General features: G+C 42.4%; 1 protein-coding gene and 7 pseudogenes across 1 annotated transcript; 4 read left to right on the top strand and 4 right to left on the bottom strand.

Annotated features, from left to right (window-relative positions):
* Positions 1-1132: 1132 nt before the first annotated feature.
* Positions 1133-2577, bottom strand: LOC147891472 (uncharacterized; annotated as a pseudogene).
* A 12163-nt stretch (positions 2578-14740) lies between these two features.
* Positions 14741-48699, bottom strand: LOC147891469 (uncharacterized; annotated as a pseudogene).
* LOC147891471 (uncharacterized) lies at positions 24244-25467 on the bottom strand (annotated as a pseudogene).
* Positions 31373-32054, top strand: LOC147891470 (uncharacterized; annotated as a pseudogene).
* Positions 48700-48732: 33 nt separating the features above from the next.
* LOC147891468 (uncharacterized) lies at positions 48733-49635 on the bottom strand. Its single transcript, XM_087389076.1, has one exon. It carries the CDS (start codon positions 49633-49635, stop codon positions 48733-48735), a length of 903 nt encoding a protein of 300 aa, XP_087245202.1.
* Positions 49636-51288: 1653 nt separating this feature from the next.
* On the top strand, positions 51289-55788 carry LOC147891467 (uncharacterized; annotated as a pseudogene).
* An 8173-nt stretch (positions 55789-63961) lies between these two features.
* On the top strand, positions 63962-65482 carry LOC147891466 (uncharacterized; annotated as a pseudogene).
* A 1006-nt stretch (positions 65483-66488) lies between these two features.
* Positions 66489-67552, top strand: LOC147891465 (uncharacterized; annotated as a pseudogene).
* The last annotated feature ends 4537 nt before the right edge of the window (positions 67553-72089 follow it).

Below are 72089 nucleotides of genomic sequence, written 5' to 3'. Positions count from 1 at the left end.
TTCCAATAAGATAGACGGGAATCCACATTCAAGGGAGCTAAAGGAGACATATGAGCAATCATCCACTGAATTTCTCTCGAGAGACCAGATTAATCACCTCCCAATTGAACACAATCAGCCACAACAGAGAATGATAAAACTTGTCTAGAGTCATCCACCACGTGTTGTATCTAACATATTTCTTTTTGAGAAAGAAAATACGCTTGACAAGTGGAATGGCCAACCAAAGTGGAAGAAAATATTCGACTACAATGCAAACTATCGGGATGTAGGAAATGGCCCATGGACGATTGGCAACCATGCCGCCACATAATACGCGAAAGTAATTGCTTGCGAGTCAATGATGAGAGACGAAGTGAAAGGGCAACTCGGAATGTGTCCCTGAAATTTCTGACAAATAACGTCCGAGTAAGTTGCTTGCCACAATGTCCAAAGGAAGGGTAACAGTATGCTTACACCATGAGATACCATGAGAACCTGGGATTGTTGATGGTCCACCATAGCCAACAGAAGCATAGAAACATGATGTCTTAAATCTAGAAAATTCAACACTCCCAGGCACTTGGCAGAACATAACTTGTCAATAGATAGCAACCTAAGGATGAAGTGTGCTAGAAATGTTCTAGAATACTTGACACAAGGGAGACCTCAAGCGGGACTAAGACCAATGTAGGAAAGGGACTCCAAGCGAGACTAAGACCAATGTAGCAAAGATAGATACAATTGGACATAAGCAATGAGTGCACTGTACAATCCTCATACGCACATGGAAGTGGTCAAGTGGACAACTTCCAATAATGTAACTTTGAATGCAATAGTTGAACGATCTAGTTCATTTTTTTTTTTGTTGAAACAATTCAACCTAGTAGATAATCCAAATGATTGTCAAAGTGCTCGAAGCTTGAAGTTTTGCAAAGGAGCTATGTGTGAATGATGATGACGTGTCTAGTTCGAGAGGATAAGTGAGAAAGAAAGAAAGAAAGCTTTATTTACGTCTTCTAAAGGCCAAAGTTGGCCTATGAGACAAAACAATATACAACTGATGGTAATCTGGGTGTCTGAAAAAGAAAATGTTGAAATAAAAGAGCTGAATGAAAACTGATACTAAAACTAAGTGGCGATGTAGCTATGATCAAAACAAAGTGTGTGATGGTGTGGGGGTGTATGGCTCTGGCACCACAGATAATGACCATACAAGTACATGGGCTATGGGTGTAGCTTTGGCACTACAAAAAATGGCTACCTCGTGTTGAAGTGAGAGTGATGATGAAACTCGAGGGCGTGTAATGGGTGATGGGTATAGTATGCCTCGTAATTTGGTACTCCACTGCGTAGATGAGAGCCTCAACTCAGTCTGCTGCTCATGGAGTGTGCAGATCCTCGATATCTCCCACTAGTATAAACGTGGTCTAGCTCTCGTGGTTCACGTCGTGCTCTTTGTGTCTCGGCTTGCTGAAGTGTCAAGCCAACCGTGGGAGGTGGTGGGGATGGTCTCGATATCTCCTTGTGGAAGAACTGGGCTGTGTGCTCCCCCTCTCCTGTGGTCGTGGTAGTGTGATCTCCTCATGGATGAGAATTGCCTCTATGATGAATTGGCCCACGTGTGTCTGATCTCTCCTCATGCATGCATGGAGTGTACCCTTCATCTCGAATTTGCCTTTGAGCTTTGAGTATGCTGGGCATCGCAACATGAAGTGCTCCTTGCTCTACACCTCTGTCTAGCATATTGGATAGATGCGTGCCTCTCGTGGTATCCCTCTGGCTCTGCCCCTCTCGATCTCAAGCTGGCGTGATGAGACTCAGAGCTGGATGGCTACTCGTAGGGAATGTGGCATATATTGCTCCATATACTGTGGGGTATCTATGAAGCCCTGATCTGATATTTGTAGAAAATGCTTGCAATAGTGGAGCATTTTCGTCTGGGGGTGGCTGAACCGGGTTGACCTGTGTCCTCTAAATGTAAGTATGTCATATCTTCCCGATGTCTCTCCTAATGAGAGAGAGAATAGGTGGGGGCTCGGAGGTCATACTCTAGCGGCGTAATCTGTCAATGTCGGGCTAACCAGTCTCAAGTCTGTGCGTACCAAGAAGAGGTGTCCCTTGCCACTGCCATGGCTTGGGATGCTTGAAATGCCCGGTATGCGATGCGGTCCTTGTCCATGCTATGGAAACTCTGTAGCAAGCAAACCGTTTGGAATAGAGCTTCTACTAACATCAGTGGGACCGCTAGCTCGGCTCGGACTATGTCATGTGGCACATACAGTTTGCTATGGATAATCTTGGAGATCATCAATACTTGTGGGCACTCTACCAGGGTCCATTGTGAGTCTGCTAAGCCCGGGCCCCATATGGCTGCTCCATACGTAAGTGCCGGTGTCACCAGAGTGTCAAAGAGTCACCCCTTCATACGGGGCTTCTGAAAGTGTGCTTGGTGAAACTGTCTCTCCATGAATGCCAATGTTGAGTAGCCTTTGGTCAATTTGTCTCTGGTAGCCTATGCCATGGAAAAGGCTCTCAATACTGCTGCAAATGTCACCCCCAAATAGACATATGTGCCCACGACCTCAATGCGGCTCCCTGCCCCACTCTAAAAGAGCTCTCTCTCCTAATCAATGCTGAGGTGTGGAAGATTAGAACCTTGGTTTTACCCAGGTTCACTGAGAGAGCTCGCTGTGTACAGAAGTCGTCTAGGCCGCGGTGTAGGCCCTCTGCAGACTGATATTCACACAATGTTATCTGTATAGAGTAGTACGTGGATAGTGGTGCTGAGAGACCTAGGGGACTAAAGACTAGAATCCTCCTCCCAACCTCTTGTATATATAGCCCAAGCTCCTAGCCTTGGCGCTATATTTAGGATTCCCTTGTCCCCACGTGTCTGTCGTCTAAGACCGTGTCTTAGGTCCTTGACCCCCTAGGTTGGCCTTGCCCATAACGTAGGCCTTGTCCATAGGACTCTTAGCACGTAGGACCCTTGTCCTAACATTACTCCCTCCTTAATGAAAAGTTTGTCCTTGAAAACAAAGGTTCTTAAGAGTGGAAACATTTTTCCATGTCGTGCCGTCTTGAGGTCATGCGTATTCATGATACATCCTGGTTCATGTGATAACATAAGAGGTTCAAATCAACCAAGACCTTTTGGTCAACAATATTGTCCTCTGGTCCATATGCTCATAGCATATCAAAACATATATATGCTCATAGCATATCCAACCATACATATGCTCAAAGCAACATACATATGCTCTTAGCATATCAAACTATACATATGCGCGTAGCATATAAAACATAAATATGCTCGTAGCATATCTTCAAGCACTTAATTGAGCATTTTCGTATGAACATCCCCACATCGTAATGGTTGACTTTTATTTAGATGAACTTACTGTTAACTATCTCTCTGTGTAGTGCTAGTGTATAGGAGCTTATGCGGGGGCATTTTTTTCCTACGGGTTTTTTTCCCCCGCCCATCTAGTGGTCGACCACTTACACTATAGTGTATCTCACTATAGTTATTGTGAGTGTGTATTACTCTCATTATTGACGTTATCTATACACAGAGCTACACTCTGTGTGTTGCAGACTCTCTCTATGTATTCCATCAAAGTCTCACATCATCTCATTCCAACATTTGGTATCAGAGCCACTCCTTGTGCGTTTTCGTGTATCCGCGCGCGTGCACTTTATAGGCAGTTTTCGGATCCGGAGCTTGCAGAAACACGCTCAGCATTCGGCAGGCGTCCTGCAGTTTTACCCCCCTTTTGAAGCTGTTTATGCCCTCAAAATTTCGATCTAAGCAACAGATCAGAAGTTAGGTTTTCTGTGTAGTTTTTGCAAAGCAACATGTATGAGATGCGGGTTTGAGAAGTACACATGTATGACATCTATGGATGTAAAGAGAGCTGAAATTTGATAGACTTTGTGTAGAGAAGCGTTTTTTTGGTTGTTGAGAACTTGCATATTTGTGTCTCTTGTGTGGCTTGTCAGGTTCCGTGTTATGGCTCAACAAAATGCTGGCAGTGATTCTGGTGTGCTTAATGTAATCCCAAATGAGGATAAGTTGGATGGAACCAATTACTCTCTTTGGTCATTCTTGGTCAAGCAAGTGCTTGTTGCACGGAATGTTTGGGATTATGTAGCAGGTTTGGAAGTGCGACCAGCGAGTATTCCTGATGAGGAGATGGTCTGTAAAACTCTTGCATCTTTGCCTCCTTCGTACTCTACATTTCGTACTTCTCTTACGTTGTCAATGAGAGGTAACTCGAATCCACTAAGTTTCAAGAATTGGTTTCTCTTTTGCTTGAAGAAAAGCAACAATGAAAGAATATGTCCGTTTCTTTGTCTACAAATGACAATACATTGGTTACACATGCTAAAGGTAAACATGCCAAACATACTAGTTATGATGCAGGCAAACTTGAGAATGTGTCATCGTCCAAGAAGCCACAGGTTGAGAAGAAAAAAAAGTAAAATGCCATTATTGTCATAAATCTAGGCATTATATCAATGAATGTACAAAGAGGCTTGCGAAGGAAAAGAAAGAAGGGAAGTTGAAAGAATCTGGAAACCAAGTTTCTACTTGAGATTCTTCTACGCCTACTTCTCATGATGTGAATGTAGTCTCTCTTATGCAGCCGGATGTTTGGTCATTCCTTGTTTGTTCTTACGATGGACATGATGCATGTATGGGTGAGGTGTCTCAAGCACTATGGTATTTTGATAGTGGTGCTTCTTGTCACATTACCTCTCATAAGGATTTGTTTGTTTCATTGCTGGATGCTCCAGTTGGCAAACATGTTACATGTGCCAATAATGCTTCTTATGTTGTCAAAGGCATTGGTGATATCTTGCTTACTTGTGTTGATGGTTCGCAAGTTAAAATTGGTGATGTTCTTTATGTGCCAGGCATAAAAAAGAATCTCTTGTCGGTCTCTATGTTTGCACTTCGAGGTTATGATGTATCTTTTCAAGATGATAGATGCATTGTGTGGCGTAAAGATCATAATTTGACTCTTTTGTTGATAGGTTCTATGCAAAAGGGTTAGTATGTTTTGGATTGTTATGACATTGCTGCTCATATTGTTGATGAGAATGAGGCTTCTATTTCTTCTCATGTGGATTCTATAACACAGTTATGGCACGAGTGATTTGGACACTGTGGTTTTTTGAAGTATTTGCAAAAGAATGACATGGTGCTTAATTTGCCTATGATTACTCCTCCAAAGTCATATGTATGTGAAGCTTGTATTTTGGGGAAAATGCATCGTTTTGCATTTCCTAAAGATGGAACTGTGAGAGCTTCTCGTAAGCTACAATTGATTCATAGTGATGTATGTGGACCCATGACTACAGCTTCGTATTCAGGCTTCAGATACTTTTACACTTTCATTGATGATTTCACACGTTTTGCTTGGGTATATGCTTTGAAAAACAAATATGAGGTCTTGTATGTATTCAAAGCATTTGTGGCTCGTGTGGAATTAGAAAGTGGATGTAAGATTGAGACCTTACGAAGTGACAGAGGGGGGGAGTATATGTCTCATGCTTTGCGAGATTTTTGTCACTTGAAAGGCATAAAGCATCAAGTTACATTGCCATATACACCATAGCAGAATGGTGTTGCCAAGTGCAAGAATCGTTCTTTGATGGAAATGGCTAGATGTATGTTGAAGGGAAAACATCTTTCGCATCAATTTCGGATGGAAGCCATTGCTTGTGCTACGCATGTTTTGAATCAATGTCCTACAAAGGCATTGAAGGTTGTAACACCTTTTGAGGAATATTATGGTCATAAGCCAAATGTTGACTGTTTGAGAGTTTTTGGTTCTCTTGCTGATGTACATATGTCTGCACAGCTTCGTTCAAAGCTTGATGATAAAGCAATAAAGTGCATTTTTGTTGGTTATGCTTATGGCAGTAAAGGATATCGTTTCTTTAATCCTTTGACGCATAAAATCATTGAGAGCAAAGATGTTTTTGTTGAGGATGCTCATTATCCTCTGGTGGATTTTGATGTACATAAGCATATTGTGGAGACAAATGTATTTGAAGGTTTGTTGCCTATGGCAAGAGAGGCAAGGCAAGATGATTTGAGTATGTCTCAGCAACTGCCGTCTACTCAGGACGTCTACTCAGGATGTGCAAGATGTTCGTGAGGAGCAAGAGGAGAACTTGTTGGCACGTAGACTACCTAAGTGGGTTCAGGAGACTTTAACGGATGCTAAACTTGATTCTCCTATGGAGAGGAGGACTCGTGCTGGGACTACTTTTGGTCGTGATGTAAACTTTAGTGCATATGTATGTGAATTTGAGGATCCTTGTGAGCCTGATGATGTATTAGATGCTTTGAATACTGAGCATTGGAAAGAAGCCATGCAACTTGAGATTGATTCTATTCATAAAAATCATACATGCGATCTTGTTGACTTGTCATCAGGAAAGAAGTCCATTGGTACTAAGTGGGTCTTCAAAGCAAAAAGAAATCTTGATGGTTCTATTGATCGATACAAGGCACGTCTTGTTATGCACAAAAGAAAGGCATAGACTATGACGAGACCTTTGCACCCACTAGTAGGCATGCTGTCATTCGATGTATTGTTGCTATGGCTGCTCACAATGGTTGAAAAGTGCATCACTTGGACATAAAGACTGCATTTCTGAATGGTGACTTGCAGGAGGAAATTTATGTAACATAGCCTGAAGGTTTTGAGGTGCTAGGTAAAGAGCACATGGTATGTCGCTTGCGGAAATCACTTTATGGGCTGAAGTAAGCTCCTCGTGCATGGTATGAGAAGATCCATTCATGGCTGATTTCGCAAGGTTTTGTGCAATCTTCAATTGAAAGTACTTTGTATGTACGACATACTGAGGATGCAACTATCATCATTTTGCTTTATGTGGATGATTTGCTATTTACTGGTGATAATGATGATGCATTACAAGAGTTCAAAGACACTTTGCATGCTGATTTTGAGATGTCGGATATGGGGCTTTTGCAAACATACTTGGGTACGCAATTCAAGCAATCTGATGAAGGTATTTTCATGTCACAGGAATCTTATGCGCGTAAGGTTCTTCAGCGTTTTGGCGGCATGGCCACATGTAAGCCTATTACTACTCCTATGGAGCCGGGTTTACATCTTTCACTTCATGACGATACAGATGCTTTTGACATGCATACCTATTGTGCAGCAGTTGGATCCCTTATCTTCTTGGCAATAACTTCACGCCCAAACATACAGTGTGCAGTTTCAGTTACTAGCAGATTTATGCAATGGCCTAGTATGCAACATTGGAAAGCAGTGAAGAGGATTATGCGATATCTTAAGTATACCTTGGATTATGGGTTGTTCTTTCCCAGGGGGGCAGGACCTCTTTAGTTGCATGCTTTCAGCTATTCGAATTGGGCCGATGACGATGACACACGACACTCCACCAGTGGAAATTGTCTTTATCTTGGAGATGCTTACGTTTCTTGGCTTAGCAAGAAACAACCCACTGTGGCTACATCTACATGTGAGGCTAAGTACAGGGGAGTTTTCACGATAGTAGTGGATTGCATTTGGACACGCAGATTATTGCAGGATCTGTTGATACCTCAGGATGGTGCTACGACTATCTTTTCTGATAGTCAAGCTGCTATTGCTATAGCACGCAATCCGGTCTTCCATGCTCGCACAAAGTATATTGAGGTACACTATCACTATGTGTGAGAACGGATTGTAGAAGGAGATGTCCATCTTGCATACTCTCCTACGCATGACAATGTGGCAGACACATTAGGAAAAAAGGGAGCTCATTTTGGGGCCCTGTAAGAAATTCACTATTTTCTCTTTTCTCTCTCTACAAAAGCAAGAAAATATGGATACTTGCGTGAGAAATGTCAGTGTGAAAAGGAATAAATATATTCTTTCACATGCTTTACATTTAATGTTCATATAAGAGCAACACTTTTTTGTGCAGAATTTGGTGATTCTGACATCGCAGACGCGTCCGAACAGCCCAAAACCCCAAAAACGGCACTGGAAACGCTGGAATCGGACATCCGGAGGCCCGAAAACGGCAAAAAAAGGCCGAAAAGTGGGATTTGCAACAAAATGCGAGCTGGAATCGGACATTCGGAGGCCCGGAAACAGCCAAAAAAGGCCGAAAAGTGGGATTTGCAGCAAAACGCGAAATCTCAAAAGGTGCCAGATCGCGTTTTGCTACAAATCTCACTTTTCGGCCTTTTTTGAGATTTTGCGTTTTGCTGCAAATCCCACTTTTCGGCCTTTTTTGGCCGTTTCCGGGCCTCCGGATGTCCGATTCCAGCGTTTCTAGTTTCAAAAGGTGCCAGATCGCATTTTGCTGCAAATCCCATTTTTCGACCTTTTTTGGCCGTTTTCGGGCCTCCGGATGTTCGATTCCAGCGTTTCCAATGCCCTTTTTAGGGTTTTGGGCCGTTCCGGACGCGTTTGCGGTGTCAGAATCACCAAATTCTGCACAGAAAATAAATTTTTAAAAGATTCAAATTAGATCACCTCATTAATGTGACATGCTTCTACGAACATATAGTACTATTTCTTTTTCTTATTTTCATCTTCTTTTGTTGAATTTTCAACGTTACGTTGGCCCACTCCTGATTGGTTGAGAGCCTATTTTCTCTCTCTTTTAAAAGGCCCCAAAATGAGCTCCCTTTTTTCCCAATGTTTTCACGAAGGCTCTACCTCGACCCAAGTTTGAAGCTTTTCGCAAAGCTTTAAACTTGATACAGGGCTAGTCTCCACATACCCTGTGTCACTATTACTCCAGGGGGGATTTGTTAGCTATCTCTCTGTGTAGTGCTAGTGTATATGAGCTTATGCGGGGGCATTTTTTTCCTACGGGTTTTTCCCCCCCGCCCATCTAGTGGTCGGTCACTTATACTATAGTGTATCTCACTATAGTTATTGTGAGTGTGTATTACTCTCATTATTGACGTTATCTATAAACAAAGCTACACTCTGTGTGTTGCAGACTCTCTTTGTGTACTCCATCAGAGTCTCACATCATCTCATTCCAACACTTACACATTTAATCGACCGGCCTCTATGACTACCCACACAGAATCATATCCTCGTGCGGTAGTTGGCAAACCTACTATAACATGCATAGAATATTTTCCATTGGAAACTTATAAAGGATGTAAAAGTCCACCTTCCGTAAAAGGTGCTTAGCTTTAGTCACTTGACACTTATGACAGTACAAAAGATATTTGTGCACCTTGTTGTGCAAACCTTGGTCAGGAAAAACTGTCATCTTACAAGGGCATAAACCTTTCTTATGCCTTGGTACCTTGCATCTGTGCCTTGCACTTGGACTATCATGACATTTACATAGAATATGGTGTCGAATGTCCTTGTCCAATCGGTACACAAATTCTTCCTTTGAAGGAAGTACCCACCTTAGTTCATCACTCAATGGAGGAGAACTTAGTGTGGAGGAACTTGAAACACTACCCGCTTGGGAGTGAGAAGGATCCCTCATTCTTACATAGCTCCACACTCTGGAGTATACCTCGTCATGCTCAAAAAGATTCCTTAATGAATTTAGAAATTCGCCTTGAATTTCCATAAATACTAAACAATGGTTCTCAATCATTCTACTAAGAGCATCTACTACAACGTCATATCGACCCGATATCGTAGCTGAGCATTATACTCCTAAAGAATCTCAACCACTTGGCCTTTTGACTCTTTAAATCAGTTTGTTGTGTAAACCTTTTAACACAATCTCAAACTGTGCTGCATATAATCTCTCCACTTCTTAAGTGTATAGGCAATGACATATAATTCCCATGGAATAAGTTTAATTACTTGATTAAGCTTTTTACTAGAAAAAGTAATGAATTTGCCTCCTTGAAGCAAAAACTACCCAAATAACTCAACACGAGAGCTATGGCTAAAGCTTCCTTGAGCTTCTCAAAACTTTTTTTGTTGCTTTGGACACTAAGAAAAAGTCTTACCTTTACCTTGCAGTAGTTCCATCATGGGAACATCAATCTTTGCATAGTCTCAAATGAACTTGCGATAGAAACTTGGCAATCCCAAGAAAATTTGAAGTTCTTCCAAATTTCTAGGACATGGCCAATGTTTAATAGCATCCACTTGGACATATCCATCTATACTCCTTGAGATGAGATGACATGACATAAGTAAGTGATTTCTATCTTAAGAAATTCGCATTGACTTTCTTTTAACATACAACTTATGCATGCGAAGAAGTTCGAACACCAGCCTTAGGTGCTCTAAATGCTTCTTCTCGGTAGCACTGTAAATAAGTATATCGTCAAGAAAGACGACAATAAATTTACGCAAATATGTTTGTAAGACACTATCCTTAAGTGTCATAAATGTAGTTGGAGCATTGATTAAACCAAATGTCATAACCAAAAACTCGTAATGCCCGAACCTTGTTCTAAAGACAGTCTTAGGAATAGTTACAAGTTGACTTGATGATATCTTGAATGAAGATCTATCTTCGTAAAATAGCATGCTCCATGGAGTTGATCAAACAACTCATCTACCCTTGGTGGTGGATACTTATTATTAATAGAACCGAATTTAAACCACTATATTCTACACATACGTATGGTACCGTCTTTCTTTTTCACCAATAATATTGGTGATGCCCATGGCGAAGAACTTGGTCGAACAATCAAGGAGTTGCTTTTCGACCTCAGCGGCTTTGATTTAGCCGATACGGAGGTTTACTTATTATAGGTTTAGTGCCAGGAACAAGATCAATACCATGATCCGTGGCATGTTCAAGAGGAAGCCTTGTAGGCAATTCATTAGAAAATACATCTTTGTATTCCTTAAACAACTCCTGAAATTGTATACGTATATGTGGTCTTACCACAAAATTGGCAATGTTCGTAACATTGTTGGAAGTGGTGGTCATGTTCGTAACGTGTACATTAGATTGCATGTTCGTAACTTTATCATTATGTGAAATGTTCTTAACGTGTGTATTGTTTGTAACAAATTTGGGTGTTGCAATGTTCTTAACATAAGTTGTAATGTTCGTAACATTTGCATTGTGCATAAGGTGATTTGCAATGTTCTTAACATATGCATTATACGTAACATGATTGTGTGTTGCAATGTTTATAACATATGCATTATAAATAAAAAGTGGGTCATCATATGACCTTTGTAAACTATTTCTCGTAGCAATTTGTGTGACATGCATGACTTAACATAATTGAACCTTGTACATTGCTCATAACACTATCATAATTGAACCTTATTCATAACTCTTCATTTCATCATGTCGTACATGATGATACAATGGATAACAAAGAAAAGTGTCTTGAAAGCCGTGAAACATCGACGTTACATATCAATGGAGATGTTGGAACATGCTTTTCTCCTAGCAGCAACACATTCGTACCATCCACATCAAACGGAAAAGAGTTATGCTCATAGCTTCTTTTCAAGGAGGGTCCCGATCCATACAACCACTCATGACTCAACACAACATCTGCCTTGTTCATGTTCATAACATGAAAATCAAGATACATGATATGACCTTGAAATTCCAAGGGAACTTGGGAAACACATGTATCTCCAGCTTTAATAGACTGATCTTTGATCATATCCACTTTGTAGGCATGATTACTCTTAGATTGAGATAATTGTAATTTCTTAACTATCGTATAGTTTAAGAAATTATGAGACGCCCCATCATCTACTAAGATACACACCTTGTGCCCCTTGATAGAGCCATGCATCTTCACTAAGTTACGTGGACCAAAGGTGGGTTGCCACATTGAAGGAGTGAGTGCACATTCATGTATGGTATTTGCATAGGATGCTTGCACATTAGAATATCTCGTAGATAATTCTAAAGGTAGAACTTGTGCTATATGTACTTGTTTCCCTTTATCTGGCCCTGCCATTTTTCAACTTTGGACAATCTCTCTTAGCATGATTGCCCGAATACGAGAAACACAAATTTTCTTGTTTGGCATGCTCAAACTCCTTGTTTGAGAGTGGGCCACGTGATGGCTTTGTTTTCTTTGTTAACTCATGCATGGTTGTGTTATGCATATTTTTTCGTTTCTTAAACTTATTAACATCTTGTGCACTACTAGAGAAGTGATGTATCTTTTCAACCTTTAGTTCATCTGAAGGATCAGTATAGATATGAGCTTGCTTGATTGCTTTATCTAATGTCTTAGTATCCTTACTCTCCACACGACATTGGATTTGTGGATTAAGACCATGTAAAAACCCTCGTACTTGTTGAAAATTATCTAGATCATCGAGCTTGAGGATTGTATCTCTATAAAGAGATATGTACTATGCGTAAGGGAACAATGTTTCTGCTTACACATGTCCCATGCCTTCCAGTTCCTTTGCCTTTCGTTAAGGGAGGAATTCCTTGTGGAAGACTACACCTCAAACTCCGCCCATGATTTAGGTCTCTGGAAGGGTGCATAAGCCATCCACCACTTGTAGGCCTTGCCTTCAAGTGAGAGGCTAGTATGATGGGGTCTTACCGTATTAGGCGTGTTTTGCATCTCATGCAAATCAGCCCACTTAAGAAAGTATTCATGATCTTCACCCCCCGAAAGATAGGAGCTTTCATGCTCTTAAGCATGTTTGCCGTCTCTTTGGGATCATGCACACATGAAGTAACATGTGGAGTACCTTCCGTAACTGAGGGTCCTACGTTAGGAGAGAGACATCAGCCCTTGGCCGATTGATGTCTAGACTCCTAGACCCCGAGACGACTTATGTCCTCACAAAAGTGTTAACCAACTCCATGAGTTGTATGACATTAGCACTTAATGCCGCATGATTAGCAGCTAAGACATCAAATCGTGTAATTAACTTATTAAATTCATGTGCATCTACTAATCCATGATCACTACCTAAATCTTTGCTAGCCAGAGATGGAACATCCGTCGTACAAGCATCCATCCCAGGCGTAGTGATTGCATGACTAGGGAGTTCCTCCTCGAACTCAAAACGATTAATAGGACTCAATTCAGACATGATAGCACCGTGTGCTTAGGATTACCTTAAATCAGCTCTTGAATGTGATGCACACGTTGTGAATTACGCCTTGCGTATGTAGAAACATAGAATTTTTTATAAAGACGCCTTCTCCTTGTGTGTCGCATGACACACAGTTGATTTAGAAACGTTGCTGATTTTGGGATTGAATTTAATGTCGTAGCAAGTACATCAACACCTCGCGAATGTTTGTCCACTTCACGTACACGTTTTGCCTTGCAAGACGTGCGTTAGAAAGTCGAAAAGTCACAATGAACCTTCGAACAAGCCGCAACCTCCGTGCGCCGATTGAATATTGTAGTTAAATAGCATGTAATTTCTTTTTAGTCCCAAAATTCTTCAACTTTGAATGTTGATGTTGATGACGAGCCATATGCCAAGTCATATGTAAGCTTAGAGGTGGGAAAATAGCCTTGCCCTATTGATCTTTGAACCTTAGGCTTAATGTATAAGCCAAGGTATTGAATTTAAATGAAAGTGTATGCAAAAAATTGCAAAACAATGTGCATGCAAAAACGTCTTCAACGATGAGAGAGAATTTGCTTGTTATGCGTAGGTATTTGAAGCAAATGGAGATACAGCATGGTCAACATAATCCTCTTGCCAAGAGCTTCCTGTAGAACCCAAACTCGTCCAATACGTAGCACCACACACAGCTTTTCGTTTTTGGAAAGCTGTCCCAAATTAGAAACTTTTCATGCCAAAAATAGAAAAGTTAAGTGCGGTTCTCACATACAAAGCTATTTTTGGCTCAAAAAGGTGGTGCACGCCTAGAGAGAGTGGAAGAGTGAGAAGATAGCATTGCTCTGATACCAATGAGAGACCTAGGGGACTAAAGACTAGAATCCTCTTCCCAACCTCTCGTATATAAGCCCAAGCTCCTAGCCTAGCGCTATGTTTAGGATTCCCATGTCCACACGTGTCCGTCTTCCAAGACCCTGTCTTAGGTCCTTGACCCTCTAGGTTGGCCTTGCCCATAACGTAGGCCTTGCCCATAGGACTCTTAGCCCGTAGGACCCTTGTCCTAACAGGTGCCTCCTATCTCCACCTCGTCTCCTCCTCTGTGCTGGATGAAGTCGATAATCTCATCAATGTAAAGTCCGAATAATGGAGGGGAAAGTGAGCATCCCTGTTTCACACCAATGGTGCTACGCAGGGTATCAAATGTGCCCCTTGGACACCTCACTCAACCACACACCTTCTCATAAAGTGCATAGATACCCTAGATCATCTCCTCCCCAATCCCCAATGAGAGTAGCCGTTTGAAGAGTCTCTCTCGTGGCACTGTGTGTCGGAAATCCACAAAGCAACAGTAGAGCTGCGTTTCCTCACGCGTGCCTGTTCAATCAGACATCGGAGTGTGAAGATATGGTTGATGGTGGAGTATATGCGTCGAAAGTCCGCCTGCCCCTGTGACTTGGATGCCAACCTCCTCTGCTCTGGTATTGAGCTCCTCCTCTAAAAATGTGCCATAGAGCTTGGCCAATGTATGGCCGATCATGATAGTCCTATATGTCCCAGGGTCTGTGGTATCTCCAGACTTGTGGATGGGTACAATAGTGTGCTATGTCCATATGAGTTTGGGAGCCCCTTTGCTAATGCGTGGTATAAGAGGTGAGCTATAAGAGGTGCTAGGAGCTCCCTCCCATAGATCAAGTGCTCGGCCTGTATAGCTCAAACTGGTCTCGAGCTCGACCATGCTAGAGGTGATGAATGGCTCTGTCCACCATCTCAAATGTGAAAAAGGAAGAGGTGGTGGGGCGTGGGCTCCATGGTAGGGGTATCAGTGGCTGTCCCGAGACTTGGTAGTGCCCCTCTGTATATCGATGCCATGTACTTGGGTCTTCTATCTGTGTCTACAGTCGGCACTCTTGGATGCATCGCCATGCTCAGCTCATGAGGAAGTGGTATATAAGTCCTAGTATTGCCACTCGTTCCATTCCCGCTTTTTATTGCGAGTGAGGGATTACATGTGGCACTATATCTGCCAGTGTGTGAGAATCCCACAGGCCTCGTCAGCTCGAAGTTGGTGGCCTCGTGCTCGACAGTCATCACTCTATCAATTGTTCTGTGGCATGGAACTTGTGCGAGGTGCATGTGTGCGTGTGTGATGTGAGAAGCTCTGAATAGTGATGTATGTGTCGGAAAGCTGAAAGGAAAGCAAAGAGTGGACACAAACTCAGAATACTTGCATTACTTCCTTGTAGAATGAAGAAGAGTGAGGTCCTTAAGTAGGCACCTCATACATGCTCACTGACATCACTGATGACCTCAGAGCTCCACAATCATCTCCTCAATCTGCTCCTAGATTCTCTCAATCATCCTATGTGGCTCTCCACCACCTAACTGTGCTTGTGGGCACCTAACTGTGCCTCTAGCACTCACACATAGAAACATAAGGTGTGCTTGAGGCATACACCTTGAGATATCCCAACAAACCCCCCCTCAAGGAAATGCCTCAGGCTATGTCAAGGATACATCTAGTCTCATAGTTTCTCATGCCATCTCATGGTGGTCAAGGATAAATCTATGGCTAGGTTCTCATGCTAGCAAGGGTTCCCTTGGGTGTAAGGTAAACAGAAAGGGATACAGAAAAGACCTTCCAATGGTTATCACCCCTACATGTACATGCACACAATGTCTGCAGGAGGTACCATGGAACAAAAACATACACATGGCCTACATCATAAGGTGACCAGAGGTGTTTACAAAACACACAAAACACAATAGTTTATTTTCATTCATTTTGGAGGACTATCCAGGCTGAGTACCTTGACATAAAAAGAGAGATCTGGAGCATACATGGAGATGTGTTTAAAATGCATAATCTTCAAAGGATGCCTCATCTTGTGGAGGCTCATTCACTATAAGTAGATTTGCATTCTCTGTCTTTGCTTTGGCTTTGCAAAACTTCTCACTATGGTTGTTTTTGCCACAGTGCTTGCATGGATTTACTTTGAAGCAGTCCTTTGAAAGGTGATTTGTCTTTCCACAGTGATTGCAAGGAGAATACTTGCCCTTCTGGAATTTCATAACATAAGCAGTGTCATTGCCTTTCCTTAGCTCCATGTGTCTTTCTTCTTCTTGGAGAGCTGAGATAATGCCTTCAAGGTTAGGATTGGGAAGATTCTTCAAAGTGCTAACAATGTGATCAAAACTTTCAGGCATACTCTTAAGTAACACTGCCATAGCATCATTAGGGGTGATAGGAGAGTTGATAGAAGCTAATTGAGTCATAAGACTCCGCATATAGTTGACATGAGCAGCTAAAGTAGTATCACTTGCCATCTTTAATTCAAAGAAAGAGATTTTAAGTGGTAGTTTAGATATGTGAGAGCTTGCACCAAAAATCAAGTCTAGCTTCTGCCAAGCTTCCGAAGGAGACTCCAAGTCAGAGATATGATGTATGTAATCGTCACCCAAAGCTAAAGCAATTATACCATATGCTTTTTGTTCTCTTGCTGGATCCCTTGCCGGTCGTGTCGGAGTTGAAGATTGTCCAACATTTGAGGCCGTAGAAGAAGCGGTAGGAGTAGGTTTGACAAGTCCCCATAAGTTCTCCCGCATCAATGCAAATTTTACCTTCATTTGCCATGTATGGAAGCCCTTTCCATTGAACTTCTCAAGATTATATAAGGTAGCCATGAGAGGGTCTAACCCAGATATTGGGCAGTGTGTGTGGAGATGATGCGTGTATACATGCGAGAGCTTGTATGTGAAATAGATGGTAGTGTGGGGCTATGTGGGTGGAGTAGGATCACATGGAATGTGAGAGAGGAGTGTGAAAGTGGGATACGTGTGATCGGCACCGATGGGGCGTCTCTCGATGTTGAAGGACTACAATAGCGAGGCTTATGGTATGGTCTCGAGGATGACCATACTCTCGGCCCCCCCCCCCCAATGGGGAAAGCATGTAAGGCTGTTGTAGTCTGTGCATCCCATTATAAATAACAAGATGATGTTTGCTACCCTCCCTCCCTCCTCCCTCTCCACTTTCTTTTTATGTCTCGTCCACACCCCGAGTGCTATATTTAACTTTGGCGGCTAACATTCTCTCCTCCTTTCGAAGATCATGGTCCTCAATAATTAGCTTTGGAAAATGCTTGCAAATCGGAGCTTTTGATTTCCAAGTTGTATGTCTTAATGGAAAAATCTTTCTAGGTAACTAGATATTTTTCAATGAGACGATTTCTCAATCGTCTCTCTCTTTTATCTAGTATCTTGTTTTGACCATGGTTAACTATAACATGTTCCTCTAAAGACACTAAATCATCCACTATATTAGTATCTTTAAATGTATATATTTTTAATTAACTTACGTGAAATATAGGACGGCTACAACACTTCGATGATAGTTCCAATAGGTAAACCACGTCACTAAGCTTCTTAATAATATAGAGAAGATAACTTAGGATGCTTGCTAGTAGATGAACTCCTAGATTGAGATCCATAGTCCACAAACACAGAAGATAACTTAGGATACTTGCTAGTAGATGAACTCTTAGATTGAGATAGAACTTGGATTAATACATTTTCTCCTTTCTCAAAGGTTCTCACAAATATTTTCTTATTTGCATAATGTAGAGCCCTATCAATAGCTTGTTGAATCTCAGCTCTTGTATGCTGTAAATTCTATTACATGTTTTTGAGACATTTTGTCTCACTTGGGCATTTCTTACTGGTATCTATAGTACCTGGTGTAATAGAAGACGTACCATATTCATCTCAAAAGGAGATAGACGAGTCATCTTATGAGGTTGATTATTACAAGCAAACTCTAATGTTGGTGGGTATGAATCCTAATCTGTTTGCCTTTTAGATACATACATACACGTAACATATCCTCTAGAATTTGGTTAACCCTCTCGGTTTGACTATCTGTTTGTGGATGATCTCTAGTGTTCATATTTAGAGACACATTCAATCTACTGAATACATGTGTCCAAAAATGGCATGTAAACCTGATCCTTGTTTGACACTATGGATGTTGCTAATCAATGTAATTTGAATATATTTTGTGTATAAACAACTTTGCGACTTGTGGAGCTTCCATAGTTTCTTTAGTTTCTGCTCACTCTATCACTGTTACAAAAATAGTATCTTTTTGTCTTTGGGTTGTAGGTAATCCCACTATAAAATCCATAGATATACTTTGTCAGTTTTGATTCCGGAATTTGTAAAGGGTGCAAAAGTCTAGGTACCTTTACTTGCTCTGCCATGTTGACTTGCATTTAGAGCATTGTTGGATATACTTGTGAATATCTCTCAACAAATGAGGCTACCAAAATGTCGTCCTAAAAAACTATGCGGACTTTTCTTGACGAGGATGTTCGACACCTAGACTATCATGGTTCTCTTTCAGGACTCTTATCCTTAGTTCCCATGCACAAGAAACACAAATCTTTCCTTTCCACTTTGCAAATCCATTCTCCACTGAGAATTGTGAGTATATGAACTTGACTTAAAAAATAAGGCAGATGAAACTGACTCATCCCTTAGCCAAAGAATTATCTGGAATTCTCTTGCTTACTTCTTGTAAATGAGGATTCTCTAATTGTGCTTCTTTATTTTCTTGAAGCAAAGAGCTTTCTAAAACTATGAACTTGAGCGTATATATTATATAAGACAATGCATCTGTTACAACATTGTCCTTTTCTTTAATATTCAACCTATCTAGCCCATCTACCCATTAGGTTAGACTGGCTACAAAAATACTTGAGTGTATGGTGATGTGTATAGACTTTGAACTTGGCACCATACAAATAATTTCTTGAAGTCTTTAGAGCATGTATGATTGCATATAGTTCTTACTCATATGAACTCACCATTTTCTTTGAGATTCCTCTCAAAAGGTATCAACCTATCATCTTGGTTAAGCTCGCCTTCCACTTGTGATGCCACTTGCATTAGTATCCATCTCAAATGGCTTCTCAAGATAAATTATCCCAAGTACTGTGTAGTTGAAACAACTTGTTTCAACATATCAAACCCTTCTTGTTGCACATTAGTCCATACATATGGAACATTATTCTATCAACAGTGTAGCAATGTGTGAATAGGAGTCAATGAATTTAATATAAAATCTAGAGAGTCCAAGAAATGATCTTAAAGCAGACAGTTATTTTGGAACTGGCCGTGCTAAAATAACAACCACTTTTTTTGGATCCAGGTTGAGATCCTTTCAACTAAAATAATACGACCATGGTACTCTATGTCGGTCAATCAGAATTCACTCTTAATAAAATTAGCATATAACATAACTTCTTTTAAAGATTTAAATTCTAAATTCAAGTGAACTTCGGGTTTTTTGATACTCTAAATACTAGCACATCGTCGATGAAATCCTTTGCTCAAGTATTCATCCATGACCTTTCTGACCGCATTCTTCTCTTTTATACTCGTATTGAACGGTGGCCTTGTAATTGGATTGGCTCTTGGAATGAGCTCAATCTTACGCTCCATGTTTTTGTAAGGAGGTAAATCATGAGGTAGGTTAGTTTTAAAAAGATTGGCAAATTTTGCTCTTATCTTGTTAGCAAGATCTTGAGCTTTGCTAGAACTACCACTAGTTGTCGAATCCATACTAGGATTAACTTTAGTAACGTAGCAAAGATAAAAATACTTACACTCAAGCTTGAGCATCTTTTTTTCCTTCAGTAGCTTTGCTACTAAGGAATTCATTAGTTCCTTGCGATCGAAGACACGATGTTCCCTATGCTCAAATTGAATGGCATGCATGGAATAGTCGATCATTGGCCTCATTGCTTGCTACGCACTAACTTGGCAAGGCTAGTAGTCTCAAAGTCCAATCTATCCTCATAGGATTGGATCTGAAATTGGAGTCCAACGACTCGTCGGTCCCATATCTCTTTGCCCTTGTTGTCAACTAATTCTACTACATAATCATAGTTTGATTATTATGTAGAGAGCTTTAGTTTTTGACTAGCCTAGGAGGTGATTACATTATGAGTAGATCCCGTATATGGAACATGTCTTTCAATGGCGTTCCCCGTGTTTGGGAATTGGTAATCCTTTCGTGTCCTTGGTGACAAAACTACCTTGGGAGCTGTAGACACTTTCTTGGTCACTCAGACGATCCAAAATTCTTTATATTTGTTGATCTGAATCTGAGCTAGTATAACACTGGGTGAAGTACCATGGAGGCTGCTATCTTTGATTTCTTAGGGTAATCCTTAAACTTATGTTGCCTTAAACATTTAATGCACAAGCCTTCTCTCATTGCCTTTTCCTTCGTTGTGGAGTAAGCATAGATCTATTGTAGGTATGCTTTGCCATACTAGAGACCTTTCTCTTTATGCCTTTAATAGTATGCACCTCTCTTGTTTTCTTCCCATTGGGATTTGAAACATGTGTGATGTAGGGGATGAAAGGTTTCCTTTGCATTCTTGTCTAAGAGGATCTATTGCCACTTGCACTAGCAAAGCTTTGGTCATCTTCGAAAACCAATGCTAGCTCCATAGCTTGATTCAAATTTATGCACTTCTCTTTGCAAACCAATGGCCACAAAGTTTCTTCCAAGCCCAAAACAAATTTATACACTTGTAAGAAGTTAGGAATATGCTTTGGTACCTTTAAGAGAACTTCTTTATACTTCTTGGCATACTCTTGGATGGAGTAGTTCTTCAATGCTAAGAACAACCCACGAATCTAAAGTCCGTGTCCACTTATATGGAGGGACATAATTATTATAAAACACGATCTTCAAATCTGTCCAAGTCCTAGGCTCAATTTTATCTTGTTCAATTTTGGGCCACCACTTGTGGGCTATATCGTGAGTGACTTGCTAGACCTTTATAACATCTTGAGTGATGTTACAAAGCCTAAAGCATTACTCCCATTTCGAGAGCCATTGTTTTACAACATCGCCTGTTAGCACATTCGTCGTGCTATGTTATTTTGGCAGCTTCCAAGTTCTTCAGTGGCCAACGACCAATGCTAAAAGGTCCAGCAGAAGACTTAAGAGGAACAGCTGGCTCTTTTGGCACTAACACTACTTTATCTTTTTCCTCAGAGTCTTTGCATGGGTCTCAGTCGGTTGCTTCATGTTTTGTTTTGGAAATTAAAAACCAACCAAATTGGTATAAACAAGAGAGTAAGCTACTCCAAATTTGTACACATTGAGTCTCTCAACACTATGTACACAACTCGTACTAAAATTGAGTCAAAAAAACTGTAAATCAATAACTTTTCCTCAATGTATATGCCAAAACTCCCAAAGTATGCATCAATCAAGTATTCCAATGTGCATGTGCACAGGTATCGCTCACACAAATGCCCGCAATTTTTATACACATGAACCATAGGCATACGAGGACTTAGTTGGACATCAAAGCTTTGTACTCGAGGGGTTTAATGTCGAGGATGAGGCTTATGAGTTGATGGTTCCACCAAAGATTCCAAACAAGCATTAGAAGTTGAAGTAGAGACCCCTCCCAAATTTTGTAGGGTGCCATTGTGTGAACTCAAGAGAAAGGGCAAAAGGGAGAGGAAGAAAAGGGTGAAAGGCACTTTCAAACAAGTGGCATGGGATTTATCCCACATACAAACTGCTATACTTGCCCCTCAAGACGTATATTGCACTTCAACTTTCTTCATATGCAACAAGCAAAAGAGAATAAAGCTCTCTCTTGTGTGTCGTTCGTGGCTACCACGTGGCATCTGCACATGTCTTTGACTTGCAACCTGCTCTGGTACCACTGTCAAAGTGCTTGAAGTTTAAAGTTTTGCAGAGGAGCTATGTATAGATAATGATGACGGAGGATAAGTGAGAGAAAAGAAAAGCGTGAATTGTGATGGTTACACAACCCCCTTTCTTTTTATGACCGTTTTGGCCATTTAAGGGTGACGGCTCGTTCCCACGTACGAGCTTCATCTTACTTGGGCTTGATCGGCACTTGGCATAGACCCTCGTGCACGAACCCCTACTACTCTGCCTTGGCCCCATTGATCAGATTATGGACGTCCATATGAACAACTTGGACCTTGAGTATTATATTTAGTTTTGTAAAAGTAGCCTATGCCAATTATATTCTTTAGGAGCCAATAGTGTGGATTTCAAAAAATTCACCTTGAGGCATGCTGACAATCCAAACAAATGAAGAATGTGCATAATTTGTTCCATGTCATCGTGGTGATTACAAGACATAAATAGAGTATCATCAAGATAAGATTGCCCAATAAATTAATTGCTTTTGATGGTAATCTCAAACCCTATGATCTTCCAAAGGAAGTCAAGGACTTCAAATATATAAGCTGGGGGTGAGTAGCAATTACATAAAGCAACATACTAAGAGGACACCCTTGTCTTACCGAACGTCCTAAAAGCCAACGAGATGTCAGAAAACCATCTAATAACTCGGTAGAGGTACTGTCAGCTTACAAAAAGCGAACCATGCAGGATAGCGTAGGAAGCACAATATGCACAATGTAGCCCCAAAGGACAGAGGCAAACACCTTTTCAATGTCAACTTGCATGATGAAGACAACTTGTGGAGTGTACTTCGCATAATCCATGCCAATGATGACATTTTCTAGGTTATCAATAATTTGTGTAGGTGGAATGAATCCATATTGAGATGGATGCAAACCGTCGTGTAAGAACCTTTTAGTTCTAGTGGCAAACATTTTAGCAAAACCACAGGCATTAGTGTAATCGGTTGGCATTGTGAGAACTCTTACAAAGGGTCTGCTTAGGAAGCAACTTTACCAATCCGGCTGTTCAAGATGAAGGTGAATCTTGTTGTGCCCATGCTCTATTTATCAGTGACAACAATGGGTGCTCAAGGTAATCCCAAAATGATAGGAAAAGTTCCACAGTGAGGCCATCCCAATCAGGAGATTTGCATCGCACCAAACCACACAAACTGATATACAGGTCCGTCTTTGTGAAGGGATCTTCTATAAACCGAGCCGGCTGAACCGAAAGAATCGGAGTAACGTGCGATAGAAACAAGGGATAATGCTTCTTGGCCTTCTTGCAAGAGAGAAAAATCTTGCCATAATGAGATTCCGAGATGTGTGCAAACTTCATTCAGGAGTTATTCCAATCATCATCCAAGAGTCTAATCATCTTTATAGCTTGAGAGTGCCTTGAATAATGTAGATGTCAAAAAATTGTTTAGAAAAGCATTCTTTGTCTTCCAAAGCCTGTCAGTGAGCTCAGTCCGCCATTTCTCTCATCATTATGATGTAACAAAGCATGAGCAGAAAGCAATTCAATCATTAGAATTCCAATAAAAGATGAGGTGTTAGCCAAATGCATCCAACTTTGAAAAGTGTCTTTAACTTATTTGACTTTCTCTCTCAAATTCTCTCTCAAATGTGCTATATGGTATCAACTATAATCTTGAATCACATATTGAGCACACAAAACAAAACGAACCCAAGCCTTGTCCATATTAATGTCGACAACCATATTGTGAAGAATATCATGCTTAAGATAAGCATTATTGACATGGAGAAGATGCTTTGTGGCTATGAAGAAAATTGTATTTTCAAGCTGATTAGAAAGGCTGAAATAGTAATCAATTTGCATGTCACAAACAAAATGATCATACTGTTGCATCTATAAGAGATACCATTAGTCTAGAAGAGCACGATACATGGAATGAGCATTATGCTGAAAAGTAAATCTGGGATCATTTGCATGCAAAAGAGGCCACAAATCCAACCCTTCACATGTCTGCAAAAAGAGATCCCAAGGTTATCATTCCACATGAAGCATGTGAGAATGTCCATTAGTATTATCCATATGATTGGGAGCATTATTCAAATCACTACAAAGACATGCATTGAAATGCCAACAATAAGAAGAAATGGTACACCAAAGTTGGGCTCTATTAGTTGAAGTGCATGCATACACACCACCAAATTCAGAAACTTCCCCATTGATAATACATTGAATGTCCAACATGATCATTTAAAGCCAATGTGGGAAATAACTCATGGGCGAAGAAGCATCAAGACAACATCATATCCATAGATCTTGCATAAGCTATCCAATATCCCTCAAAATGAGACGTTTGTCTGACAAACGGATGTTGATTATGCTCTTGAAGAACAAAAATATTTGCTTTGTAAGTATATATGTAATGCTAGGTTAGCCTCCATTTGTCCGAGGTGTGTAACCCGTACACATTATATGAAATGCAATGTATAGAACTATGCATTGGATACAGTATGTTCACTGGGTGAGAAAACCAAAGAAAAGAGCTTGGAGTACTCCTGCCCTTTGGCACGTCCGCATCCAATGCGGAGCCAAATTTGGAGGCAATAAGAGAGGTCCATTCGATGCTGAAGAGGGGCACCCTGTGACCACTACTTGATGAGATCGAACGACCTTATCCTAGGCCTGAACCAAGGAGGTGTTATCATTACAAGGCAATTTTTGCTGGGCAACATTCTTCCAAGGGGGCACGTAATTGTGCGAAGAAGGTGGAGTATGCATTTTAATAGTTTTCTTGGGTGTTATCCAAGAAGGTGGAGTACACATTTTAACAGTTTGGGTGTTATCCAAGTCTGATACGCAAGAAGCTTATCTTTACCCTTTGTTGTTAAATTTGGAGAAGTAGGAATAGTTGCTATTTGGGACTACTTTCTTTTGTCTTTATTTACTGCAACTACCGAGAAGTGGATGCTTAAGCACCTTTAGATTGACTGTGAGGGAGAAATTTTACAAGTGGTGATGTAAGAAAGATAGGGACAGTCGAAAGAGGTTGTGGTAGATTTGACTCCGAACATTCAAATTGCATATGACCAAATTTGCCACAGTGAAAGCAAGAATTAGCAAAATTTTCCCATTTTAGCTTGAATGGTCGCTTTCCAACGACGGTATCCCAAAGTCAATGGTAATGCCGGTGACAACAGGGAGATCAATGTTCCATAGAATACAAAAACGATTCATATTTGTGTCCAACTTTGGAAGGCAAATCACTTTACCCAATTGTGTAGTCGATGCTAACTATGAGGAAAATCCATCACCTCAATACTTACGGTGAATAATCCTTAGTAAGAGCCCAAGGAAGAACATAAATCATTTGTGTATTAAAAAAAGGGGAGACATTTCTAGCAAAACACCTCTAGCTTCCATGTTTGCTAATAAGATCTTATAGAAATTTCTTGCTCCAAAATAACCATTCCTGATTGCTTGCCGCTTAAGCAAGGAATCAACCCATTGCCCAAAATTGTGTGGAGTAGGCATCTTACCCAAAAAGAAAAGAATGATTGCATTTAAAGCATATTGAGTAAGTAGATCTATAAGCTACGCACTTTCGTGATTGGAGCAAGTCCTTCCTCTTGTCTCTTCAAAATCCTTTTGTAGATATTCCTTAATGAGAGACATGGCGTCCATGTTTGACATATTCATAGCTTTTCGACGTTTATAAATCACCTGCTCAAGAGATTCCATTAAGCACATGTGGAATTTGGTGCAAGCTCCAAATTGTAGTGCAAATCTCATTATTGTTGCAAGAAAAGGAGGGTCAAGTTATGAAAAGCATAACTGGAAGGGAACGAGCGAACCACCCCAATAAATAAGCCAATAGGATGGGACGAAAATTGAAGATAGAAACCTGCAATAATCTTGTAATTGCAAAATCCGGTAGCTACAAATTTTTACCTGCAAAAAACTTTGTACCTACGCATCGAATTGTCAAAAACCCCAAACTAGTATACACAACACACAGCCATAGGCAAAGCAGACACCTAGACCTGCAAGCACACACTCACAGAGAGACAAGGTCACACACACACACACAGAGATACTCAGACGCTAACCCGCAGCACAGTCTCTCACACATACACAAAGACGCAAAGTCCATGCCACACACACACGCCACACACACACACACACACACACACAGATGCTAACCCGCAGCATAGTTCCTCACACATACACAAAGACGCGAAGTCCACGACACATGCGCACGTGCCACGCACACACACACACACTCATGTCTCACTAACAGGGAGGCTTCGACGCAGGTGGCAGAAAAAAAAGTGCAATGAGAAATTTGTTTTTTGCGAGTTGGAGCTCCTACTTGCTAGCTTATTCTCCCCACACCTACATATACACGTGTGCACACATGCCCATGTGTGTGTGGGTACATGCATGCACATTTTGTCTGTAATAATATATATTTATGATAAATACACAACGATGCTAAGCCAAAAGGTGAATTTCAGGACACAAGGCACCCAAAAAAAATACGAGAAGGTGAAAGTGGGGTCTATCCATCCTTGAGAGGCAAGATGAGAATTGGTATAATGATCTTCAAAAATAGGCATATGCATCACGTGTGAATCCATGTACATATGGGCACACACATACACATTTTGTTTGTACGAATATATTTTTATGATAAATATACAACGATGCTAAGCCAAAAGGGGAATTTCAGGACACAAAGTACCCAAAAAAATGAGAGGAGGTCAAAGTGGGGTTTATCCAATCCTTGAGAGGCAAGACCAGGATTGGTATAACGATCTTCAAAAGTAGGCATATGCATCAAAGCTTGAGTGCTCAAATTAGCCACTCTATTGATGAGAAACAGAGCCTTATGTGGTTCATCAATAGCCAATGGAGGTTCAAATATCCAACTTAAATGCAAACTCTTTCAATCACATAGAGTTGCCATCCCACCATGCATGTCTCATCCATGTATTCCGAATAGAGCTTTCTAATTAGCTACTGACTTTGAGACAAAAGGACAATCATATATAATGGATCACATTTTTAAATCCAGCGTGGACATAGTAGGGGGCAATTAAGTCCCAATTAATCGTGTGAAAGGCTTTTCAACATCATTTTGTAGCCGCAAGATGTCATATTGCCTATATTTAGCATATTCAATGGCCGCGAAAAAACATTTTCATGATTTTCCTACAAGAGATAAGCCATATTGCACTTCATGTAGCCCGAGTTTAAGACTCCTATTAACCGTGTCAAAGGCTTTTTCTACATCAATTTGTAGAAGCAAGATGCCCTATCGCATATATTAAATGGCAAAATAATCATGCCATTCATGATTTGTCAGCAAGAGATGAAACCATATTAAGCCTGATGTGAAGCACACGTTTAGGATTCCTTTTGAAGGAATGGCTAACATTGTGGTGGCCCATTTTGTAAGGTACAAGCATAAGGGTAATCATTCTCCAATCTAAGGATGCTCACATAGTTGTTTTTGGGAAATTGTTTCACAAATTCTTCTTTCCAAGAATCTGGCAGTTGGTCATTATTTCAAGCACTATTGATCATGAATAGCAATGCATCCTTGAGCTTTTCCCAAAAAGCTAGAAGTAGTTCCAAAGTCAAGCCATCCCCACCAGGAAACTTCCATCTATGGTGCTTAGATAGAGAAAAATGCAACTGATTGTGTAAAGCATATGCACCATTAGCATCGGTAACCCAATGAGCATGAATTAACAAATGTCGTCAAGCACTTAGATTGTCAGTGAAGGCATAGGAGGAGCAGCAAGAAAAGCATCAAAATGATTGAAGCACAACTTCTTGAACATGTTTTGGAACCGATTTGATTACCATCAGCTTTTCTAGCTCATTTGATATAATCTTGCCACCTGCTGTGGTGATATAAACCCTTAAAGCGAAGAGCAACCCTTGTCTTCTCATTAGTTCGCTCTAAGTTGCCATTTTTTTGAGCTTTCAAGCATTTTTTTTCAGCCAAGAAAATGACAAGCATTTCCCATATCATGCAATTTATCGATATCCAAGGATCTGTTGCTGGTAATCTGTCAAGGTTGATCCAGAACAGATCTAGCATCTTGTACTCCCTGTCGATGTGTCCCATGTGGACCTTTCTACAATCGTGTATGACTTGTTGCATGTTCATTATAAAGTGATATTATGAATAAGCAATATCATCATGGATTTGTACTTTCAGTGTCAATAATCTTGAGTCAAGTAGTTGTTATTGACCATCAACGGTCAAGATCATGACAAAGCATCATCAAAAGTAGACGTGCCAAAGTATAAACCAAGCTAAAGAGGTACATGATTTGAGAGTATTGGTCCATACTTAAGACACGAATTACACAAGAAGGCATCTTGCTGCAATTAATTCAACAAGTACCATCCATCGAAACACGCCTTGTAGTGACTACTCGTTTCATGACGAAACCTGTAACCATGAACTCTTGGAAATGTATTTGAACATGAATCCAATGCATTGATTGCCTCACAAGGTGCTGCCAACTCATTCTTTCCAATGCAAGCATTTGTGAATGACCAAATTGCCAAAGGGTCAGGAGCATTATTGAAATCCTGGAAAATACAGAGTTTTGCAGCCATAAATATGAAGAAATTTGTGACCATAGATGTGCATGATGAGCTGATGAGGGAGGGGACATACACACATGCAAATTCATACATTCTTAAAAAATACATGTTTGACCACAATCCACTTTCCATGTGGATCATTATAAGCCAGGATTGGATTTAAATCCTCAAAAACAAACAATACCACATGCAAATATGCATGGTCACCTGCATAGAAATATCATGAAGTGTGACATGCTCTCTCTATAGTGTAAGGTGCTCTCGTTGCAATGTGCACTAGCCTCACCAAGCCCAACACAAGCCCACAACAAGAGCACAAGAAGAAAGAAAGACTCCCCATCAACACATAAAACATAGGAGCAAACCATAGTTGTCATAGGACGGTGAGTACTGAATCAGTACAACAAATTCACCAATCACCTAGGTTTTTTTGAAAACGGTCCTAAAAATACGATCACTTTTATTTATATTTTTTTTTTCAAGGAGAGAGAGGGGTAGGACGGTGAGACTCAGGGGTATATACAAGTGCGTGCGCACACACACATACACACATATTTAGACATATATATATGTATATACATATGTGTGTGTGTGCACACATATATGTATATATGTGCACACACACACACACACACACACACACACATATATTGCGCGCGCATGCACACACACACATGTATGTATGTATACATACATACATACATATATTACATACATATATGTGTGTATGTACACATATATACATACACACATATATGTATGTATGTATACATATATACATACATATGTGTGTACACGCGCAGTATACATACATATATTGCGCGCGTACACACACACACACACACACACACACACACACAAAGTACATGCACAAATGTATGCATATGTCACACACATATATGTACATACATAGTGCACAACTTTACACACATAGTTGGTGTAAAGCTTTCCCCAAAAAAAAAATGAAGCCTCCTAGGTGGTCATGGACGGCGCCATCTGCGCACCAACAACAAGGGTGTGGACGGCGACCACTGACAACCAGGGAGCAAACCAATGAATAAACTACAAATGCCAAGAAGACCTCTCTAGAACTTGACCCAAGATTCACGATGCACCAAGATTTAACACCTGTTGGTAGCACTGTAACAAAGCAGTGTAACACATCCTTCATGTATCAACTCTTGTATAGTCATAGCATCTCAATGGGTTTTATATATTTGATGCATATATATGAGTCTCAAGTATTGAAATGCTCACTTTATTTTTAAGGGTGATGAAAGGTCAGAACGCCCTATGCTGAGAAATGGACATCTTGGATGTAATGTCTTAAAAAACCCAAGCTTAGTCGGGTGATTAGATTGACCAGAATGCCTAGATGACTAAGGATATTTTTGTTGGGTAGTCGCCATGACCAGAAAGACCATATGAGGTAAGAGGGGTTTCTTGATAAGAAACCAGACCCTCAGAATGAAAAAACAAACCATTAATTGGTGAACGATTATAAGGAAGCTCTCTAGAGTGCAAAACCAACAACTTCTAAATTTTAGGGAACTTGTTATCTATGGACACTTAACTCGGATGGAAATTCCGATCGCGTCAAAAGCTTCGGAATCTTCCAAAGAGCAATATGGGTTCTAGCTACGACGTCAGATTCTTAACCAAGTGAGAGATTTTTAGTTGGGAAAGTTCAAAGGCTCTTACGTCGATACATGGCTTCTAGAAGGGTACATGTCATCTGACACGACAAGTGTCTCCCTACACTTGTCATTTCAGCTTCTACTTGTCACTTGCAGACACTCCTTTCCATTCGCGAGCACCTGATCCTCTGACTCATAAATTGAAGCTCTTCTACTAGAATTTTCAACCTTAAGCTACCTACACTCTCTATCCCTTATCTTAAAGTTATTGTACATGCTCTAAGGCTCTCTACTTAGCCCACCAACCAAAGTGTATGAGAGGATTTTAGCTGGTTGTCTGGGCTGTGTAGAAAACCCTAATTTTTAGATTTGCAAAAATTAGTCCTTGTACCCAGTCTAGGCACATGGTGTCGATGGTTTGTTTCAATAAACTCCTGAAAAGGGGGAGGGTTGGATTTCCCCCTGAGTGCGGTGTTTTTTTTTTTTTTTGGGGGGGGGGGCGGGGGGGTTTATGTATGTGCATCTCTCTCCCTCTCTCCCGTCGACTACTGCTGTTATCATGCTCTGCCCCCTTCAGCAACCACCGCCATCGCCCTGTACCTGCCGCCCCCCACCATCGCCCTATACCCCCTCTGCACTGCAGTCGCCCCGCCACCCTGTGCGGCCGCCACTCGCCCCCCTCTCTACCGCCTCTCTCTCTCTCTCTCTCTCTCTCTCTCTCTCTCTCTTTCTCTCTCTCTCTCCGACCCTATAGCTGCCACCTCACCATCGCCACCTGCACAGCAGCAGGCAGCGACTGCATCTCCCCGCCTCGCCATCGCCACCTACAGTAGCAGCAGCGACGGCTGCATCTCCCCGCCATCATCTGTCCACTCACTTGCAGCAGCGGCTCCGCCGCCATCCCTACAGCTGCACCTCCCCCGCCATCCCTGTCCGCTGATCTGCACAGGGTCCATCTCTCTCTCTCTCTCTCTCTCTCTCTCTCTTTCCCAGCCAGCACCATGTCTCTCCCGCCTGCATAGTTGCCCTCTCTCTCTCTCTTCGCTGCACACAAATACACTCACAGTGGGAGAAGGGGACATGTCCATGTCTCTCTCTCTCTCTCCTCGTCCCCTTCTACAAACACTCCAAGAAGAAAGTTCATGCTGAAACACAAGCGAGTCGCCACCATGGAAGCATGGAAGAAAGAGATGGAAGTAGCCTTCCTCCAGGAAACCAAAAACCTGCACGAACGGATCTCTTCGTTAGAGGAGGAATGGAAGGAGCTTCATGTGGACGCCGCCATCACCATCATGGAGGAGTGGATGGAAACATGGTGGAAAGAGAAAGCAGCATGGGAGCTCGAGAAGGAAGAATGGCAAAAGGAAAGGGGGGAATGGCGGACCGAGAAATTGCAAATGCAAGAGGAAATTTACATGCTCAAGAACGAAATAGCCTCTCGTCCAACCCGCGAGGAAGGGGAGATATACGAAGAAGACAAAGTGGCCATCAAGGAAGAGCTCACCAAAGTAATTAACGAGACCCTTGAAGTGAAGACCAAAGCACTCGAGGGGATGATGGAGGCAAAACAAGAGGGGTGGGTGGAGGTGGTGAAGAGAAATTTGCAAAAGGAGACAAAAGAGGAAGTAAAGAAAGACATTGTCCATACCACCTTGGAAGAGGAGAAGATGAGGGAAGCCCGACGCCTCAATGTTCGAGTTTTCGGAATTCAAGAAGGCTTAACTCCCGAAGAAGACGGGAGAATGCTATGCATGAAGCTAGGCTACAAAATGGAAGACCCACTCCCCTTTACCAAGGCATGGAGAGCCAGCAAAGACAACCAAAGCAAGGGCTCTTCTTTTACAATTCCCTTCAGATTTAGCATGGGCCACTTTCATGAGGAAGAAGGTGATTCTCCGAGGTTTACGTGAGGAACCCATCATCTATTTAGATGATGACCTCACCAAGATGCAACAAGACCACCACCGGGCATGCATGCTAAGGGTACATCAGGCCCGTAAAGAGGGAAAGAGAGCCATGTAGCACGAGGGTCGTGTCATCATTGATGGCAAGGCCGTTGATTAGGGGTACGTGGCTTATGGGACAAAACACACATCTCAAGAGATACATGTTGCCATATGGAACTCCAATGGGTAACTATGGACACAGCCAGGCAGACTAGAGGAGGTGATGGAGGGGGGAGACATCATATTATTGACAGAGACACCAGAGCTCAGAGAGAGGCTTACCACGAGTAGAAGGATACAGATGGGAGTCAGCTTACAGACAGAGTACTCGCAAGGGGGCAGCACGGGGATCGGGTGGAGTAGCTATTCTCTTTAGACAGGAACTGCGGGGATGATTGTAGGTAGTGGCTCGAGACCCAGAGGCACAATACATATGATTCAATCTACAGCTTTCTGAGACACGGATAGCCTACATAGCCCTATGTTACTTTTCACCCGTTGGGTCTACATATGTCCGCCGGACAGAGGAGGCGGGCCGAGAGGATAGTGACACGAGCCCCTTACCATACTTATGCCTCTCAGAGGAGATCTTTCACTACTCTACTCTAGGCGAGGTCTTCTTGATGGGGGACTTCAATGCCCATACTTAGAGTCGACAGTGTCCCATGTATGACTACCATGAGACAGACTTACTACGCACACTAGAGGTAGAGGAGGTGGGAGCAGCATGCACTTCAAAGGATGGGAGTCCAGACAGAGGACACTATGGAGATCACCTACTTGAGGTTGGAGCTCCACATCATCTCGTTATTTATAACAGGATGGACCAGTGGCTAGGATCATGAGCATTGACGTGCTTTCCACATGGAGGATATTCTAGATCCAGTGGCACAGTGGTGGATTACATTATGGGATCCATGGAGGTAGCAGATATGGTCACATCTCTCTTAGTACCGACTCGATGGATCGGTACAGATCACACATACCTGGCTTTCTCTTTGACAGGCACACCTGTGGTGCAAGTCCCCCATAGAGACACCCCATATACTACTATCTACTTCTCGAGAGAGACAGCTGATGTCTACGAGAGTACAGTTCTTTCCAGACTAGGAGCAATGGATCTCACAGATTCTTTGGATAGCATCACCACAGCTCTTGCATCAGCACTAGAGTCAGCACCATTAGACAGTTTCCCACATCGCACACATTCAGGAGAGCATGCTAGATCAGGGACGATGCCACAAAATCGATGGTATGATGATGAGTGCAGAGCTCTACGGAGTCGACTGCGCACACAGCATGCGATGGGAGAGATCAATGAGAGAGGAGCACAGAGAGAGATGCATCAGCTGACACACCGAAAGAAGAGGGCTTTTGAGGAGGTAGAGCAACTCGAGATATATCACAGATTCATGAGTCCTGATTGCCAGGTATCATGGAGGAGACTTAGAGAGCCCAAGGCACCTACACCGATTGAGGATCCCGATACATGGAGAGCATATGCAGAGGGTCTTTATCACGTACCTCATCAGACACCTATACTAAAGCCATCCAACAGTAGGCCTACCATTGGCACTTTCTTCACACGAGAGATGGTCCTGCGAGCCATTCATCGTTTACAGCATGGACGAGCCTCATACCACACCGATTTACAGAGTGAGCATCTTATTTATGCAGCTGACACTCTAGCACCAGTTTTGGCTCATCTGTTTAATCGGGCACTAGCTGAGGGACTCCCAGCCGAGTAGACCATACACACCGTACCCTTCCACAAAGCTGGGGACATGCTCAATCCGAGCAACTATAGGACCATTATGATGGGCCACGCACTGGCCAAGCTATACGGCTCAGTTATGGAGGCCGAGTTGAGCTCTCTTGCAGAGAGAGAGGGACTTTGAGCACCAGGACAGGCGGGCTTCCGGAGATCTTTCTCTACCATAGATCATATTTTCACCCTGCAGTGCTTGATTGACCAGGCCAGAGCACGGAAGAGGCGATTATATTGCTGCTTTGTGGACACCGCAAAGCCTTTGACACCATACCACGGGCATGCCTCTTCCAGCGCCTACAGTCATTGGGAGTTCCACTACAGATGTTGTGGGGTATTTATGCTTTGTATGAGCAGGTCTTCGGCAGGGTCTTCGGCAAGGTGAGATGTCCGAGAGGCATGTCAGATATCATTGCTAGCACCATCGGTGTGAAGCAAGGATGCCCATTATCACCTACTCTATTCAGCTTATACATTGATGAGGTGACAGATTACCTCACACACGATGGCGGGGAGGCGATTGATCTCTCAGGTACACTAGTACACATTATGTTATATGTTCACAATATTATTTTGGTCTCTGAGTCTTTAGGCGGCTACAGGCGCTACCTAGTGGTACTTCATGATTTTTGCACACAGAGAGGGCTGACTATGAACCTCGGGAAGACCAAGATTATGATCTTTCACACATCACGACAGGGGAGAGCCCATGCCACTTTTACACCAGTGGAGATTGTGACATCATATGTCTATCTGGGAGTCACCTTTCCTATAGCCACAGCACAATTCACCATGGGACTAGCAGCGAGAGACAAGCTCACATGCAGATATGTAGCCCTCGCTATGCTTGAGTGCCAGTGTCATCAGGCACACTTTCAGGAGCCATGCACAAAGGGGTGGCTCTTCGATACACTAGTCACACCTTCTTTGATGTATGCAGCCTCAGTTTAGAGACCTGGTTTGGCTACCCAGTGGTGGACATAGCTAGAGAGGCCCCAGATTATCTTATTGTCACAGATGATACGCAGTAAACCATCAGTAGGAAAATCTTGACTACTTAGGTCTATCAATATGAGCTCTGTAAGCATTGACCATTCTGTCTTGCCTCATCAATGATGGTATAATCACACCTGAGGTGGCTTTGCACAATGGTGAGGTGTTTCTTAGTGCCTTTTTCCTTTAAAATCTACTTACTCCATCATATAAATTTCTTGTATTGTAAGCAATCATATAAATAGAAGGGACTAATTCAAAGATAGCTATTAGTCTTTTACATGATCATGAAGGCAATGAACACTTTTTGATAAATAGTTCTATGTCTACTATGTATTTGGTTATGCATTCAGATGAAGTTTTTTATGTCCTTGGCAATGCGAGTGAGGAGATAAAATATTGTGTGGAGCCTTTGGACAAAAAAATTGACCCATTCATTACGCTTGCTTCTTTCAAGAAGGGTTTGGATGCTAATGAAAACATTGTGGATGTGTTATAGCTAGACAGTGATATTGAGGAAGATGATCATAAGCAATCTAAATCCATTGTTGAATGGATAAAACAAAGACTTAAAAAGCTTCTTCTTACTATGTGCAATGATCCTCTGAACAACGTAAATGAGCTTCCATCAACCTATAATGGCACATTGTGTTTTCAACTACCTACCACCTTCAGTAAGAAGAAACAGATGGAAGGGATGGAACAAAAATATTATAGTCATCTTTAAACACATCCTTCACAAACAAATATGTCGGTAACTTTCATATTAAGGCTAGGGAACCTACATTGTCATCGCATCACATGTCCCTTTTATGCAAGCGGTAAAAAATTCAATGACACTTGTTGCCATGGGCACTTGTATAGATAGGTGGGCAATGGATATGCTATAAGTGATGGGAAGTCAAAGATAACTTGTCATTATTATCAAAAAGTAGTGACATGTTGTGCTACCTTTGCAAGAAGGCAATGATTTACCATGTCTTGCCTCTGGACAAAAGTGATCAGTTCTTCATGTTGGTGAACATGAGCATAGGGTTCTACCTTGGTACACCTAGATCTTCCATAACAAAGGTACAAAACTTGGTTGCGTTGAAGATTGAAAAAGGAGGGGCAAGGAAAATTCAAATGTGGTAGTGGCTGTTTGAATCTTTGACAAGAGATGATGAGGGTGCTACAATAGATAAGTATATCAACAACTTTCTTGAGGAGATGATGCCCTTAGTGTAAAACAATTAGTATGTGTCTTGACTCTTTGCATGTAGTTTGTATTTTTCTTGCACATAATTTTCTTCTAACTTGAAGTGAAAGTGCTATGTAGATTAAAGGTATTATATCTAGGGAGATGAAGTTGATATATCTCATGAGCATTGGGCCTTGCAAAGGATTCCTAATCATTGTGTTAGAAAGTGCTTTGGTATGGTTTGTTTGCTCCATGCTTCTGGTCTGAGAAAGACAAAACCATAGCACAATGGTTGCTCCATGCTTCTAGTCTAACAAAGACAAACGACAAAGACAAAACTATAGCACAATGGTTATGGTTTTGCAACCATGATGTGGATCATAGAAAGAAAGTAAAGAAGCAGGTGAAAGAGGCAACAAACTGCCCCTATGTTCTAGCCAATAGGAATGGGGACAAATATGTCTAGAGAAGAGTTATTGAGTCTTACAATGGCAGGGTTTCAAACTCTAGGTAGTGTAGCCCAATTTCAAAGGGTGGTCCAAGTAGTAGGAGACAAAAGTGGAGGCATTGCATTTCAAAATATGCACAAAAAGACTCAAGGCAGCTGGTGAGATGGTCATAACCTTTTTGGAGGAGGTCATTATATGAATCCCAAAGAACATGTTATACTTGATTTACTCATCCAAAAGCTGTTGTGATGTCCACATCAATAGAAAGCCAAACTGTTATGATGTCCACATCAGCACAACAGACAGCCAAGTTGCTCATGTCCTAATTTCTAAAAAAGGGTGGCAACACAAAAGTCTTTTTTATGGCATGCAAACACATGTATTTTGTGTATGTGTACACTTTTGAATTACAACCCAAGCAACACATGGTGATACATCAATCTGTACTTGTTAGATTGGTTAAATTTATAGTTTTGTGCTCTACCTACTTAGCAATAGTTAGATTTTGATACATGTGTGAATTTGTACTTCTATCAGAAGTCATGTACTTGTACCTATATTTGTAACCTCAATGGGTATATATATTATTATGGGATTTTTTAAGTGAGATATACCCTGATAACTAGATGTAAATATTGTACTTTGGGATGAATGAGCATGAACTTCTTATATCTTGTAAGATCATTCACCAAAGGAAAGTTTTTTGTACATGTTCATGGGATAAAAGCATTCAGCGTCTATTTGCAACCCTATAATGTGCTCCTATCCATGAAATTAAAAATAATGCATGGGTAATAATATGCTATGAAAAAGAAGGGTCTTGAACAATGAGCTTAAGGGATTTTGAAGGTGATTGTTGACTTCTTTATATCAAAGAGTGGGAACCTATGAAATATCTTATGAGAATACCAATTCTTTAAATGATAGTGAGCTTTATTTTTAATTTTACACCTCCTCTTGAGTGGTGAACCCATGAGCATAAATTATTTTTGTGGCCTTGATGTTTTTAAGCAATAAGACTAGATTTGGATGGCCATGGTTATGGCCATGGTTAAGATTATGAGAACATGGTATATGTGTGTAGTAAAGGGCAAAAGCTTGTGGAGAAAAAGATAAATTCTAGCATAGTAATGGACTCCTTGTCACAATGTGTGACTAGGTGACTCTTATTATTTATACTAAAATAATGAATGGTATATGGCCACCACCCATGCAACTTAGGGCTTGCACATTAGGACTAACCACCCTAACAACCTCCCACACTTGAAGACCAGTACATACATGAAGGTTGTGTGTGTGTTTGCATACATACATACATGGTTAAAAAATTATATATTAAAGGGGCCCATCAATGTTTGTTGACACTATGAAAACTATGTTTAAGGGTAGTAAAGACCAATGTGCAAGCCCTAAGTTATGTGGGTGGCTCTATACCCCATTCATTATTTTTAGTGTAACTAACTCTAGTCACACATTATAACTAGGAGTCCACTATCATGTTTATGTATATCTTCTTTAACAATCTCTTGCTCTATGTTACACACATGCATCACACTTGCACACTCTTCAGAGATAGTGTTACTTGGTGGCTACAAAGGTCATCTCCTCAACTTGATGCAAGTCTTGGCATGCAAAAATAGGTCAAATTATAGTTCAAGAGATCAAATCTCAATGTGCTTAGGATTCTTATTGACCTTGATTTAACAGTGTCACTATGTGGGCATGCTATTTAATCCTATCATGATAACTCTAAGGTGATCCATTTTCTAATATTTGTTTTCTTTTGGTTGTGGAATATGGGAAATATTTTGTAGGTCATTGGAAAATAGGTTAAATGCTACACATGTATATGTTATAGGTACAATAATCATGCTACATGTTATTCATGATCTACTATGAAAAGAGAATGCTCACTATGTACTATTGTTTATACTATTCAAATTTTTGTTATTGAACAAAAATGTGCTCTTGTTTATTGTTGAGATCACCTGTATTGTAAATAAAGTGTGATCAATTGTATGATGATGGCACTTGATAAATTATTATGGTCACATGTACTTGTGTGAACCACTGAGTATTTTATGGTTTTTTAAAGCCTTATAGTGTGAGTGCGTGACAAAGCACTACAAGGTGGATTAGGCATGTTGAAGTTACCCTTGACAAAAACTACACCATGGGCTATCCAAGAGCAATTTACATTTGCTATTTGTACCTGTGGACACTGACATTTATGAGTTCTATGAGTTGGATTAGATGCATGATAGACTATAATATATGACCAATGTTTTACCGGAGTTCACGATGATTTTTGGGTGCATTTGGGTCACTTTTGTGGTCACATTATATAAAATTGTATTTTTTAAATTTTTGTCATTTTTTTCATTCCAAAGGTTTGGCACAATAGTTTTCATAATGCCATGTTCAACATTGAGAAGTCCATGTTTTTGTTGGTAAATTTGTCAAAGAGTTAGGACACCTTTACTATAATTCTAAGTAACTCTATCTCTACAAGAGGTCTAACAAGTACAAATGTGGAAGACACATTGTGAACAAAAAGAATATGGAACCACAACCAAGGGTTCAATGCTCACATGGTCATAGGGAGACTTGATGGAAGTGAATGTCGTAAACCCAATAAAACATACCCAAAGTTAAGTATATACAGAATTTAAAAAAATAAAAAATATATATATATAGGCCCTTAAATAACATGGGATATCTACACGCAAATGGAGGTCGTAATATAATTGAACTCTTTTTTTCATATAGATAATTAAGTATTTAGTTGAGATTTTTAGAAAAAATGGATATACTAATACACGTATGCCTATATACAGTGTAAAGGTGAGGATAGCCACAGTGTTAAAAAATTTTGTTGGTGGGCAGAGAGAGCTCACTATGGCACATTTAGATAGCCAAAATGGCTATCATTTAGCCCTCCCCCTAAATGATAGGTATATTCATGTACCATCATAAGGCTTGTACTGTAAAGGAAGTGGTGTACCATCATAAGGCTTGTACTGTAAAGGAACTGGTGGAATTTCATCATTCTTGGTGCTTCCTTCTTTGTGGTTCTTCATTTCTTCTATGTGTTCCCCTTGGTTTTGTAACTCCCTTGGTAGAATGCGGTTTAAGTAGAGTTTGAGTCTATAGCCATTCACCTTCTTGGAGTGTTCTTTGCCATCAAGATCCATGAGTTGTTGATAGTAACTTGAGTTGAAGGCCTTTTTCACTATGTACGGACCTTGCCATCTAGTGTTGAAATTGGCATCAAACCTATTGTCAAGTCGATTGTCATACCTTAGCACTAGATCTTCAGTTGTGATCCACCCATGCTTCCTGAGCTCCTTGTGTCCCTTTGCCCATGAGCTGCATTGTCAAAATGTTGAGCTCAATTGGCTATAAAGCCTCTTGCCCATAGACAAGGTGAAAGGGTGTGAATTCGGTTGCAGGTTGTTCGGTATGCCCATAATGCTCCGTCCAAAAACTCGTCCCAAAGCTTTGCCTCGTTTTTTACCATCTTTCTAATGATTCCTCCAATGACACCATTAGCCTTTTCCACTAACCCATTTGATTGAGGATAGTAGGGTGTGCTATGATGATGTAGAATGTGAAGCTCTGCACAAACTTCTATGAGTAAGCCCTTCCTAAATCTTGGACCATTGTCAGAAACAATCTCCAAAGGTGTGCCAAATCTGCAACAAATATGGGTGTAGACAAACTTGCTCATTGTCTTCTCATTTACCCTAGACACACTTTGAGCCTCCACCCACCTATTCATGTAATCTATGGCCACTATAATGTAGAGTTTGCCATTTTTTGTCCAAGGTAGTGGACCCATAGCATCAATGCACCATTTTTGAAAAGGACCATTTGCAACTACTACTTGGTGTGTTCCATGTACCAACCTTCGATTTCCATTCACTTGGCAACTATGACAGCTTTGACACCAATGCAGACATCAACATGCAAGCTTGGCCAAACATACGTTGCAAGCAAGATTTCCTTTACTATTAGTTCCTGTGCAAAATAACCACCACAAGCTTCTTCGTGTAAACTATGTAAAATAGACGGAATCTCTTTAGTAGTGGGTACTCTTCTGCACACTTGGTCTTTTCCTTGTTGATAGAGGGCACCTTCTAGGAACAAAAAAGTGCTTGCCTTTTTAATGAGCCTCTTCTTTTCTATCCTTGTGAAATCTTGTTGGAATTTCCCTTCCAAAATGTAGTTGATAATGGGAGCTAATGACTCCATTCCTTCGTACGTTGGTTGCTTCACTGTTGCCACCATGATGACCTGCACATCTTTTTGGTGACATATGCAATTGCTTTTTGTGCAAGTAAATCAGCATCCTCATTTTGTTTCCTAGGAATATGATACAATTGTACCTCTTCAAATTGATTAAAGAGTCTAAGAATGGCATGAACCTTTTGCTTTAGTCTTTCGTTCTTACATGCCCAAATGCCCAAAATCTGCTTCATAATCAAAAGTGCATCTCCTTTTACCATAAGACATTGTATGTTTTGATCCAAGCACATCTTCAAGCCGTGGAGGAGTATGTCGTACTACTCTTGTTGCTAGTAGATGTTGGCAAATTGACAGGCTCTTTCCTTACCACTTTGCCATTTGGGTCAAGTAGCACTAGCCCTCCCCCTGCTTTATCTGTGACTCGTCTAAAAGCTCCATCAAAGAACAAGGTGAATGCATTAGGTATACTTTTTGGTGGGGGCAATGGTAGGTTCCTTATCTCTAGAACTTTCATCTCCTTCTCATGCACTCTATAGGTAAGAATTCCTACCAATTGTGCACAAACACTATCCTCTACCTTGAAAGAATACTAAAACACTTGCAATTCCATCACCCATTTTGTGATCCTAGCACTAATGGTCATGTGAGATGACACCCAAGGAAACAAGTTTTATACATTGAGGATTACAAAAGGTTTGGGTAATAAGTAGGGCCTAAATTTTCTCACCGCAAATATGAGGACAAGCATCATGAGCTTTGCTTTTGTATAGCCTTTCTCCATAGCATTCATGACCCTACAAAGTAGATGGGTCGCATTCTAGTGCTTTGGGGATCTTGTTGCAACAAAATAGCACCCACTATCTCCTTCCCTACACTAGAACTGACAAAGAAAGTGTACTCTCACAATAAGGCGGCATGAATGTTGGGTAACTTTGACAAAATAACCTTGATATTGCAAAGGTACTCCTCAAGCTCATTCGACCATGTGAACTCTACTTGTTGTGTCAATTTTTGCAAGGGATGAAGTAACTCTAAGGCTAAGTGAATAAAGTGTGACATATAGTTCACCTTCTGAATGAATGAAATGACCTCCTTAAGACTGGTTGGTGAGAGTAGATCAATGAGTGCCTTGGTCTTGGATGGATCAATGAGTGCCTTGGTCTTGGATGGATCCACCTTAATGCCTTTGTAGGAGACTTTGTGGCCAAGAACGATCACCTCATTCTCTCCAATGTGGCATTTGTCTGGGTTGAGTTGTCCTCCCAAATCATAGAGTCTTTTTAGACCTTCTTCCACCTTTTGGAGATGTAAAGATTTAGAACTATAGATACAAAAGTCATCAATGAAAACCCGAATGGACTTCCCACCAAAGAATGCTTGAAACACTATACTCATGAAGCATTGAAAAGTTGATGGAGCATTAGTCAAACCAAATGGCATGACTTTAAAAGCATAACAACCCCAAGGAGTGACAAATGTGGTTTTGAGTTGACCTTCCAATGCGATCTGTATTTGGAAATAGCCTAAATATACATCACATATTGTATACTTTTCATTGCCTGCTACCTCATTCAAGATTTCATCTTGAAAGGGAAGTGATCTCTCTTGGTTTCTTGATTGAGTGGTCGATAGTCAACACACACCCTCCATTTAACATTTTTCTTGGGGGTCACTACAATTGGGGATACCCACTCTGAATTTTCTACAGGGTAAATGAACCTTGCTACTAGAAGTTTTTTCACCTCTTTGGCTAAAGCTTGCTCCTTGATGACACCTAGCCTTCGTAGCTTTTGTGCCTTAGGTGTAGCCTCTTCGATCTTGTGTTCTCTCAACACCATGTACATCTGTATAATCTTTAGCAAAAAGCATGGGAAACATTCTTAGCACACATTTAAATTCCTCCTTTTCATCTAATGTAAGTGTCTTGTGGGCAACATACTATTGATCATTTCTTCATTTTGCACACTTTGATCTTCCTAGGAGCCCACCTCCTCTAAGCCTTGAATGATAGGCTCTTGGTCATTTTGTAGAAACTTGACACCCATAACTTCATCATTATCTTCCTCAGTTTCACTTTCAGTGAATTCTCCTTCTAAATCTTCTTGTTGTTGTTCTTTCATGTCAAAGACAACCTTCTTGTTTGTCATTCCTGCAAATCAACTTTCCACTTTCCCAATCTTGCAAAGCTCGCATTCTCATTAGCCAAGGTCTACCAAGGATAACCTAGCTTTGCTATTGTTTGCCATTTTTACTTTAATTGCAGGAGTCTCATGGTTGTGCATGCCCAATTTATGCATAAGCCCTTCAATCATGATGCATATTTGTGCACCCCCATCTACAAGACCCTTCTTAACAAGTTTCCCTTTTATATAGCAATCAAGCATAGGTGTAATATCCTCATTCATCTCAACCTATGAGATTTTTACAATAGGCACATCTTCTTTTGTTTTTTTCCTAGTGCAAAGTGCCTTTGATAATTCCCTTCTAATTTGTGGACAAAGTGCTAAAAATTGGAGCCAAGAAATGTCAAGACCCTTTCCTCTCATGTCCTCCACAAGGTTGTATGGAACCATACCATGTCCAAGAGGAAAGTCATGGAGATTGATGTAACGTTGTCTCCTCTTGAATTCTGTTGTCTCCTTCACTCTCTTTTCTCGTCCTCCATGGTCACTTTGTGATTTCACCCCTTCTTTATCTTTACCTTTTTCATCATCTTGATGTGTCTTTGTAACTTCTACCACATGCAGATTTGGGTCGGGCAATAATGGAGCCCCTTTCGTTCCTCATGGTGCAAGTGGCCTTCCTGCATTTTGTCTTTGCAAAAGCATGGGTTGTTGACTAGTGCCTTACTGGGTAATTCATGTTAGGCTTTGTACATGCCATGTCCAGACTCTCCAGAATTCCAGCATTGTAGAAGATGCCTAGGTCGAAACTCTTGCTTCTCTGCCTTCTTGGTTTGACCCTTTGGTCTGCTATGCAAGGTGAATTGATAGGTTACTTAATGATTGATTTAGCCTCTCAATCACCTCAACGATCACCTCTAGGAGCTCTCTTGCTACTAATGGTGGTTTCTCTCTAGGTTTAGGATCCTCAACAAGAGGTTCTCCTTGTAAGCACTTGAGTTTCCTACACTTATTGGTGGCCCTTGTTTCAACCTCCTCATATGTGCTAGAGGCACCTGACTCAATCTTTACCTTGAGGGTTGGAAATAATCCAGCTATGAATCTCTCCTTCTTAAGGAACTATACACCATCCCCAGGGTTATTAATGTTTCTTACCCACACTGCCCAAAGACGTAGAAATTCTTTCTTATATGTGTAATAATCATCTAGCTCCTTTTGCTTGTGCAAGACTATGTCTAGCCATGGTTTTTGGGTGTTTTTAGGTTTGTAGAAGTATTCCTTGAAGCATTTTTGAGCTTCTTGGTAACTTCCCTTTTCCTCAATAGGTAAAGATTTGAACCAAATACTAGCATCCTTCCCAAGAACCACTTCAAACATTCCTAAGGCAATCTTCATCCTCTACAACTTTTTTTAAGTACAAGGCCATGCGAAAGTTTTCAAGAAACAACTCAGCATCCTCACTAGGCTCACCAAAAAATAGAGGGTAACCACTCATTTGCCTAATAGTCTCCATGATTTTTAAGAAGTAAGAGATCTCTTCAAAATTTTTATTTTTTTTATTTCTTTGTCAATGGTAGCTAAAACAAAACCAAAATGATAATATCAAAACTTATATCGTAGTGAATTAATGGCAAAATAAAAGGATTCACAGAAGTATAAACAAAAGCCAGATGCCTACGTCCAAGCACACGATGAAGAACATGCTAAAATTGCAACTTTGTACTAACAACTATGTGCACATTTTGTCTAGCTAAAGGAACCACATGATGATACAAATCCTCTTGATTCATAATACTTACTAGTACAAGATAAAGATATGTACATCAAAGGAAACTGTGTAGTCTACTATTGGAAGGATTATAGGATCTGGTGAGGTTAAAATCTCTCTCAATCTCTTGGGACCAAAAAGAAACACAATACATTGTTGGAAGAAGATCTTCCTATTGATATGAACATGGATTGTGATTTGATCTACCCAATGAAATTGTTGAAATTGAATTACAAGAGGATTAGGGGGTAATGGATTGTTCATGAAAATCACCCACACAGAAGCAACTCCGCTACTAGAATTATGATCTTAGAGATGACACTTTGAGAATATAGATAAGAAAACTTACTTGCTTGGATACCCAAAGCAAAATTTATTTGTGAATCAACACACAATATTCTTAAGTAAATGAACAAACCTCTTTCAAAGCATCATCTTGTAAGAAAAAATTGGGGAGACAATGGTCGTAGTCCTCATGCAATAATGACACCCAAGCTATCAATTTGATTGATGTGGAAGATTGAGATACAACCTCAGTGAAGGAATACAAATACACTCACAAACTCTCAATGATAGGGCTAACAAAAAGCTCTCTATGCACCAAAGAGTGCTAATAGGTGCATCTATTGTGTGCCTCCTTATGTGGCTTGTGTGTAGCTTCATGGCTCTGTGTATATCTCTCTCTCTAGCTCTCCCACTCTTGTACAACAAGGAGGGGCTCTATTTATAGGTGAGAAGAGCTCTTCTTAGGATTATCTCCTAATCACTGTTTACAATGTAAAACATGGTTTATGAATATCTTTTTATTTTTTATGAGAGTGGGTCTCTCTTATCTCTTGAGTCACATGGGTGTGGGCTCAAGGGAAAGAATTATTGATGAGAGATAAATTTTTTTTCCCCTATAGGTGTAAGTGATTTGTTACATGGTTGCTTACTCCAAGAGATGGTAGAGTGGGTGCATTTTACACAATAAGGTTGAAGGTAGAGGGCTGATGAAATAGATTAATCCTTTGGGTGGCCGAAAATGACAAGTCGTTGGCATTACCGATGTGTAAATCCTCCAAATCAACCGTTGCTTCGTTGCCTCGTATTCCACCGTCTTACCGAGGTTAATTGAAATAAATATCATGAAGGTATTGGTGGATGGAAAAGCTCAATTTGCAGAGGTTAATCATGTTGAATTTATGTGGGGGTAATGGAGAAGATGAATTGGTAGTTTTCTTTGGGAGATATGGAGAGAGTGTATGCATGTAGAGTAGATATGGTGGAAGCTATGGAGGTGAGAGGAAAGGGTAATGGTGAAGAGAGGGAGAGGGGACATGAAATTTGTAGGTTTGAGGAGAATAGAGTGGAATGAGTGTGTATGGAAGGAGTGAGAGGAGATGAAGGTCACTTTTGTGTCCATAAGATGGGCAGGTTGGGGTCCATTAAAAAATTCATATCTCCTTGCCACAAACTCGAACAATTCCAAAGCATTTGAGCAAAAAGTTGACTTTATGGGCTACAACTTTCATGTTTTAAAATTTTCCAAATTTGGACTGGAAATGGGCATCAAAAATTCTCCAAAAACATGTATATTTTAAGATTGCAAAGTCTTCTTGTGGTCCCCATTAAACTGAATTTCCTTATGGCTCTAGAAGTGAGGCCCCCCATGCATGAGACATAATAAAAAAGCCTTTGAAAATGGCTTAAAGAAATGATTAAAAAATATAAAAGATGGAATCAAACAAGCTTGTGCCACTTGTCATCGTATCTTACAAGATGGGCCCACATGGCACCGATAAATGTAAAATAAAAATAAAAAAATAAAAAATATATATACAAAAATAGAAAATAAAATGAGATTGTACTAGATGAATTACTTTTGATATTAGGATATATATACATTCTATCTATGGATGGTAAAAGAGTAAAAAAAAAAATATGTAAACCCCATAAAACACACCCAAATGTAAGTATATACAGAATTTAAAAAAATAAAAAATATATATATATAGGCCCTTAGGTAACATGGGATATTTACATGCAAATGGAGGCTGTAATATAATTTAACTCCTTTTTTCATCTAGATAATTAAGTATTTAGTTGATATTTTTAGAATGCACGTACGCCTATATACAGTGTACAGGTGAGGATAGCCATAGTGTTAAAAAAAAATTGCTGGGTAGAGAGAGCTCACTATGGCACATTTAGATAGCCAAAAAATGGCTATCAATAGCATAAAGAAAAACATCATGCACCATGCATTCATTCATCATGTACATTCATAACCCTCTGTCCCAAGACCTGAAGCACCTTGAAAGGTGGAGAGAGTAGGGGATCGAGAGAGAAGAGATAAAATCCAAAATATCTTTATGAGACAAGAATATTTCCTATATAAATCTAGTGTTTTAGCATAGCATAATACATAGTTAGAGCTAGTGTTTTAGCATAGCATAATACATAGTTAGTGAAGAGCCTACTTAAATCTCATAAGATTAGCATAGGATGATTCACTTTCCTTAAGTGTGTAGGCTTGTTCACTCACATGAAGCTTGAGTAGTGAGTTGAGGATGCCTTTTTATGCATGAAATGCACATATACAAACTCACAAGAATTCATTCAAATTTTGAAATTTTGCATGCAAGTGGCCCAAATGGAGGCTCATCAATCACCTTCAAGTTGCCCATGCAAGATGTCATCCACCAATCACCTTTAGCTTGCCCATGCACCCCCTCTCATGTGTGTAGTCTTGGGCCATGTGTACCTTCTCTTATCATCTAAGAAGAGTGGATTGGCCTTCTTTTATTGGTTCAAAGAGAGGTTGGCCAATAGGAGTATACAAAGTGAGCTTGAAATTGTGGGCTTCTAGATGCAACATGGGTAGGGAGCCATGAGGGTGTGCCACCTTGTGCAAAAAATTTCTCCATGCATGCAAGTAGGCAAACTCACGTTTTGCATATATACCTTGTGGGCATGTGGCATGCCCACTTGTCCACTTGCTCCACCCTTCAAAGTTTTCATTTGGAGCACTTTAGTAATTGTGGACCTTTGGCTTGGGCACTCTTCTAGCCTTATTAAAAGGCCAACTAGCCATGATGAATATCATATGATCTTTGAATGGGCTTCTATCATTGATGTGCTTAAAATACATGAAGAACAAAAACCTACTATCTTTGGCCAAAATTTTGACCTAAGCTTGTAGGGGGGGGGGGGGGGGGCGTCCCGTGTGTGTGGTGTGTGGAAAAGAGCTAATGGCTGAAGTGAGGACGACGGAGGAGATGTGAGATGTGAAAGCTGAGAGTGGTGTGGATGGGTGTAGGAGGCATAAGCCATGCTCGACCTCAGTCGAATAAAGGGGTGCTAGCTCATGCGTGAAATGGATGGTGGTGTGTGGAGTGTGTGCTAAGGGGCTGTGTAGAGTGGTGTCTCTTGTGAGGGAGAGAGAGAGGTAGGTGTGGTCGGCTCCGATAGGTATGGGTGGGATGGTGAAGGATGTGATGAGGTGAGTGGCCTCCCTGGGACCGAGAATGTAGTCGACTGTACTCCCCCCTCCCTCTGTAACTCCATGTGGCATACAAGTCAAACCCCCTGAGGTGGGCCACTGGGCCATCCCGTTATAAATAATGAGACGGTGCTGAGAACCAAGTCGAAGTAGATGTCGTCCGTAGGCTGTGCTTGGGTCTCTGTCTGCCGAGTCTCTCATAGTACCCTCCTCATGTAAAGTGTGTAGAACCTCTAGATCTTCATAGTCATAGGCCTCACACTGCTCGCTGCGAGTACGAGCATTGAAGTCCCCCATGAGGAAGACTTCACCTAGTGTGGAGTACTCCATAATATCCTCTGAGAGACAAGCATAGGGTGAGGCTTATGTCGAGGATGACTCCTGATCAATAGAGACAAATCTAGAGCCTGAAGGAGCAAAGTAACACAGGGCAATGTAGATAGTCCTATCTCGTGAGAGCTCCAGGCGGATCCACATGTAACGGGCCTGTAGGTCTCGGGCAACAATCTGTGACCTGCTGTGAAGCCCCTGTATGTAGAGTATGGCCACTCCTCCTGAGCTGCGAGATGTGTGCTGACGCGTACATCCTCGATGTAGGGACTCCCACTAGAATCCATGTATCCGTGGTAGCCCTCTCTCTGGGCTTTCATGTGTCTCTGTGAGTAGAATGATGTCTCGGCCTCTCATCATCTCCTCAAGTCTCTCTAGGTGTGTCCATAGATCCCCATTGCAGTTCCAAACTGCAAGGTGGATCTCGTCTCGTGTCCCATAGGCAGTGAGTCCCTATGCGATGGCCTTACCATCAATGAAGACCTGTCCATCTCGATAGAAGGCCCGCTTCCCCTCTTTGCGGGCTTTATGCACCCTAGGCATACGCGCTTGCTGATGTGTTACTTGTATCTTTGTGAGGTCATCATCAAGGTAGATTGGTGGGCCTTCAAGCCCTCTCAAGATCACCCTTTTACGGAGGAAGGTGGATCGTGACTTATCGTTTGGAAATTGGAGGATGAGAGCCCTTTCTCTAGTGAGATCTTTGTCGGCCCTCCAAGCTTTGGTGAAGGGAAGTGGCTCTTCTTCTTTGTATCTGAGCTTGTTGCATAGCTCCCTCCCACCCTTTTCGGGTGTGGATCCCGCCTTCTCATCTATCCCAGTGACTCGCACATTGAGACGCCTAGCTTGTCTCATCTTCTCCTCTTCGAGGGTGGTATGTACTATGAGGACCTCTCCCCTTTTGGCTTCTTCTTGTGCTTCTTTCTTAATGTTTTTCTTCACCACTTCCACCCATCCCTCCTTCGTTGCCCCAAATTTGTCTTCCATGCTTGCGGTCAAAGTCTTGGTGAGCTCTTCTTTGAGAGCTTCTTTGGTGGTTATTTCCCCTTCCTCGGGGGAGAGCGACGCTATTGATGCCTTGAGGATGGCGAGTTGCTCCGCCATGTTCTCCTTCTCCACCTTCCACTCCTCTTGTTTTTGTAGCCATTGTTCTCTTTCTCGTGCTTTTTCCATTTCCAATGCTTCTTTCTCCTTCCTCCACATCTCCTTCTCCTTGTTGAGGGCTTCCGATTCTTTTTCAAGCTTGGAGAGCCGGCTAATTATGCCATTGATGGTGAAGTCGACGTTCTTCTTGTTGTCTCGAATAGTAGCATTCAGCTTCTCCTCCATTTTCAGCCAGTCCTCCTTCTTGGCCATGCCTTTTTGCGGGCTGTTTTGCTGTTTGCTCCTTGTTTCTTCTCTTGCTTGTTCAATGACGAAGGCCCATGGTAGGCAGCTTGTCTTCAAGGGGATGATGAAGAGAAGGGGAAGGGGGAGAAGTGCAGGAAAGAAAGAGAAAGAGAGAGAGAGAGAGAGAGAGAGAGAGAGAGAGAGAGATTGTTAAAGGAGCACAAATGTTCCAATATAGATTAGCACTGCAATACGTGAAGGGGAGTACAACGGCCTTCAGGGGGCAGCAGGTGCTAGGCTGACGTGTGCTCTCACTATCACTGTGGAACTCCACCAGATAAGTGATACAGTGAACATAGGTGAGTGACATGGAGGGCAAAGCTGCACTTATATACCAATAAAATAGGGCAAGCCGACCCACCCTATTTTATTGGACAACAAACTTGTTCCATTTAAAATGGGGGCCCATCCAATTTAAATAGTCAGTTTGGGTCCAACTTTTGTGCATACATATGCAGGAACTTGACACTGGGCTGAAAAACACCTCACATAGGCCGGACACAGCCACAAAACAGCCCTCAGTCACACACTTTCTTACAGGTTACTCCCCACCACACGGGAGATACAGGGCACTCCCCCACACGGGAGATACAAGAGATGAACAATGTGAACCATCTTTTAACAACCTTTAAGCATATGATCCCAAGCCTTTGGAATGGCACTCTCAATCTCTACAACATGTGTCTAACCCCATTCTCCCACTCTACCGTCTCTCTCAAACAACATGTCTATATCGTAAAAGCCCAAAAAGGTGTCTAAAATAGCCTACCTCTTGGCCAATAAGAGCTGGGGGCAAAATTGGGAAAGAAAAGGCATGAGCCAAGGATGTTTATAACTAAAGCACATGGAGAAGCCTTCAATCAACGAAAAGGTTTCTATACACGGAGGAAGGCGAGAATTGTTGGTATGTAGTGGACATCATATCTCCTATTGAATACAAAGAATATTGATCGATTCACGATCTGAATTGTCGTTGGAGGCTTAGAACAACTCAACAAGCGTGTGAGCAAAACAGGAGTTGATGGCAAGGTATTGAAGTCTCTCTCTCTCTCTCTCTCTCTCTCTCCCACTCTCTCTCTCTAACACAGGTCAACTGACACACAGACTGACGCACGCAGGTCGACTGACACACGCAAACTGACGTGCATAGGTGCAACCGACTGACGTATCTTTTGCGAGGTGCAGGTCGACTGACGTGCAGAGACTGACGCGCTTAGGTGCGGCTGACTGACGCGCGCAGGTGTAGGCCGTACAACTGATTGCCGCGTGCAGGTACGGCGGTCTCATAGCTCACGTACAACAGACTGACGACGTCTGTGCATGAGAGCAGTGGCAAGCAACTACATGAGGGGTTTGCAGAGCAGGGGTTCGAGGGGGATTAGGGTTTTTCTTCACACGACAGAAAGAGAGCAGAGAAACTGAAACACTAGATATTCTCTCCTGTCTCATGCCATGGAGTCTTGTTCAATCAATGAAGGGGACACAGATGTTTTTAAGACCCCACCCAAAGCAAAGTTTACCTTTAGGCGGAAATGTTGGGACAACATGTTGTCACCTGGCTCTATCAGAGCATGGAAGCAATCCAGGTTAAAAGATGACGTAATGTATGAAAAAGTACAAATGATGATCAAGACGGAATTGAACCTCATACAGGAAGACATTCAGCAGAAAGAGATGTATACAGTTGTGGAAAATTATAGAAAGGATATGTATGCTCATATGAGGAAAGAATTTGACAATGAGATGCTAAAACAACGGGATGAGATGTACACGGCATGGAAAGGGGAGATGCAAGCTTCGATGCGAACAGAGGTACAGGTAGTTGAGGGGATGATGCAAAAGCGGTTAGAGGATGCTCTGGTTACTGTTGAATCTTGGAAATCTGACATGGAAAAACGCATGAGTGCAAAAGATGCTTTGATTGAGGAACTCAAGGCAGAGTTAGCAACCTGTAAGAGCAAGAGTATTCATGGAGAGGAGGGGGTTTTCAGCCCGTAGTGATTAAGGAGCTTGAAGCTATCAAGGAACAGGTGAAAGCCATGCGGGAAGAAGAGAAGTCAAAAACAGCCTCTTCATGGGCGGATGTCCTTACAAAAACACAAAAGAAGGTAGACGAAGCTGAAAAGTGGATTGAGGTTGAAAAGAAGGGGAAAGCCAATACAGCGGAAGCCACACCGACATCAACCATCATCAACATGACTATCGAGGAAGAGCAAAAAAGGAAGGCTAGAGCCCTACATGTACACACATTACAGGTCTTAAAGACATGGGAAATGTAGAGGATGAGGTGAAAGGGCTCCTGGAATGCATGGGAATCCTTGAAGCTACACATTCAGGTGCATGGAGAGTTGGGAAGAAAGGGATTAATGAGAAGGGAAAGCCCAAAGAAAGAGCACTCATACTTCGATTCCCTAATATGGAAGCAAGAAAAGAGTTCTTGAAGAAGAGACCAACTCTTAAGGATACTAGGATTTTCTTGGGGGATGATCTCACTCTAGCACAGATTGCGCACATGCAAGAGTTGATGCGAGAAATCAAGCCTGCAAGGGAAAAGGAGAAAATTGCCTTTTACAGGGGAGGGAAGGTGGTAATCTTGGAAAAGCACACGAAATGATGGTGCAGGACCTATGGGACCAACTTGAAAATGGCAGTTTGGAATTGCAATGGTTCAATGAAATTGGATGTTGGCGCATTTGAGGACAGCTTCAAGGGAAGAGACATTATTTTTTACTCGGAGACACATCAGGCTCCTGGTAACACTTCACCTAGAGTGACAAGATATCATTGGGAGACTGCTTGTAGACAGGAGGTGAGATCGGAACTTAGAGGACATGGGTCAGGAGGTGTGGCTGTCTTATTCAGAGAGGAGTTGCAACCCCTCGTCCGTATTGTTCGTAGAGATGAGCATGCTAGATATATGTGGGTCAGATTGAGAGCAGAGACAGGGAGGCCTCTCTACATTGCAATATGCTATTTTCCACCTAGTACATCTCATTATGCACCACCCAAAGGGCAGTCACCCTACACGATACTGGATGAGGATGTATGGGAGTTCTCTAGGGATGGGGATGTCATTCTTCTGGGGGACTTTAATGCCAGGACAGGCCATTCCCAGACAGCCTTCTATGATACCTCAGAGGAGATGTTGAGAGAGCTGGATATCTGTGATATGGATTTAGCTAGACGCTCACACGATGAAGAGCACACTAGGTATGGAGCGTATTTGACAGACATGGGGACTTCACATGGAGTGGTCATCTTGAATGGCCTACAGAGATTTCCAGCATCGAGTGGGTTTACTTGCTTTCCTCATAGACATGGGGCTAGCACAGTTGATTATGTTTTGACTCAGCCTAGTTTTATACCTTCTATCCAAGACTTTACGGTGTGGCCCAAGCCCATTGGGATAGCAGTAAATCATGCCCTTCTCACGTTTGCAGTCTCTTTTGAGTTTAGTACAACTCGAGTGGCACAGACTTCTATGCACACCCGATATACTTTTACCTCGGAGACTGACTCTGCCTACACAAATGCTATATACAGACGTTGAGCTGTTGAGGAGCCGGGACGCCCCTTAGCGGACCTTACTCAGATATTGACAGAGACTTTACACGATGCAGCAGCTGAGGCATATCTGCACAATCATCATGAGAATAGGCGCCGTTCGGGGAGTATGCCCCAAAACAGTTGGTATGATGAGGAATGTAGAGACATGAGGGCCTCACTAAGGAGAGATGTACTTCTGGGGGTTATTACTCATAGACAGTCACAGATTTCCTTTTGACGCCTAGTGCGACGGAAGAAGAGGACTTACCTCGCTCAGTTAGAGAAGGAGTTATATTAGCTATTTTTGAGCCAGGACTCAGCTGAGGCATGGAAGCTTTTCCATGAGCACTCTCCTCCACCGGCTATTACTTCCACTAAGTCTTGGGGCGATCATGCAGCATCTCTTTACACAGTTCTTGGACAGTCACCCCTACCTCAGCCTCCGGAGCTTTGTCTAGAAATATGCACTTTCTTTACTGCAGAGATGGTAAAGAAAGCTATTGACAAGATGAAGACTAGAAAAGCATATGATCATGATGGCTCGGTAGTGGAGCACTTTATACACGCTCGAGATATGCTGGCAAAATTTCTTGCATTGATGTTCAATCGAGCCATGTGTGAGGGTTTTCCTGATACTTGGAGTATGTCCATTGTGGTGCCTATCTTCAAGGCAGGAGACCCAAAGATGTGTGGGAACTATCGCACCATCATGATTGGACACACACTGGCCAGGTTGTATGCATCCATTCTTGAACAGCAGTTGAGTAGATGGGCAGAGAGAGCAAGCATACGGGCATCAGGATAGGCAGGTTTCAAGAGAGGCTTTTCTACTCTTGATCACATATTCACACTCAGAGCTATTATCGAGAAGGGGAGATAGCATGGTAGGAGGATTTATTGTACCTTTGTGGATTTCCGCAAAGCATAGAGCTCGATTGATGCGTAGATTACAGGAGATGGGTGTGCCCAAAGAGTTGATTTGGGGGGTGATGGCCCTGTACAAGACGGTTGTTGGACAGGTCCGTAACCCCGAGGGGGTATCCGAGCCTTTTCACTCCACTATTGGAGTGAAGCAGGGATGTCCACTCTCCCCTACTTTGTTTGGTATGTATGTAGATGAGATTTCAGATTACATTGAGAGGGGGAGTGACAGAGGAGCACAGTTGGCAGGAACATGGATTCCATTGCTACTATATGCAGACGATATTGTGTTGATTTCAGAGTCACCAGAGGGGATGCAACGACACTTGGACACATTGCACAGATTTGCTAGTGATAGTGGCTTGTCGGTGAACCTTGGCAAGACCAAGGTTATGGTGTTTAACACCACCCCACAATGGGTTAGACGTTCTGCACGCATTTGGCCAGGAGACAGTGGAATATACAGATGCATACACTTACCTTGGCGTAGTCTTTAGTGGCCCAGTGCTCTCTTTGAGGAAAGCTGCAGAGACTAGATTGACGAGAGCATATGCAGCTTTGGGAAGGATGGAGATGATGTGTTTGCAAGTTCAGTTTCAGGAACCTCGAACAAAGCTCTGTGGCTTTTTGACACTTTAGTCACTTCGGCTATGCTTTATGGAGTGCAGATAAGGGGCCATCAGTGGACCACCATAGCCGGGCTGGCAGTACCGATGGATGGAAATGCATGGAGAGGCCTCTTGTCTCTATGATTTCCCGGATGATTAAGGCCCAGGCCTCCGTACCACATGAGATTATTCGTGCACAGTTGGCTGCCCCGCCCTTGGTTATCGAAGCACTTACCAGATCTGTTTCCTTTATACACAGTACTTGGGACCTCCCTAGAGATAGATATGCCCGGCTAGCTTTGGAGTCTTCTCGACAGCTTGCTGCACAGGGGGACACATCTTGTTGGTATGCACAAATGATTGCTTGGTTTCAACTGCATGGTTTTGACATGGACAGATTACCCCCTTTCCATACTCATTGGCTCCTTTATCTCATGGGTTGCGATGCGTTATTGGACAGATGCGCACATCATCACATCAGCTAGAGATAGAGACTGGCAGATTCAGGGGAGTGCGAGCAGAGGCCAAAATTTGCGAGTTATGCCATATTGAGCCAGAGACAGAGCTTCATCACATATGTCAGTGTCTAGTATACTATGAGATACGAGGATGTTTCCATTGCCTATTTAGAGAAGACTTTGGACCACTGGCTAGAGTCATGAGGTATGAGGATCAGAGATACCTTGGATTATTTTTACTGGAGCTGCGCAGACACAAGGAGGGTCTCTTGAGGAGACCAGACAGTAGGAGACACTCACAGAGGGAGATCACCGATTTCTTCGAGCCACATACTCGGCAACCAGATGAGCAAGCATCACAGCAAACTTTAGAGTCTACTTGTACCAGAGGTATTGTGAATGACAGGGCGAGTGAGCTTGGGAGATCCAGATGCCCATGACTGCTGCGAGGATCATCATGACATCGATGGAGGCTGCATCAGAGGGTTCGGACTATCTTGGCATGACATGGCAGACATCCAGTTAGAGCACATAGTATGGAGGAGATTGATGAGATTTGCCAGCGACCAATCCGGGGCATACTGTGATATGTCACTACAGTCTTTTTACTTCAACTTAGTTATTTTCTTTATTTATCTTTGTACCCAGACATTGTATCAGATTGTAACACACTGGTCTCATAGGTCATTTTGGCCTTTTGAACACGTAAATATATCATTTCATTTCATTTCTCTCTCTCTCTCTCTCTTGAAAGCAACAGGTTTGCATTACTAAATACGAAAAAGGCCGCAAGAAGTGCATAAAACTACTGGCCTCCTCCATGGTAAGAGCTAGTAGCAAAGCTGGTGAAGAGAAGGCATGAGCCTATTTGTAGACATCAAGGTCGTCTATGCAATGGGTGTAACAAAAATCAAAGCGGAGGAGTGTAGTGCCAATGTAAAGTCCCCATCGAAGAGGAGAAGAGCATCGTCTGAGCCCAATATCCACTCCTTTGCTGCCGTAGAGGGCCCAAGAGATCTCTCCCACTGACTACGCAGTGTATGGATCTATGCCAAACATATCCGTGCAAGGATCTAAACTCGTCTCTGTAGCTCAAAACTCAACATGTGAAGGCACCTAGCCTTCCGTATGGCTTTGGCTATGCAAACTATGATCGTGAATCTCTCATCACAGTAATGAGACATGTCACATGGTCGAAAATCTGGAAGTATGTCTACCAAGCGTCTTAAGTACCTTGTACTACATGTCAAACGGAAGACGCGATTTGAAGGGCCATTTTAAAGGACCCCGGTACATGCATCAACCACTAGTCCATCCTATTTACTTGCATTGTTCAAAAGCATAGTCATAGTTGGCCAAACCTCAAGCGAAGTTGGACGAGTCCACAGACAATAATACCAAGACTCAAGGACCCCTAGCGTGCATCTCAAGCCAAGTACATAGTCTGGTAGGGATCTCCTTCTGTTGGCTTATCAATACTGGGTGACCACGACAGACTGAGCACTCAAAGAAGGAGATAGTATTCCCTCCCGAATCAAGTGGTCATCTCCACTCTCCTGGGTCCAAGTAAAGGTTCGAGATCCGCCTATTCTCCCACATTCATAGCCTCCAAGCATGGGCCTCCTTAAAGGAGCACAGTAGATCCACACATCGTTGACAACCAAGTGAACCCATGACCTGAATCAAAACCCAAGTGGCATGTGAAGGAATCTATCCTCATGCTCCTTTAGATAAGTGAGACAAATGTGTGGGGGTCCTTAGTGAATATCTGAAATTCGAAAGAGAATCCTTCCATATTTCACCAAGATCAGCTGGCCCTACGTGTCAATAATAGCCCACCGGCCAATACATCCTTATAAGTCCATGACACCTTCAAGCATATGATCCCAAGCCTTTGGAATGGCACCCTCAATCTCTACAACATGTGGTCTAACCCCATTCTCCCACTCCCCTCTCTCTCTCTCAAACAACATGTCTATATCGTAAAAGCCCCAAAAGGTGTCTAAAATAGCCTACCTCTTGGCGAATAAGAGCAGGGGGCAAAACTGGGAGAGAAAAGGCATGAGCCTATGTAGTGGGCATCATATTTCCTATTGACTACAAAGAGTATTGATCAATTCACGATCTGAATTGTCGTCGGAGGCTTAGAACAACTCAACATACGTGTGAGCAAAACAGGAGTTGATGGCCAGGTATTAAAGTCTCTCTCTTCCCCCCCCCCCCCCCCGCGCGTCTCTCTCTCTCTCTCTCTCTCTCTCTCTCTCATGAAAGCAACAAGTCTGCATTACTAAATACTAAAAAGGCCCCAAGAGGTGCATAAAACTGCCTGCCTCCTGCATGGTAAGAGCTAGTAGCAAAGCTTGGTGAAGAGAAGGCATGAGCCTATATATTAGACATCAAGGAGGTCGCCTATACAATGGGTGTAACAAAAATCAAAACGGAGGAGTGTAGTGCCAATGTAAAGTCCCCATGGAAGAGGAGAAGAAGAGCATCGTCTGAGCCTAGTCTCCACTCCCCTGTTGCCGTAGAGGGCCCAAGAAATCTCTCCCACTGACTACGAAGTGTATGGATCTATTCCAAACATATCCCTGCAAGGATCTAAACTTGTCTTTACTCAATATGTGAAGGCACCTAGCCTTCCGTATGTCTTTGGCTATGCAAACTATGAACGTGAATCTCTCATCACGGTAATGAGACATGTCAGATGGCCGTAAACCTAGAAGCATGTCTACCAAGCCTCTTAAGTACCTTGTACTACATGTCAAACGGAAGACACGATCCGAAGGGCCATTTTAAAGGACCCCGGTACATGCATCAACCAAGGGACCGTACCTCAAACGACTAGTCCATCCTATTTACTTGCATTCTTCAAAAGCTTAGTCATAGTTCGCCAAACCTCAAGCAAAGGTGGACGAGTCCACATACAATAATACCAAGACTCAAAGACTCCTAGCGTCGTGCATCTCAAGCATGTAGGAAGCCAAGTACATAGTCTGGTAGGGATCTCCTTCTATTGGCTTATCTATACACAACAGACTGAGCACTCAAAGAAGAGATGGTATTCCCTTCTAAATTTGGTGGTCATCTCCACTCTCCTGGGTCCAAGTAAAGGTTCAAGGTCTGCCTATTCTCCCGCATCCGTAGCCTCCAAGCATGGGCCTCCTTGAAGGAGCACAGTAGATCCACACATCGTTGGCAACCAAGTGAACCCGCGACTTGAATCAAAACCCAAGTGGCATGTGAAGGAATCTATCCTCATGCTCCTTTAGATAAGTGAGACAAATGTGTGGGGGTCCTTCCTGAATATCTGAAATTCGAAAGAGAATCCTTCCATATTTCACCAAGATCAGCTGGCCCTACATGTCAAAAATAGCCCACCAGCCAATATGTCCTTATAGGTCCACGACACCTTTAAGCATATGATCAAGTCTTTGGAATGGCACCCTCAATCTCTACAACATGTGGTCTAACCGCTTTCTCCCACCCCCCCCTCTCTCTCTCAAATAACATGTCTATATCGTAAAAGCCCCAAAAGGTGTCTAAAATAGCCTACCTCTTGGCCAATAAGAGGTGGGGGCAAAACTGGGAAAGAAAAGGCATGAGCCTATCTAGTGGACATCAGATCTCCTATTGACTACAAAGAGTATTGATCAATTCACGATTTGAATTGTCTTCGGAGGCTTAGAACAACTCAACAATGTGTGTACACACACACACACATGCGTGTGTGTGGGTGTGTGATATGTATGTATGACATGTATATATATGTATGTGTGTGTATTATACACATATATGACATGCACACACACAGACATACTTATATAATATACATATAGAGGTATGTTTGTGTGCATATGCACCCATACACACGTGCACACATTCACACATTTGTGTGTGTGTGTGTGTGTACTTACACGTGTGTGTGTGTGTGTGTATACACATGCATACATGCGTGCAAAGATACATGCACGCACACACACACACACACACATACATGTGTGTGTGTGTGTGTGTGTTTATATATGAATACATGTATATATGTATATGTACATAAATGTAAATATTTACACACGTATATGTATAGAATGTGTGTGTGTGTGTGTGTGTGTGATTGATATGTTGCCATTGATATGCTTAGAGGTTGAGAATTATGATTCACGTGGGCACAAAAATGGTTTGACTAGGTCATGCTTCACCCCTTCACTCAATCAGTGATGCCATGGAGCCTTACATATGGTGAATCACTTGTCACAGCAATGATACATGTCACCTAAGCCCCTCGAGTATCAATAAAAAGAGTGAGCCAAATGTGTGGAAGTGCCTCCTAGATCTGTGCAAGTGAGAAGAACGTTTAGCCCTATGTCACCAAGCCCAGCTGGCCTAGCATGTCAAAGATAGTCCACATGTCTTGGTAGGTCCAAGACGCCTCTAGAGATTTGATCCCAACTCTCTTGATAGCACCGTCTATCTCTGCAAACCATTGTCTAACCCCACGACCTATGTCAAATTGAGCCGCCATGAAATCAAAATCTAGAGGACATGACTCCGCCCAAGAAAGCATGGATCTTGCAAGGTAGGAGTCCCATGTTGCCCAATCAATGTGCTTCCTTTCCCCGAGCTATCTACCATCTATATCCATCGCACATGCGTTTTAGATAAGGGGTTGTCTCTACACCTCCTCCACATATGGTTTCGTGCGAACCAAGGCTCTTTTCATGGAAACCCAAATCTGAACCAAAAAATGCCAAAAAGGTTAAAGCCTAGTGAGAGTCAAAGAGAAAACAAAAACCATATCTGCAAGAGTGTCCATCACGTATACCGAAATTCGGAACTAGTGTCTCAAGCGCATGTGAAAGAAGTACCACCGCAAGCTTGGAAAGTAAGGCTCTGCTATGCATCTTTGGATCTTTGGATCAATAATCCCTAATCCACCACACTATTTCGGTAGAATAACAATAGACCAGCAGCGAACTCGTGTTCGTGTCCTTGGAACCATCTCAACCTCCCCAAAGGAAATTCCTCACCAAATGTCTGAACTGAGCCATAAATCCACATGCAACATCCAACAAGAAGCAATATACCTCACTGAATTAAGTAGGACTTGGTTAACAACCATAGTCCTTCCCACTAAGGATGGGTGATGACAGTTTCCTCCTAATGGATTGAAGGATTGCCAAGAACTGTTGCTCAATTGCGACATCTAAATCGACGTGAAACCCTAAGTAATGACAAGTCTAGAACCCACCCAAGTGAAACGATACACCAAGTAGGATTGGCATCGTAGCCCACCAAAAAGCCATGACATTAATATGTTCACTACTGACCAAGCAAAATACATCCGAAACATGTCTAGTGGCATTCAAAATCCCCTCTTTGCATGAGATCTAAAGCAAAGTGTCATCTGCATACTCTCGATCCACCAAATCAACCAAGATCCAAACTCATGAGTGGGAATACCTGACACATCAAAAAGTCAAATATCGTCTTTGCACAAAGAAGAACCTCACTCACTCATAGATTAGAGGATCATTAGGTATGACCTCTTTCAACTAGATAAGGAGGACGAGGATAAGCCCCCCACAGGAGGGTGAAGATGACCTTCTATCAAGACCATCTCCTGTAGATCACTGAGGATGGATTCATATTATGCCTTGGATACATGGACACTCACCTGTCTCAGGGATTGAGATGCGCCATTGGACAGATTCGTACTTCATCACATCAGCTGGAGATAGAGGATTGATATCTCATGAGAAGAGGACATGTCAGTTGTGCTATATAGAACCGGAGACAAAGAAGCACCGCATATGTCTTTGCATAGTATCCTATGAAATTTGAGGACATTATCGTTGCCTCTTCAGAGAGGGTTTTTGTGGGGGGTAAAGCTCTTGCTGAATCCCTTGTCACATATGTAAAGTGTGTACATATTAAAAATTTTAAAAACACACACACACACACACACACACACACAATTTTGAGTGGTCAAATTGGCCCGTGTCTGACTGGACGGTGTCTGACTGGACGCCCGAACACATGTACCCTAAGTTTTTGATAAAACTAAAGTATTGAGTGTACAACATAACACTCACATTGAAAATATATGAGTGTCGATTTTCTCTCTCCCTCTCTATGTGGTTCACAAACGTGCTTAAACCTTCACACTTCCTCACATCGACTCACTCTTATCTACATCCTCGTGGCTTCACAATTTCGGATCATTGTCCCCGGTCATGGATTTCTGTGATCAAAGATGCTTGGGCCTTTTTCTATTGGAGATGTGCATACTTAAAGACTCTCATGTGAGGAGCATAGGAGCAGGCCATATAAATGGATCTAACCTACCCCAAACCCCCTAGGTTGTAGGAGACGTATGAGATTCACATGGATGTAACTTTTGGTCTCATAGGTCATTTTGGCTTTTTGAAGACGTTAATATTAACATTTCATTTCATCTCATCTTTGGCTATTTGATACTCTTGTTACCTCTACAATCCTACATAGAGTACAGATTTGGGGACGTAGTTTGGATCATCATAGTACATTTAGACACAAGCATGATGGATGGAGATCTATGGAGAAACCTCTTGTACCCATGATTTCTAGGATGATTCGGTCTAAGGCCTTAGTACCATATTAGATTATTAGGTTGAGATGGCTAGAGGCTCTTGCCCGGTCAGTGTCTTTCATCCACTCCACCTGGGAGCTTCCTTGATAGTGGTATGCTAGGCTGACTCTTAGTCTTCCAAATGGTTAGCGAGAGATGGTGATACTTCATGTTGGTATGGATGGATGCGTGGCTGGTTTGAGCTGCATGGTTTCAGTATAGATAGGTTACCTCCCTTTCAATATGCTTTGTAGGATGCATCATCACTCTCTTAGAGATTTGCAAGATCATTAGGCAGGAACACATTCAGCTAGATAAGAGGACATGGATAGACCCCCTGTAACTATTTCAAACTTATAAATAATTTGTATAATTATTTACAAGCAACTCCCACCCTCCCCAATGCGGGTTGAGGGTGAATATGGCCTTCTATCGAGAGTGTCTCCTCTAGATCATTGAGGATGGATTCATATTACACCCTGGGTACATGGATACTTACATGTCATATGGATTGAGATGCGCCATTGGGCAGATCCGTGCATCATCAAGAGGTAGAGACAAGAAGATACGGACATATACCTTGGGGAGAGAGGACATGTCAGATGCTCTACATAGAACCAAAGATAGAGGAACATTACATATGTCCGATGCACTGTGTTTTATGAGATTTGAGGATGTTATCACTATCCCTTTAGAGAGGATTTTGGACCACTCTCCTGGATCATGGATTTCTATGACCATAAATGCTCGGGGCTTTTTTCGCTGGAGATGCACAGATTTAGGGAGTCTCTCATGAGGAGCAAAGGATCAGCACATGCAAGACCTAGAGGACCTATACAAACGCAGATGGCAAATTTCTCATAGCGAGCACACCTCACAGCCCCTCGTCGAGGGATATTGATTGATAGAGCACTCCAACTTGGCTGCACCAGACGTCCAAGGATATACAGACCTTTCCATCATAGACATTGAATTGGAGGATACATGATATCATTGAAAGGGATTGAGCACCACCTCCCATATGCCTTACTATGGAGGCGATTGAGGGAGGCCATTAAGCATCAGCCTATGAGAGAATTCATGGGATGATTCACACGGTCAAACCCCCCTCCCCCCCAAGGTTACCATTCTACGATGTATCAGACATTGTATGAGATTCACATGTATGCAACTCTTGGTCTCATAGGTCATTTAAAGACGATAATATAACATTTCATCTCTCTCTCTCTCTCTCCCCCCCCCCTCCCCCCCCTCTCCGCTTCCCGTGGATTACCAACACCACCATCCCGGGTACATCACTACCTATGTTCAATTTAGTTTTGTACCATTTGTCTTTCCAATAGATAGATTACATACACACCATGTACATTTGAGTCGGTCTGACACAAACATGAAAAATCTCTCTCTCTCTCTCTCTCTCTCAAGAAGGCTTTGGACCCTTCTCTAGAGTCATGAGCTATTAGAACTAGAGATGTCTTGAATTGTATCTACTTGAGTTACACAAATGCAGAGATAGGTTACTTTGGAGAGAGACAATCCAGAGACAGATTAGATAGATTATTCATTTCTTCACTCCAAACTCTAGACAGATAGAGGAGCAGCCACCACTGCAACCCTTAGCTCATACACCCGTGGTACTCTTGCTACTGGAGCACTGGAGCTAGGGAGATAGAGATGCTTACGATTGAGGAGAGGAGCTTCACAACATCGATGAAGACTAGAATAGAGGATTCGAGCTATACTATCTCGTCATCTAGATTCATCACCCATTATATCCCCCTCCTTTATTGGGCACCCATTATATCCGTGATCACATGTACCCCACACAATTCCAGCTAGTAGCACTTTTAGATTCATTTTTCTCTCCTTTTTTGTACCCACACATGGTATCATATTCACTAGTTTGTAACGAATTGGTCGCATAGGTCATTTTGGCCTTTTGGAGATGCTAATATATTGTTTCATCTCTCTCTCTCTCTCTCTCTCTCTCTCTCTCTCTCTTTCTCTCTCTCTCTCTCCTTGCTAGCACCATTGGTGTGAAGCAAGGATGCCCCCTTTCACCCACTCTATTTGGGCTTTACATTGACGAGATTTCAAATTATATACTCAGAGCTGGAGGGCAGGGAGCAGATCTAGCAGGTACCCCAGTACACATCATGCTTTATGCTGATGACATTGTCTTGATCTCTGAGTCACAGGAGGGATTACAGTGCCACCTTGGCGCACTTGATGAATTTTGCATGCAGCTTGGACTGACAGTGAACCTTGGTAAAACCAAGGTTATGATTTTCCACACATCCAGAAGAGTCAGACACAGCACAGCATTCACAGTAGCTGGAGGGAGAGTGGAGGTGGTGGAGTCATATGTTTACCTAGGTGTTACCTTTGCCAGTCCCCCTGGGCGCTTCACCATGGCACAGGCTGCTAGAGACAGGCTATGATGTATGCTGCCGCGGTATGGGCTCCAGGTCTATCATCAGCCACATGGATCCAGCTAGAGAGACCACAGATATGTATGATATCCTGGCTGATCCGTAGCAAACCCACAGTACCTCATGATGTTGTCCGTGCAGAGCTAGCCACCCCACCTATGCTTGTAGAGGCATTATTCCAGACAGTGTGCTTCATTCAGAGAGTGCGAGAGCTACCTGCAGACAGGCTTACACGCAGGGCATTTGAGGCCTCTAGACAGCTCTCCGAGACTGAGGAGAGAGGCTCCTGGTATTCACAGGTGACACAGTGGTTTGAGGCACATGGGATAGACATGGAGCGATTACCACCATTTTAGTATGACATGGACTCCCCCTTCTCCCAACTCACACATAGTGAGAGGAACAGGATACTCAGACAGGATTTATGGCAGCTTTACATCAGAGAGACCTTGGTCACACCTAGACAGCCTCTTCTTCCGAAGACGCTGTACTATAGAGAGCAGTTCCTGACCATTCTAGCAGATGGGTTCATTCAGCGACCACGCTACATGGACACATATATGCCACACAGCTCACGGGTGGCGATTGGACAGCTCAGAGTTTCATCACACAGGTTGGAGATAGAGACAGGCAGGGCCGCGCACATCACACGAGAGGCACGAATATGCAGGCTATGCTCAGAGGAGGTGGAGAGTGAGGAGCACCATGTATGCAGATGCAGAGTACTAGAGGGTATCAGGGCCAGATATGAGGCGCTATTCTACGGACAGCCGACACTGAGAGAGCTCATGGAGTCTAGAGACCAACGCCAGCTGGGACAGTTCCTCGTAGAGGCACAAAGACACAGAGAGAGTGCTTTACAGGCACCTACCACGGCCACAGACGGGGGGAGACAGTCACAGCTCAGATTTCTTCCAACGGGCCACCACATTACCTGATCCACCGAGAGGGGTGACCCTCCAGCAGGCAGAGGAGGTGAGAGCTAGACGAAGACCCCGCGCTCCAGGATACAGAGCCCAGAGACGTCATCAACATCAGATCCAGGAGATCCAGACTTGACATTCTCAGGCCATACAGGCGACTCGAGAGAGGATGATAGCAGACCCTGCAGCAGCACTCAGAGGGATCCTCACATCAGAACCACCTATGTACCACATACTACAGCCTCTCTATGGCCATGGATGGAGCTAGATAGATTGATGCACCTCATGATTGTATCTCTTGAGCATATAGATTTTGCATCTTATCCCCAGCAGTTCAGTTCAGTTTAGTACTATTAGATTTTATGTTTTGTACCTTTGTCCTTTTACCGATACACGGAGGACACCATACCATGTACTTTGTTTTGTCTCATAGGCCGATTTCGGCCTCTAATAGACATAAAAATCTTTTTTCTTCTTCTTCTTCTTCTCTCTCTCTCTCTCTCTCTCTCTCTCCCCTTCCCCCACAATCGGCCTCCACTACAGCCCCATTGATTGCACATGTATTCAACGGAGCCATGGGAGAGGGCTTCCCAGAGGAGTGGACACAGCACACCAAAGTGCCAATTCACAAATATGGTGACACCTTTCTAGGGAACTACATGATTATTATGATTGGCCATACGATGGCTAGACGTTATGGAGCGGTACTTGAGGCAGAGCTCAGCTAAGGGACGAGGGTTTACGAGCCCCAAGCCAGGCAGGTTTCAGACAAGAGCCTTCTCCACCATTGATCATTCGTTCTGCACTGCCTCATTGATGGGAAAAAGGCACGGAAGAAGAGGCTTTACTTGCTGCTTTGTGGATTTTTGCAAAGCCTTTGATACAGTCCCATGAGAGAGGCTCTTCCAACGCCTCTAGTCTTGGGATACGTGCAAAGATTATTTGGGCCATATATACTCTCTACAAGAGGGTGACTAGTCGAGTTCCATGCCTAGGCAGACCATCGCTAGCACCACTGGTGTTAAGCAAGGATGCCCACTCTCTCCATCTCTACATTGAAGAGATCTCCGATTACATACTATGAGCCGGAGGGGAGGGGAGCGTTTTGGCAGGTACTCGAGTCCACATTATGCTATATGCAAATGATATTGTGTTGATTTCAAAGTCATCTGAAGGCTTACAGCGCCATCTTGGGGCCCTAGACGAGTTCTGCACACACACACGGCTTTGACCCCGAACCTTAGCAAAACCAAGGTCATGATCTTTCACACCTCCAGCCCGACACTTCACTATGAGGCAGGCTCCTACTGATAGGCTCACCCGAGGATATGCAGCTCTGGCCATGCTAGAGCAAAGATGCCACCAAGCACACTTCTAGGAACCCTGCACTAAAGGGTGCTTTTCGACACTTTAGTCACTCCAACTTTGATGTATTCAACGGCAATATGGGCCCTAGGATTGACAACCAACCAATGGGCACAGATTGAGAGGCCATAGATATGTATAATCTCAGACTTGATACACAGCAAGCAGAGAATGCCACATGACATTATCAGGGCAGAGCTTGCCACACCACCTATGGCTATAGAGGCACTATTCCAGACAATTTGCTTCATCCAGAGGATGAGAGAGCTACCTCGCGACAAACTTACTTGTACGGCATTTGAGATAGCTATACAGCTATCAGAGAATGGGCATGAGAGAGCATGGTACTCACAGGATAGAGCGTGGTTTGAGGCACATGGTCTTGATATGGAGAGCCCACCACCCTTCCAGTATGACCCTGACTCACCCCTATGTTCACCTCTCTTGCAGCGAGAGGAACCTAGTGTTGAGATACGACCTCTGGCAGCTATACACCAGGAGAGTTTGGGAGTCATCTAGCTCGGAGCCGAAGATGTCAAATTACAGAGACTAGTTCCTCACTATATTGCCAGATATGTTCATACAGAGACCACGCTACATGGACACATACATGCTACATAGCTCACAGGTGGCGAGACGATTGGTCAGTTGAGGGTGGCATCACACAGGTTAGAGATTGAGACCGAGAGACATATTGGTATGCCTAGGGAGGAGCGTTTTTGCAAAACGTACACAATGGATGTGGAGAGTGAGGAGCATTTTGTATGTTGATGCATAGCATATACTGAGATCACAGGCAAAGTATGAGACCCTATTCAGAGGACAGCCCACTCTTCGAGAGATCATGGACTCTCGAGACCAGAGACAGTTGGGGCGCTTCTTACTAGAGATACAAAGCCACCGGGACACACTACTACAGCCACACGCAGCTACACAAACAGAGGAAAGACAGCCGCGGCTCACAAACTTCTTTCAGAGAACCCCCGCCCCCGACAGATTGAGGAGATTCACGCCCGGGAGCGACTAGCTCAGATGAGGGTCAATCCTGCAGCTTTCATCTAGCAGTCCTTGCACCAGACCCGCCCATGTATCACATCTTACACCCTTCCTTTAGTACAGGATGGAGCTAGATAGCTTGATGCACTCTCATGATTGTACTATCCCGACCATATAGACATGCATATACCTCTAGAGATAGAGCTCCATCCATCCTCAGTTACACCATGGTTATACCATCACTTTCAGTTTCAGTTTTGAATCAGTTTGTTCCATTTTGTCTTTCCGATAGCCGGATGACATACACACCATGTACATTTGATTTGTCCCATAGGCCGAATTTGGCCCAACATAGACGTTAAAAATCTTTCTTTCTTTCTTTCTCTCTCTCTCTCTCTCATGCATGCGCACATGCCCTGATACACACATGCATGCAAACACGTTCACACACACTGAAGGTTAATCACATTTTTACTTATTATAGTGGGTTTACACAACGTCTGGTGAATTATATGCAGATTTTAAAGGAGGCCAAATACATCAATTTGTCTCTGCATTTCTTGGAACAGGTCATACTCTGCTAACTTCTACTTTTCACTCACCATTATGTATGCATATTTGGTTGTTGAGGAATGGTTAAAGCCCCCTTAAGAAGCTCCCAGACTTGATGCCTGGTGGACACTTCCGGGGCAGAAAGTGCCATGGGGTTACTGCAGTGGGCAGAAGACATTTCATCTTACCAGCTTGAGCCGTGTGTGTGTTTTCTCCTGAATGATGATGGCTATTGAGCTTGTGGTAGTAACCATGTATACTTTGATGATTTTCAATTCACCAGAAAATAAACAAATTCGTAGGACAACTATCACACCATGAACGCCTGCATGGTACGCACTGCATGCCTCAGCTAGGTGCTGTTTGAAGCGAAAGCTCATAGTGTTATGAGAAAACAGGGGAATCTTGCCCCCTTTTTTACATAAGGGAACACACCCAACACTTCTTGTATCTGTTGCAGGTAATAGTTGCTCTCCAGGAGAAAAGTCAAGGGAAGCCTCGTCAACATATTCCTTACCGAAATTCTATGATGACATCTGTTCTTCGTGATTCCCTCGGTGGGAATTGTCAAACTGTAAGATAGCTTAGCAACCAAGATTTGTTCGTATCTTCTGATCATGCCGACTTCGCTTTGTTGTGCTTGTCTTGAGGTTCTTAAAAGACTTTCAGGTTATGCTAGCAACTGTTTCCATTGCACAAGACCAGCTTGAAGAAACAATCTCAACATGTCGTTTTGCTCAGCGTGTTGCTACGATCTCTAATAAGGTATCCCATTTTGTGTAACCATTTTGATTTACTGGTGCACAATGACCACGTTATTCATTTGAGATAATGGATAGTTTTGTTGATGACGGTGCAGGCCATTGTGAATGAAGAGATAGACCCAAACCTTGTCATTAGGAGGCTTAAGCAAGAGATTAAGGAACTAAAGGTGAGATCGGTAACCTGATCAGTTTGATTCAGATGCATGTCATCACCTTGATAAGCTATTTAGAATAGTAGGTCACAAAGGATGTGCCAGACACAGAGTCTCTTTTATGCCTTATGGCATTTTCACATTGCCAGTATTGGGGAGGGGATTGAACATGGAAGGAGAATATGCATAGGTACTTTTGCAAACCTTTTGCTATTATTCTGTTGGCTAGTTTGAATTGTGGCTTTATATATCATTCACTTCAGATTAGGTTGCTAGAAGGCAAGAAAGAGGAAGTGTTAGTAGGGTACCTGGATGATATAATTTCAAGAACTGGCAAAATGTTTTAAGATAGCTCCTCCTTTCATGCTACGAGTGATGTATTGGATCAGATACACTAAGGCATTATGGCCTATTTGGTGTTCTCGCTCTAACCTCTCGTGGGTCATCCCTCTATAGAAATTTGCCATCCGCCTTTGTATAGGTGCTCTAGGTCTTGTATGTGCCGATTCTCTGCTCCTCATGAGAGACTCCCTAAGTCTGCGCATCTCCAACAATAAAGCCCCAAGCATTTCTGATCATAGAAATCCACGATCCAAGACAGTGGTCCAAAACTCCTAAAGAGAGTGATAGTGTCCTCAAATCTCATATACACCGTGCATCGACATATGTAACGCTCTATCTCTGGCTCTATATAGCACATCTGACATGTCCTCTCCACCAGAGGTATCTGTCTCTATCTCCAGCTGATGTGATGAAGTACGAATCTGCCGAATGGCGTATCTGGACAGGTGAGTATCCATGTAGCTGGAGCATAATATGAATCCATCCTCACTGATCCAAAGGAGATGGTCTCGATAGAAGGCCATCTTCACCCTCAACTCTTGTGTGGGATCCATACATGTCCTTGTATCTAGCTGAAAGAGGTCCTACCGGATGATCTTGCTAATTCTGTCTCTATCTCCAGCTGATGTGATGAAGTATGAATCTGCCCAATGGCGTATCTGGACAGGTGAGTATCCATGTAGCTGGAGCATAATATGAATCCATCCTCACTGATCCAAAGGAGATGGTCTCGATAGAAGGCCATCTTCACCCTCAACTCTTGTGTGGGGTCCAAACATGTCCTTGTATCTAGCTGAAAGAGGTCCTACCTGATGATCTTGCTAATCTCTACCTGAGTGACGATGAAAAATGGTGCATCCAAAGCATATTGAAAGGGAGGTACCCTGTGCTCAATCCGTGTGCTATCCCCATCTCCAAAAGATATCTACCATAATCTCTACACTCCTCCACATCCTGTGATCTCCTAGTCATTCCTAGTTCATATAAGTCAAGCTCCCTCAATATCTCCTCCAAGCTATCAAAGAAAAAGGAGAGAGAGAGAGAGAGACCCACACACACACACACACACACACACACACACACACACACGCATATTTGTGTTTCTTATTAGAGATACAGAGCCATCGAGACACACTACTACAACCATACGTAGCTAAACATACACGGGGGAGACAGTCGCAACACATTGACTTCTTTTAGAAAATTTGTCACTCACCACGAGTCACACGCTACGAGGAGGCGTACCTCCACCAACAAATCGAGGAGACCTGGGCTCGGTAGCATCGTGCCACTGAGGAGCGATTGGCTCAAAGACCCTACAACTTTTATCCGAGCAACCCTAACACTAAACTGGCTCATGTACCACATCTTACACCATCCCATTAGTATTAGATGAAGCTAGATAGCTTGATGCACTCTCATGATTGTACTACAATGGGCATATAGACATGGATGTACCCCCAGAGATAGCACTCCATCCCTCCTCAGATACCCCAAGGATATACCATCATTACCATCCCCAATACATTACTATGTACATTGAGTTTAGTTTTGTATTAGTTTTGTTCCATTTGTCTTTTCGATAGATGGATGACATACCCACCATGCTCATTTGATTTGTCTCATACACCGATTTCGGCCTGAGATAAACGTTAAATCTCTCTCTCTCTCTACACACACACACACACACACACACACACAAACCAACTAGTGGGACTACCAAAGGGTGGTAGAACTAACCTTTACAAACACAAATAACTTGTATAGAAAAATTCAACAAACTCACTATGTGTACACAAGGAACTAAAACACTCCCTCTCGACACTTGTTGGCCCCGAAGTTTGGCGCCCCTTGTGGTATTTCTTTTATATTAACAAAAGGGAATACCGACAAACATAGCTTATAAGCTAACCTGGCTCACAAGGGTTAAGAATCCACTTTTCTGGCCCTATGCCGACAACATTTTCACTTAGTTAGTATCCCTGGTGAGAGAGGTGTCTTAGTACATCTAAACACATGCAAATTCACTGCCAAAACAGAAAAATCAGCAAGCTGAAATTCCCTTTTTTTTGCCCTAAAATGCTCCCAATTTATTAGGGCAATGTCCCTCTAGCTCCCACAGAGCTCCTTAAGCATTATGGCATCAAAAGGGACCAAAACCCTAAACCTGTTGTGAAATACAGCAAGTTGAAATTCTCCATTTTGCACTCCGATTCATATGCCATTCATTCCTGTGCATAGTTGATAGGCCTCCGCACGTGTGGGACTACTTGCTTTGTGAAAACTTTACCATTTCATGCAAGTACCTACTTTGGATCAGCAACTAGCTAATCTGATACCTGCACAAGAGGCTCTGACCTCTACCATAGAGCATACCCACACTTCCATACATTTCTTATCTGAGATCAACCCTCGAATAGAGCATCACATACTTGTAGGAAAGAAAGAGAAAGAGAGCTTAATGAGTGCGAAACACGACCGCATACCCAAACAAAAGAGAAGGCAAGTTCTCCATTGAAGCTTGGAGCTCCCTGCAAGAGCAAAACTGAAATTTTTGCATACTCCTTGCAAGTCGACTTTGCCCTTTTCATATACTTAGAAAATGCACCAAAAGGTGCCATGTGGCATCCATGTAGTAACTTTCCAACTATGATCTTTCCGGCTAAAAATATCTCAATTGGTTGATCATATGTCTTCGTTGCAGAGTAATAAAATGTTCCTCGTGTCATTCTAGAGATAATGACGTGAAGACATTTTG

This window comes from Dipteris shenzhenensis, chromosome 18 (assembly GCF_047967505.1).
Source record: "Dipteris shenzhenensis isolate YYH24624 ecotype China chromosome 18, Dip_SZ_1.0, whole genome shotgun sequence".
NCBI classification, from domain to species: domain Eukaryota; kingdom Viridiplantae; phylum Streptophyta; class Polypodiopsida; order Gleicheniales; family Dipteridaceae; genus Dipteris; species Dipteris shenzhenensis.
This window is presented reverse-complemented; position numbering and strand designations above follow the sequence as displayed.

What these genes read in the sequence shown, in the direction of transcription:
- LOC147891468 (XM_087389076.1), bottom strand. Translation starts at nt 49,635, where the DNA reads ATGGCCAAGAAGGAGGACTGGCTGAAAATGGAGGAGAAGCTGAATGCT.